Genomic DNA, 72,089 nt, shown 5'->3' on the forward strand with positions numbered 1-72,089 from the left:
CCTTTTTAGTGAATTAAAAAAGGTCAAAAACGAGTAAAATCCGTAAATTAACAAGGAAATTCACTTAACCCTCATTTTGTCCATTTTTGAAAATGATAAAATCAACCATGGAATTCGAATATATGCTTGTTAGATTTCATAGGAACTATTACATGCTTCGATTCGATAAGGCTAGGCCACTTTATGACCTTTTTAGTGGAAGAAAAAGGTCAAAAACGAGTAAAATCCATAAATTAACAAGGAAATTCACTTAACCCCCATTTTGGCCTTTTTAAAAAATTCTGAAATAAACAATGGATGCCGTAGATATGCTTGTTAGATTTCCTAAGAACTATTACATGCTTCGATTCGATAAGGCTAGGCCACTTTATGACCTTTTTAGTGAAAGAAAAAGGTCAAAAACGAGTGAAATCCATAAATTAACAAGGAAATTCACTTAACCCCCATTTTGGCCTTTTTAAAAAATTCTGAAATAAACCATGGATGTCGTAGATATGCTTGTTAGATTTCCTAAGAACTATTACATGCTTCGATTCGATAAGGCTAGGCCCCTTTATGACCTTTTTAGTGAAAGAAAAAGGTCAAAAACGAGTAAAATCCATAAATTAACAAGGAAATTCACTTAACCCCCATTTTGGCCTTTTTAAAAAATTCTTAAATAAACCATGGATGTCGTAGATATGCTTGATAGATTTCCTAGGAACTATTACATGCTTCGATTCGATAAGGCTAGGCCACTTTATGACCTTTTTAGTGAATTAAAAAAGGTCAAAAACGAGTAAAATCCGTAAATTACCAAGGAAATTCACTTAACCCTCATTTTGTCCATTTTTGAAAATGTTAAAATCAACCTTGGAATTCGAATATATGCTTGTTAGATTTCATAGGAACTATTACATGCTTCGATTCGATAAGGCTATGCCACTTTATGACCTTTTTAGTGAAAGAAAAAGGTCAAAAACGAGTAAAATCCATAAATTAACAAGGAAATTCACTTAACCCCCATTTTGGCCTTTTTAAAAAATTCTGAAATAAACCATGGATGTCGTAGATATGCTTGTTAGATTTCCTAAGAACTATTACATGCTTCGATTCGATAAGGCTAGGCCACTTTATGACCTTTTTAGTGAAAGAAAAAGGTCAAAAACGAGTAAAATCCATAAATTAACAAGAAAATTCACTTAACCCCCATTTTGGCCGTTTTTAAAAATTCTAAAATAAACCATGGATGTCGTAGATATGCTTGTTAGATTTCATAGGAACTATTACATGCTTCGATTCGATATGGCTAGGCCATTTTATGACCTTTTCAGTGAAAGAAAAAGGGTCAAAAACGAGTAAAATCCGTAAATTAACAAGGAAATTCACTTAACCCCCATTTTGGCCGTTTTTAAAAATTCTAAAATAAACCATGGATGTCGTAGATATGCTTGCTAGATTTCCTAGGAACTACTACATGCTTCGATTCAATAAGGCTAGGCCACTTTATGACCTTTTTAGTGAAAGAAAAAGGGTCAAAAACGAGTAAAATCCGTAAATTAACAAGGAAATTCAATTAACCCCCATTTTGGCCGTTTTTAAAAATTCTAAAATAAACCATGGATGTCGTAGATATGCTTGTTAGATTTCCTAGGAATTATTACACGCTTCGATTCGATATGGCTAGGCCACTTTATGACCTTTTTAGTGAAAGAAAAATGGTCAAAAATGACTAAAATCCGTATATTAACAAGGAAATTCACTTAACCCCCATTTTGGCCTTTTTAAAAAATTCTAAAATAAACCATGGATGTCGTAGATATGCTTGTTAGATTTCCTAGGAACTATTACATGCTTCGATTCGATAAGGCTAGGCCACTTTATGACCATTTTAGTGAAAGAAAAATGGTCAAAAACGAGTAAAATCCGTAAATTAACAAGGAAATTCAATTAACCCCCATTTTGGCCGTTTTTAAAAATTCTAAAATAAACCATGGATGTCGTAGATATGCTTGATAGATTTCCTAGGAACTATTACATGCTTCGATTCGATAAGGCTAGGCCACTTTATGACCTTTTTAGTGAATTAAAAAAGGTCAAAAACGAGTAAAATCCGTAAATTAACAAGGAAATTCACTTAACCCTCATTTTGTCCATTTTTGAAAATGATAAAATCAACCATGGAATTCGAATATATGCTTGTTAGATTTCATAGGAACTATTACATGCTTCGATTCGATAAGGCTAGGCCACTTTATGACCTTTTTAGTGGAAGAAAAAGGTCAAAAACGAGTAAAATCCATAAATTAACAAGGAAATTCACTTAACCCCCATTTTGTTCTTTTTAAAAAATTCTGAAATAAACCATGGATGTCGTAGATATGCTTGTTAGATTTCCTAAGAACTATTACATGCTTCGATTCGATAAGGCTAGGCCACTTTATGACCTTTTTAGTGAAAGAAAAAGGTCAAAAACGAGTGAAATCCATAAATTAACAAGGAAATTCACTTAACCCCCATTTTGGCCTTTTTAAAAAATTCTGAAATAAACCATGGATGTCGTAGATATGCTTGTTAGATTTCCTAAGAATTATTACATGTTTCGATTCGATAAGGCTAGGCCACTTTATGACCTTTTTAGTGAAAGAAAAAGGGTCAAAAATGAGTAAAATCAGTATATTAACAAGGAAATTCACTTAACCCCCATTTTGGCCTTTTTAAAAAATTCTAAAATAAACCATGGATGTCGTAGATATGCTTGTTAGATTTCCTAAGAACTATTACATGCTTCGATTCGATAAGGCTAGGCCCCTTTATGACCTTTTTAGTGAAAGAAAAAGGTCAAAAACGAGTAAAATCCATAAATTAACAAGGAAATTCACTTAACCCCCATTTTGGCCTTTTTAAAAAATTCTAAAATAAACCATGGATGTAGTAGATATGCTTGTTAGATTTCCTAGGAACTATTACACGCTTCGATTCGATATGGCTAGGCCACTTTATGACCTTTTTAGTGAAAGAAAAATGGTCAAAAATGACTAAAATCCGTATATTAAGAAGGAAATTCACTTAACCCCCATTTTGGCCTTTTTAAAAAAATCTAAAATAAACCATGGATGTCGTAGATATGCTTGTTAGATTTCCTAGGAACTATTACATGCTTCGATTCGATAAGGCTAGGCCACTTTATGACCATTTTAGTGAAAGAAAAATGGTCAAAAACGAGTAAAATCCGTAAATTAACAAGGAAATTCAATTAACCCCCATTTTGGCCATTTTTAAAAATTCTAAAATAAACCATGGATGTCGTAGATATGCTTGATAGATTTCCTAGGAACTATTACATGCTTCGATTCGATAAGGCTAGGCCACTTTATGACCTTTTTAGTGAATTAAAAAAGGTCAAAAACGAGTAAAATCCGTAAATTAACAAGGAAATTCACTTAACCCTCATTTTGTCCATTTTTGAAAATGATAAAATCAACCATGGAATTCGAATATATGCTTGTTAGATTTCATAGGAACTATTACATGCTTCGATTCGATAAGGCTAGGCCACTTTATGACCTTTTTAGTGGAAGAAAAAGGTCAAAAACGAGTAAAATCCATAAATTAACAAGGAAATTCACTTAACCCCCATTTTGGCCTTTTTAAAAAATTCTGAAATAAACCATGGATGCCGTAGATATGCTTGTTAGATTTCCTAAGAACTATTACATGCTTCGATTCGATAAGGCTAGGCCACTTTATGACCTTTTTAGTGAAAGAAAAAGGTCAAAAACGAGTGAAATCCATAAATTAACAAGGAAATTCACTTAACCCCCATTTTGGCCTTTTTAAAAAATTCTGAAATAAACCATGGATGTCGTAGATATGCTTGTTAGATTTCCTAAGAATTATTACATGTTTCGATTCGATAAGGCTAGGCCACTTTATGACCTTTTTAGTGAAAGAAAAAGGGTCAAAAATGAGTAAAATCAGTATATTAACAAGGAAATTCACTTAACCCCCATTTTGGCCTTTTTAAAAAATTCTAAAATAAACCATGGATGTCGTAGATATGCTTGTTAGATTTCCTAAGAACTATTACATGCTTCGATTCGATAAGGCTAGGCCCCTTTATGACCTTTTTAGTGAAAGAAAAAGGTCAAAAACGAGTAAAATCCATAAATTAACAAGGAAATTCACTTAACCCCCATTTTGGCCTTTTTAAAAAATTCTAAAATAAACCATGGATGTAGTAGATATGCTTGTTAGATTTCCTAGGAACTATTACACGCTTCGATTCGATATGGCTAGGCCACTTTATGACCTTTTTAGTGAAAGAAAAATGGTCAAAAATGACTAAAATCCGTATATTAAGAAGGAAATTCACTTAACCCCCATTTTGGCCTTTTTAAAAAAATCTAAAATAAACCATGGATGTCGTAGATATGCTTGTTAGATTTCCTAGGAACTATTACATGCTTCGATTCGATAAGGCTAGGCCACTTTATGACCATTTTAGTGAAAGAAAAATGGTCAAAAACGAGTAAAATCCGTAAATTAACAAGGAAATTCAATTAACCCCCATTTTGGCCATTTTTAAAAATTCTAAAATAAACCATGGATGTCGTAGATATGCTTGATAGATTTCCTAGGAACTATTACATGCTTCGATTCGATAAGGCTAGGCCACTTTATGACCTTTTTAGTGAATTAAAAAAGGTCAAAAACGAGTAAAATCCGTAAATTAACAAGGAAATTCACTTAACCCTCATTTTGTCCATTTTTGAAAATGATAAAATCAACCATGGAATTCGAATATATGCTTGTTAGATTTCATAGGAACTATTACATGCTTCGATTCGATAAGGCTAGGCCACTTTATGACCTTTTTAGTGGAAGAAAAAGGTCAAAAACGAGTAAAATCCATAAATTAACAAGGAAATTCACTTAACCCCCATTTTGGCCTTTTTAAAAAATTCTGAAATAAACCATGGATGCCGTAGATATGCTTGTTAGATTTCCTAAGAACTATTACATGCTTCGATTCGATAAGGCTAGGCCACTTTATGACCTTTTTAGTGAAAGAAAAAGGTCAAAAACGAGTGAAATCCATAAATTAACAAGGAAATTCACTTAACCCCCATTTTGGCCTTTTTAAAAAATTCTCAAATAAACCATGGATGTCGTAGATATGCTTGTTAGATTTCCTAAGAACTATTACATGCTTCGATTCGATAAGGCTAGGCCCCTTTATGACCTTTTTAGTGAAAGAAAAAGGTCAAAAACGAGTAAAATCCATAAATTAACAAGGAAATTCACTTAACCCCCAGTTTGGCCTTTTTAAAAAATTCTTAAATAAACCATGGATGTCGTAGATATGCTTGATAGATTTCCTAGGAACTATTACATGCTTCGATTCGATAAGGCTAGGCCACTTTATGACCTTTTTAGTGAATTAAAAAAGGTCAAAAACGAGTAAAATCCGTAAATTACCAAGGAAATTCACTTAACCCTCATTTTGTCCATTTTTGAAAATGATAAAATCAACCTTGGAATTCGAATATATGCTTGTTAGATTTCATAGGAACTATTACATGCTTCGATTCGATATGGCTAGGCCATTTTATGACCTTTTCAGTGAAAGAAAATGGGTCAAAAACGAGTAAAATCCGTAAATTAACAAGGAAATTCACTTAACCCCCATTTTGGCCGTTTTTAAAAATTCTAAAATAAACCATGGATGTCGTAGATATGCTTGTTAGATTTCCTAGGAATTATTACACGCTTCGATTCGATATGGCTAGGCCACTTTATGACCTTTTTAGTGAAAGAAAAATGGTCAAAAATGACTAAAATCCGTATATTAACAAGGAAATTCACTTAACCCCCGTTTTGGCCTTTTTAAAAAATTCTAAAATAAACCATGGATGTCGTAGATATGCTTGTTAGATTTCCTAGGAACTATTACATGCTTCGATTCGATAAGGCTAGGCCACTTTATGACCATTTTAGTGAAAGAAAAATGGTCAAAAACGAGTAAAATCCGTAAATTAACAAGGAAATTCAATTAACCCCCATTTTGGCCGTTTTTAAAAATTCTAAAATAAACCATGGATGTCGTAGATATGCTTGATAGATTTCCTAGGAACTATTACATGCTTCGATTCGATAAGGCTAGGCCACTTTATGACCTTTTTAGTGAATTAAAAAAGGTCAAAAACGAGTAAAATCCGTAAATTAACAAGGAAATTCACTTAACCCTCATTTTGTCCATTTTTGAAAATGATAAAATCAACCATGGAATTCGAATATATGCTTGTTAGATTTCATAGGAACTATTACATGCTTCGATTCGATAAGGCTAGGCCACTTTATGACCTTTTTAGTGGAAGAAAAAGGTCAAAAACGAGTAAAATCCATAAATTAACAAGGAAATTCACTTAACCCCCATTTTGTTCTTTTTAAAAAATTCTGAAATAAACCATGGATGCCGTAGATATGCTTGTTAGATTTCCTAAGAACTATTACATGCTTCGATTCGATAAGGCTAGGCCACTTTATGACCTTTTTAGTGAAAGAAAAAGGTCAAAAACGAGTGAAATCCATAAATTAACAAGGAAATTCACTTAACCCCCATTTTGGCCTTTTTAAAAAATTCTGAAATAAACCATGGATGTCGTAGATATGCTTGTTAGATTTCCTAAGAATTATTACATGTTTCGATTCGATAAGGCTAGGCCACTTTATGACCTTTTTAGTGAAAGAAAAAGGGTCAAAAATGAGTAAAATCAGTATATTAACAAGGAAATTCACTTAACCCCCATTTTGGCCTTTTTAAAAAATTCTAAAATAAACCATGGATGTCGTAGATATGCTTGTTAGATTTCCTAAGAACTATTACATGCTTCGATTCGATAAGGCTAGGCCCCTTTATGACCTTTTTAGTGAAAGAAAAAGGTCAAAAACGAGTAAAATCCATAAATTAACAAGGAAATTCACTTAACCCCCATTTTGGCCTTTTTAAAAAATTCTAAAATAAACCATGGATGTAGTAGATATGCTTGTTAGATTTCCTAGGAACTATTACATGCTTCGATTCGATAAGGCTAGGCCACTTTATGACCATTTTAGTGAAAGAAAAATGGTCAAAAACGAGTAAAATCCGTAAATTAACAAGGAAATTCAATTAACCCCCATTTTGGCCGTTTTTAAAATTCTAAAATAAACCATGGATGTCATAGATATGCTTGATAGATTTCCTAGGAACTATTACATGCTTCGATTCGATAAGGCTAGGCCACTTTATGACCTTTTTAGTGAATTAAAAAAGGTCAAAAACGAGTAAAATCCGTAAATTAACAAGGAAATTCACTTAACCCTCATTTTGTCCATTTTTGAAAATGATAAAATCAACCTTGGAATTCAAATATATGCTTGTTAGATTTCATAGGAACTATTACATGCTTCGATTCGATAAGGCTAGGCCACTTTATGACCTTTTTAGTGAAAGAAAAAGGTCAAAAACGAGTAAAATCCATAAATTAACAAGGAAATTCACTTAACCCCCATTTTGGCCTTTTTAAAAAATTCTGAAATAAACTATGGATGTCGTAGATATGCTTGTTAGATTTCCTAAGAACTATTACATGCTTCGATTCGATAAGGCTAGGCCACTTTATGACCTTTTTAGTGAAAGAAAAAGGTCAAAAACGAGTAAAATCCATAAATTAACAAGAAAATTCACTTAACCCCCATTTTGGCCGTTTTTAAAAATTCTAAAATAAACCATGGATGTCGTAGATATGCTTGTTAGATTTCCTAGGAACTATTACATGCTTCGATTCGATATGGCTAGGCCATTTTATGACCTTTTCAGTGAAAGAAAAAGGGTCAAAAACGAGTAAAATCCGTAAATTAACAAGGAAATTCACTTAACCCCCATTTTGGCCGTTTTTAAAAATTCTAAAATAAACCATGGATGTCGTAGATATGCTTGCTAGATTTCCTAGGAACTATTACATGCTTCGATTCGATAAGGCTAGGCCACTTTATGACCTTTTTAGTGAAAGAAAAAGGGTCAAAAACGAGTAAAATCCGTAAATTAACAAGGAAATTCAATTAACCCCCATTTTGGTCGTTTTTAAAAATTCTAAAATAAACCATGGATGTCGTAGATATGCTTGTTAGATTTCCTAGGAATTATTACACGCTTCGATTCGATATGGCTAGGCCACTTTATGACCTTTTTTGTGAAAGAAAAATGGTCAAAAATGAGTAAAATCTGTATATTAACAAGGAAATTCACTTAACCCCCATTTTGGCCTTTTTAAAAAATTCTAAAATAAACCATGGATGTCATAGATATGCTTGTTAGATTTCCTAGGAACTATTACATGCTTCGATTCGATAAGGCTAGGCCACTTTATGACCATTTTAGTGAAAGAAAAATGGTCAAAAACGAGTAAAATCCGTAAATTAACAAGGAAATTCAATTAACCCCCATTTTGGCCGTTTTTAAAAATTCTAAAATAAACCATGGATGTCGTAGATATGCTTGATAGATTTCCTAGGAACTATTACATGCTTCGATTCGATAAGGCTAGGCCACTTTATGACCTTTTTAGTGAATTAAAAAAGGTCAAAAACGAGTAAAATCCGTAAATTAACAAGGAAATTCACTTAACCCTCATTTTGTCCATTTTTGAAAATGATAAAATCAACCATGGAATTCGAATATATGCTTGTTAGATTTCATAGGAACTATTACATGCTTCGATTCGATAAGGCTAGGCCACTTTATGACCTTTTTAGTGAAAGAAAAAGGTCAAAAACGAGTAAAATCCATAAATTAACAAGGAAATTCACTTAACCCCCATTTTGGCCTTTTTAAAAAATTCTGAAATAAACCATGGATGTCGTAGATATGCTTGTTAGATTTCCTAAGAACTATTACATGCTTCGATTCGATAAGGCTAGGCCACTTTATGACCTTTTTAGTGAAAGAAAAAGGTCAAAAACGAGTGAAATCCATAAATTAACAAGGAAATTCACTTAACCCCCATTTTGGCCTTTTTAAAAAATTCTGAAATAAACCATGGATGTCGTAGATATGCTTGTTAGATTTCCTAAGAACTATTACATGCTTCGATTCGATAAGGCTAGGCCACTTTATGACCTTTTTAGTGAAAGAAAAAGGTCAAAAACGAGTAAAATCCATAAATTAACAAGGAAATTCACTTAACCCCCATTTTGGCCTTTTTAAAAAATTCTAAAATAAACCATGGATGTCGTAGATATGCTTGTTAGATTTCCTAGGAACTATTACATGCTTCGATTCGATAAGGCTAGGCCACTTTATGACCATTTTAGTGAAAGAAAAATGGTCAAAAACGAGTAAAATCCGTAAATTAACAAGGAAATTCAATTAACCCCCATTTTGGCCGTTTTTAAAAATTCTAAAACAAACCATGGATGTCGTAGATATGCTTGATAGATTTCCTAGGAACTATTACATGCTTCGATTCGATAAGGCTAGGCCACTTTATGACCTTTTTAGTGAATTAAAAAAGGTCAAAAACGAGTAAAATCCGTAAATTAACAAGGAAATTCACTTAACCCTCATTTTGTCCATTTTTGAAAATGATAAAATCAACCTTGGAATTCGAATATATGCTTGTTAGATTTCATAGGAACTATTACATGCTTCGATTCGATAAGGCTAGGCCACTTTATGACCTTTTTAGTGAAAGAAAAAGGTCAAAAACGAGTAAAATCCATAAATTAACAAGGAAATTCACTTAACCCCCATTTTGGCCTTTTTAAAAAATTCTGAAATAAACTATGGATGTCGTAGATATGCTTGTTAGATTTCCTAAGAACTATTACATGCTTCGATTCGATAAGGCTAGGCCACTTTATGACCTTTTTAGTGAAAGAAAAAGGTCAAAAACGAGTAAAATCCATAAATTAACAAGAAAATTCACTTAACCCCCATTTTGGCCGTTTTTAAAAATTCTAAAATAAACCATGGATGTCGTAGATATGCTTGTTAGATTTCCTAGGAACTATTACATGCTTCGATTCGATCTGGCTAGGCCATTTTATGACCTTTTCAGTGAAAGAAAAAGGGTCAAAAACGAGTAAAATCCGTAAATTAACAAGGAAATTCACTTAACCCCCATTTTGGCCGTTTTTAAAAATTCTAAAATAAACCATGGATGTCGTAGATATGCTTGCTAGATTTCCTAGGAACTATTACATGCTTCGATTCGATAAGGCTAGGCCACTTTATGACCTTTTTAGTGAAAGAAAAAGGGTCAAAAACGAGTAAAATCCGTAAATTAACAAGGAAATTCAATTAACCCCCATTTTAGCCGTTTTTAAAAATTCTAAAATAAACCATGGATGTCGTAGATATGCTTGTTAGATTTCCTAGGAACTATTACATGCTTCGATTCGATAAGGCTAGGCCACTTTATGACCTTTTTAGTGAAAGAAAAAGGTCAAAAACGAGTAAAATCCATAAATTAACAAGGAAATTCACTTAACCCCCATTTTGGCCTTTTTAAAAAATTCTAAAATAAACCATGGATGTCGTAGATATGCTTGTTAGATTTCCTAGGAACTATTACATGCTTCGATTCGATAAGGCTAGGCCACTTTATGACCATTTTAGTGAAAGAAAAATGGTCAAAAACGAGTAAAATCCGTAAATTAACAAGGAAATTCAATTAACCCCCATTTTGGCCGTTTTTAAAAATTCTAAAACAAACCATGGATGTCGTAGATATGCTTGATAGATTTCCTAGGAACTATTACATGCTTCGATTCGATAAGGCTAGGCCACTTTATGACCTTTTTAGTGAATTAAAAAAGGTCAAAAACGAGTAAAATCCGTAAATTAACAAGGAAATTCACTTAACCCTCATTTTGTCCATTTTTGAAAATGATAAAATCAACCTTGGAATTCGAATATATGCTTGTTAGATTTCATAGGAACTATTACATGCTTCGATTCGATAAGGCTAGGCCACTTTATGACCTTTTTAGTGAAAGAAAAAGGTCAAAAACGAGTAAAATCCATAAATTAACAAGGAAATTCACTTAACCCCCATTTTGGCCTTTTTAAAAAATTCTGAAATAAACTATGGATGTCGTAGATATGCTTGTTAGATTTCCTAAGAACTATTACATGCTTCGATTCGATAAGGCTAGGCCACTTTATGACCTTTTTAGTGAAAGAAAAAGGTCAAAAACGAGTAAAATCCATAAATTAACAAGAAAATTCACTTAACCCCCATTTTGGCCGTTTTTAAAAATTCTAAAATAAACCATGGATGTCGTAGATATGCTTGTTAGATTTCCTAGGAACTATTACATGCTTCGATTCGATCTGGCTAGGCCATTTTATGACCTTTTCAGTGAAAGAAAAAGGGTCAAAAACGAGTAAAATCCGTAAATTAACAAGGAAATTCACTTAACCCCCATTTTGGCCGTTTTTAAAAATTCTAAAATAAACCATGGATGTCGTAGATATGCTTGCTAGATTTCCTAGGAACTATTACATGCTTCGATTCGATAAGGCTAGGCCACTTTATGACCTTTTTAGTGAAAGAAAAAGGGTCAAAAACGAGTAAAATCCGTAAATTAACAAGGAAATTCAATTAACCCCCATTTTAGCCGTTTTTAAAAATTCTAAAATAAACCATGGATGTCGTAGATATGCTTGTTAGATTTCCTAGGAATTATTACACGCTTCGATTCGATATGGCTAGGCCACTTTATGACCTTTTTAGTGAAAGAAAAATGGTCAAAAATGAGTAAAATCCGTATATTAACAAGGAAATTCACTTAACCCCCATTTTGGCCTTTTTAAAAAATTCTAAAATAAACCATGGATGTCGTAGATATGCTTGTTAGATTTCCTAGGAACTATTACATGCTTCGATTCGATAAGGCTAGGCCACTTTATGACCATTTTAGTGAAAGAAAAATGGTCAAAAACGAGTAAAATCAATAAATTAACAAGGAAATTCAATTAACCCCCATTTTGGCCGTTTTTAAAAATTCTAAAATAAACCATGGATGTCGTAGATATGCTTGATAGATTTCCTAGGAACTATTACATGCTTCGATTCGATAAGGCTAGGCCACTTTATGACCTTTTTAGTGAATTAAAAAAGGTCAAAAACGAGTAAAATCCGTAAATTAACAAGGAAATTCACTCAACCCTCATTTTGTCCATTTTTGAAAATGATAAAATCAACCTTGGAATTCGAATATATGCTTGTTAGATTTCATAGGAACTATTACATGCTTCGATTCGATAAGGCTAGGTCACTTTATGACCTTTTTAGTGAAAGAAAAAGGTCAAAAACGAGTAAAATCCATAAATTAACAAGGAAATTCACTTAACCCCCATTTTGGCCTTTTTAAAAAATTCTGAAATAAACCATGGATGTCGTAGATATGCTTGTTAGATTTCCTAAGAACTATTACATGCTTCGATTCGATAAGGCTAGGCCACTTTATGACCTTTTTAGTGAAAGAAAAAGGTCAAAAACGAGTGAAATCCATAAATTAACAAGGAAATTCACTTAACCCCCATTTTGGCCTTTTTAAAAAATTCTGAAATAAACCATGGATGTCGTAGATATGCTTGTTAGATTTCCTAAGAACTATTACATGCTTCGATTCGATAAGGCTAGGCCACTTTATGACCTTTTTAGTGAAAGAAAAAGGTCAAAAACGAGTAAAATCCATAAATTAACAATGAAATTCACTTAACCCCCATTTTGGCCTTTTTAAAAAATTCTAAAATAAACCATGGATGTCGTAGATATGCTTGTTAGATTTCCTAGGAACTATTACATGCTTCGATTCGATAAGGCTAGGCCACTTTATGACCATTTTAGTGAAAGAAAAATGGTCAAAAACGAGTAAAATCCGTAAATTAACAAGGAAATTCAATTAACCCCCATTTTGGCCGTTTTTAAAAATTCTAAAATAAACCATGGATGTCGTAGATATGCTTGATAGATTTCCTAGGAACTATTACATGCTTCGATTCGATAAGGCTAAGCCACTTTATGACCTTTTTAGTGAATTAAAAAAGGTCAAAAACGAGTAAAATCCGTAAATTAACAAGGAAATTCAATTAACCCCCATTTTGGCCTTTTTAAAAAATTCTGAAATAAACCATGGATGTCGTAGATATGCTTGCTAGATTTCCTAGGAACTATTACATGCTTCGATTTGATAAGGCTAGGCCACTTTATGACCTTTTTAGTGAAAGAAAAAGGGTTAAAAACGAGTAAAATCCGTAAATTAACAAGGAAATTCAATTAACCCCCATTTTGGCCGTTTTTAAAAATTCTAAAATAAACTATGGATGTCGTAGATATGCTTGTTAGATTTCCTAGGAATTATTACACGCTTCGATTCGATATGGCTAGGCCACTTTATGACCTTTTTAGTGAAAGAAAAATGGTCAAAAATGAGTAAAATCCGTATATTAACAAGGAAATTCACTTAACCCCCATTTTGGCCTTTTTAAAAAATTCTAAAATAAACCATGGATGTCGTAGATATGCTTGTTAGATTTCCTAGGAACTATTACATGCTTCGATTCGATAAGGCTAGGCCACTTTATGACCATTTTAGTGAAAGAAAAATGGTCAAAAACGAGTAAAATCCGTAAATTAACAAGGAAATTCAATTAACCCCCATTTTGGCCGTTTTTAAAAATTCTAAAATAAACCATGGATGTCGTAGATATGCTTGATAGATTTCCTAGGAACTATTACATGCTTCGATTCGATAAGGCTAGGCCACTTTATGACCTTTTTAGTGAATTAAAAAAGGTCAAAAACGAGTAAAATCCGTAAATTAACAAGGAAATTCACTTAACCCTCATTTTGTCCATTTTTGAAAATGATAAAATCAACCTTGGAATTCGAATATATGCTTGTTAGATTTCATAGGAACTATTACATGCTTCGATTCGATAAGGCTAGGCCACTTTATGACCTTTTTAGTGAAAGAAAAAGGTCAAAAACGAGTAAAATCCATAAATTAACAAGGAAATTCACTTAACCCCCATTTTGGCCTTTTTAAAAAATTCTGAAATAAACCATGGATGTCGTAGATATGCTTGTTAGATTTCCTAAGAACTATTACATGCTTCGATTCGATAAGGCTAGGCCACTTTATGACCTTTTTAGTGAAAGAAAAAGGTCAAAAACGAGTAAAATCCAAAAATTAACAAGAAAATTCACTTAACCCCCATTTTGGCCGTTTTTAAAAATTCTAAAATAAACCATGGATGTCGTAGATATGCTTGTTAGATTTCCTAGGAACTATTACATGCTTCGATTCGATCTGGCTAGGCCATTTTATGACCTTTTCAGTGAAAGAAAGAGGGTCAAAAACGAGTAAAATTCGTAAATTAACAAGGAAATTCACTTAACCCCCATTTTGGCCGTTTTTAAAAATTCTAAAATAAACCATGGATGTCGTAGATATGCTTGCTAGATTTCCTAGGAACTATTACATGCTTCGATTTGATAAGGCTAGGCCACTTTATGACCTTTTTAGTGAAAGAAAAAGGGTTAAAAACGAGTAAAATCCGTAAATTAACAAGGAAATTCAATTAACCCCCATTTTGGCCGTTTTTAAAAATTCTAAAATAAACTATGGATGTCGTAGATATGCTTGTTAGATTTCCTAGGAATTATTACACGCTTCGATTCGATATGGCTAGGCCACTTTATGACCTTTTTAGTGAAAGAAAAATGGTCAAAAATGAGTAAAATCCGTATATTAACAAGGAAATTCACTTAACCCCCATTTTGGCCTTTTTAAAAAATTCTAAAATAAACCATGGATGTCGTAGATATGCTTGTTAGATTTCCTAGGAACTATTACATGCTTCGATTCGATAAGGCTAGGCCACTTTATGACCATTTTAGTGAAAGAAAAATGGTCAAAAACGAGTAAAATCCGTAAATTAACAAGGAAATTCAATTAACCCCCATTTTGGCCGTTTTTAAAAATTCTAAAATAAACCATGGATGTCGTAGATATGCTTGATAGATTTCCTAGGAACTATTACATGCTTCGATTCGATAAGGCTAGGCCACTTTATGACCTTTTTAGTGAATTAAAAAAGGTCAAAAACGAGTAAAATCCGTAAATTAACAAGGAAATTCACTTAACCCTCATTTTGTCCATTTTTGAAAATGATAAAATCAACCTTGGAATTCGAATATATGCTTGTTAGATTTCATAGGAACTATTACATGCTTCGATTCGATAAGGCTAGGCCACTTTATGACCTTTTTAGTGAAAGAAAAAGGTCAAAAACGAGTAAAATCCATAAATTAACAAGGAAATTCACTTAACCCCCATTTTGGCCTTTTTAAAAAATTCTGAAATAAACCATGGATGTCGTAGATATGCTTGTTAGATTTCCTAAGAACTATTACATGCTTCGATTCGATAAGGCTAGGCCACTTTATGACCTTTTTAGTGAAAGAAAAAGGTCAAAAACGAGTAAAATCCAAAAATTAACAAGAAAATTCACTTAACCCCCATTTTGGCCGTTTTTAAAAATTCTAAAATAAACCATGGATGTCGTAGATATGCTTGTTAGATTTCCTAGGAACTATTACATGCTTCGATTCGATCTGGCTAGGCCATTTTATGACCTTTTCAGTGAAAGAAAGAGGGTCAAAAACGAGTAAAATTCGTAAATTAACAAGGAAATTCACTTAACCCCCATTTTGGCCGTTTTTAAAAATTCTAAAATAAACCATGGATGTCGTAGATATGCTTGCTAGATTTCCTAGGAACTATTACATGCTTCGATTCGATAAGGCTAGGCCACTTTATGACCTTTTTAGTGAAAGAAAAAGGGTCAAAAACGAGTAAAATCCGTAAATTAACAAGGAAATTCAATTAACCCCCATTTTGGCCGTTTTTAAAAATTCTAAAATAAACTATGGATGTCGTAGATATGCTTGTTAGATTTCCTAGGAATTATTACACGCTTCGATTCGATATGGCTAGGCCACTTTATGACCTTTTTAGTGAAAGAAAAATGGTCAAAAATGAGTAAAATCCGTATATTAACAAGGAAATTCACTTAACCCCCATTTTGGCCTTTTTAAAAAATTCTAAAATAAACCATGGATGTCGTAGATATGCTTGTTAGATTTCCTAGGAACTATTACATGCTTCGATTCGATAAGGCTAGGCCACTTTATGACCATTTTAGTGAAAGAATAATGGTCAAAAACGAGTAAAATCCATAAATTAACAAGGAAATTCACTTAACCCCCATTTTGGCCTTCTTAAAAAATTCTAAAATAAACCATGGATGTCGTAGATATGCTTGTTAGATTTCCTAGGAACTATTACATGCTTCGATTTGATAAGGCTAGGCCACTTTATGACCTTTTTAGTGAAAGAAACAGGGTCAAAAACGAGTAATATCCGTAAATTAACAAGGAAATTCACTTAACCCTTATTTTGTCCATTTTCAAAAATGATAAAATCAACCTTGGAATTCGAATATATGCTTGTTAGATTTCATAGGAACTATTACATGCTTCAATTCGATAAGGCTAGGCCACTTTATGATCTTTTTAGTGAAAGAAAAAAGGTCAAAAACGAGTAAAATCCATAAATTAACAAGGAAATTCACTTAACCCCCATTTTGGCCTTCTTAAAAAATTCTAAAATAAACCATGGATGTCTTAGATATGCTTGTTAGATTTCCTAGGAACTATTACATGCTTCGATTTGATAAGGCTAGGCCACTTTATGACCTTTTTAGTGAAAGAAACAGGGTCAAAAACGAGTAATATCCGTAAATTAACAAGGAAATTCACTTAACCCTTATTTTGTCCATTTTCGAAAATGATAAAATCAACCTTGGAATTCGAATGTATGCTTGTTAGATTTCATAGGAACTATTACATGCTTCGATTCGATAAGGCTAGGCCACTTTATGATCTTTTTAGTGAAAGAAAAAAGGTCAAAAATGAGTAAAATCCGTATATTAACAAGGAAATTCAATTAACCCCCATTTTGGCCTTTTTAAAAAATTCTAAAATAAACCATGGATGTCGTAGATATGCTTGTTAGATTTCCTAGGAACTATTACATGCTTCGATTCGATAAGGCTAGGCCACTTTATGACATTTTTAGTGAAAGAAAAAGGGTCAAAAACGAGTAAAATCCGTAAATTAACAAGGAAATTCACTTAACCCTCATTTTGTCCATTTTCGAAAATGATAAAATCAACCTTGGAATTCGAATATATGCTTGTTAGATTTCACAGGAACTATTACATGCTTCGATTCGATAAGGCTAGGCCACTTTATGACCTTTTTAGTGAAAGAAAAAGGTCAAAAACTAGTAAAATCCGTAAATTAACAAGGAAATTCACTTAACCCTTATTTTGTCCATTTTCGAAAATGATAAAATCAACCTTGGAATTCGAATATATGCTTGTTAGATTTCATAGGAACTATTACATGCTTCGATTCGATAAGGCTAGGCCACTTTATGACCTTTTTAGTGAAAGAAAAAGGTCAAAAACGAGTAAAATCCATAAATTAACAAGGAAATTCACTTAACCCCCATTTTGGCCTTTTTAAAAAATTCTGAAATAAACCATGGATGTCGTAGATATGCTTGTTAGATTTCCTAAGAACTATTACATGCTTCGATTCGATAAGGCTAGGCCACTTTATGACCTTTTTAGTGAAAGAAAAAGGTCAAAAACGAGTAAAATCCATAAATTAACAAGGAAATTCACTTAACCCCCATTTTGGCCATTTTAAAAAATTCTAAAATAAACCATGGATGTCGTAGATATGCTTGTTAGATTTCCTAGGAACTATTACATGCTTCGATTCGATAAGGCTAGGCCACTTTATGACCTTTTTAGTGAAAGAAAAAGGGTAAAAAACGAGTAAAATCCGTAAATTAACAAGGAAATTCACTTAACCCTCATTTTGTCCATTTTCGAAAATGATAAAATCAACCTTGGAATTCGAATATATGCTTGTTAGATTTCACAGGAACTATTACATGCTTCGATTTGATAAGGCTAGGCCACTTTATGACCTTTTTAGTGAAAGAAAAAGGTCAAAAACTAGTAAAATCCGTAAATTAACAAGGAAATTCACTTAACCCTCATTTTGTCCATTTTCGAAAATGATAAAATCAACCTTGGAATTCGAATATATGCTTGTTAGATTTCACAGGAACTATTACATGCTTCGATTCGATAAGGCTAGGCCACTTTATGACCTTTTTAGTGAAAGAAAAAGGTCAAAAACTAGTAAAATCCATAAATTAACAAGGAAATTCACTTAACCCCCATTTTGGCCTTTTTAAAAAATTCTGAAATAAACCATGGATGTCGTAGATATGCTTGTTAGATTTCCTAAGAACTATTACATGCTTCGATTCGATAAGGCTAGGCCACTTTTTGACCTTTTTAGTGAAAGAAAAAGGTCAAAAACGAGTAAAATCCATAAATTAACAAGAAAATTCACTTAACCCCCATTTTGGCCTTCTTAAAAAATTCTAAAATAAACCATGGATGTCATAGATATGCTTGTTAGATTTCCTAGGAACTATTACATGCTTCGATTTGATAAGGCTAGGCCACTTTATGACCTTTTTAGTGAAAGAAAAAGGGTCAAAAACGAGTAATATCCGTAAATTAACAAGGAAATTCACTTAACCCTTATTTTGTCCATTTTCGAAAATGATAAAATCAACCTTGGAATTCGAATGTATGCTTGTTAGATTTCATAGGAACTATTACATGCTTCGATTCGATAAGGCTAGGCCACTTTATGATCTTTTTAGTGAAAGAAAAAAGGTCAAAAATGAGTAAAATCCGTATATTAACAAGGAAATTCAATTAACCCCCATTTTGGCCTTTTTAAAAAATTCTAAAATAAACCATGGATGTCGTAGATATGCTTGTTAGATTTCCTAGGAACTATTACATGCTTCGATTCGATAAGGCTAGGCCACTTTATGACATTTTTAGTGAAAGAAAAAGGGTCAAAAACGAGTAAAATCCGTAAATTAACAAGGAAATTCACTTAACCCTCATTTTGTCCATTTTCGAAAATGATAAAATCAACCTTGGAATTCGAATATATGCTTGTTAGATTTCACAGGAACTATTACATGCTTCGATTCGATAAGGCTAGGCCACTTTATGACCTTTTTAGTGAAAGAAAAAGGTCAAAAACGAGTAAAATCCATAAATTAACAAGGAAATTCACTTAACCCCCATTTTGGCCTTTTTAAAGAATTCTGAAATAAACCATGGATGTCGTAGATATGCTTGTTAGATTTCCTAAGAACTATTACATGCTTCGATTCGATAAGGCTAGGCCACTTTATGACCTTTTTAGTGAAAGAAAAAGGTCAAAAACGAGTAAAATCCATAAATTAACAAGGAAATTCACTTAACCCCCATTTTGGCCTTTTTAAAAAATTCTAAAATAAACCATGGATGTCGTAGATATGCTTGTTAGATTTCCTAGGAACTATTACATGCTTCGATTCGATAAGGCTAGGCCACTTTATGACCTTTTTAGTGAAAGAAAAAGGGTAAAAAACGAGTAAAATCCGTAAATTAACAAGGAAATTCACTTAACCCTCATTTTGTCCATTTTCGAAAATGATAAAATCAACCTTGGAATTCGAATAAATGCTTGTTAGATTTCACAGGAACTATTACATGCTTCGATTTGATAAGGCTAGGCCACTTTATGACCTTTTTAGTGAAAGAAAAAGGTCAAAAACTAGTAAAATCCGTAAATTAACAAGGAAATTCACTTAACCCTCATTTTGTCCATTTTCGAAAATGATAAAATCAACCTTGGAATTCGAATAAATGCTTGTTAGATTTCACAGGAACTATTACATGCTTCGATTTGATAAGGCTAGGCCACTTTATGACCTTTTTGGTGAAAGAAAAAGGTCAAAAACTAGTAAAATCCATAAATTAACAAGGAAATTCACTTAACCCCCATTTTGGCCTTTTTAAAAAATTCTGAAATAAACCATGGATGTCGTAGATATGCTTGTTAGATTTCCTAAGAACTATTACATGCTTCGATTCGATAAGGCTAGGCCACTTTTTGACCTTTTTAGTGAAAGAAAAAGGTCAAAAACGAGTAAAATCCATAAATTAACAAGGAAATTCACTTAACCCCCATTTTGGCCTTCTTAAAAAATTCTAAAATAAACCATGGATGTCGTAGATATGCTTGTTAGATTTCCTAGGAACTATTACATGCTTCGATTTGATAAGGCTAGGCCACTTTATGACCTTTTTAGTGAAAGAAAAAGGGTCAAAAACGAGTAATATCCGTAAATTAACAAGGAAATTCACTTAACCCTTATTTTGTCCATTTTCGAAAATGATAAAATCAACCTTGGAATTCGAATGTATGCTTGTTAGATTTCATAGGAACTATTACATGCTTCGATTCGATAAGGCTAGGCCACTTTATGATCTTTTTAGTGAAAGAAAAAAGGTCAAAAATGAGTAAAATCCGTATATTAACAAGGAAATTCAATTAACCACCATTTTGGCCTTTTTAAAAAATTCTAAAATAAACCATGGATGTCGTAGATATGCTTGTTAGATTTCCTAGGAACTATTACATGCTTCGATTCGATAAGGCTAGGCCACTTTATGACATTTTTAGTGAAAGAAAAAGGGTCAAAAACGAGTAAAATCCGTAAATTAACAAGGAAATTCACTTAACCCTCATTTTGTCCATTTTCGAAAATGATAAAATCAACCTTGGAATTCGAATATATGCTTGTTAGATTTCACAGGAACTATTACATGCTTCGATTCGATAAGGCTAGGCCACTTTATGACCTTTTTAGTGAAAGAAAAAGGTCAAAAACGAGTAAAATCCATAAATTAACAAGGAAATTCACTTAACCCCCATTTTGGCCTTTTTAAAAAATTCTGAAATAAACCATGGATGTCGTAGATATGCTTGTTAGATTTCCTAAGAACTATTACATGCTTCGATTCGATAAGGCTAGGCCACTTTATGACCTTTTTAGCGAAAGAAAAAGGTCAAAAACGAGTAAAATCCATAAATTAACAAGGAAATTCACTTAACCCCCATTTTGGCCTTTTTAAAAAATTCTAAAATAAACCATGGATGTCGTAGATATGCTTGTTAGATTTCCTAGGAACTATTACATGCTTCGATTCGATAAGGCTAGGCCACTTTATGACCTTTTTAGTGAAAGAAAAAGGGTAAAAAACGAGTAAAATCCGTAAATTAACAAGGAAATTCACTTAACCCTCATTTTGTCCATTTTCGAAAATGATAAAATCAACCTTGGAATTCGAATATATGCTTGTTAGATTTCACAGGAACTATTACATGCTTCCATTTGATAAGGCTAGGCCACTTTATGACCTTTTTAGTGAAAGAAAAAGGTCAAAAACTAGTAAAATCCGTAAATTAACAAGGAAATTCACTTAACCCTCATTTTGTCCATTTTCGAAAATGATAAAATCAACCTTGGAATTCGAATATATGCTTGTTAGATTTCACAGGAACTATTACATGCTTCGATTCGATAAGGCTAGGCCACTTTATGACCTTTTTAGTGAAAGAAAAAGGTCAAAAACTAGTAAAATCCATAAATTAACAAGGAAATTCACTTAACCCCCATTTTGGCCTTTTTAAAAAATTCTGAAATAAACCATGGATGTCGTAGATATGCTTGTTAGATTTCCTAAGAACTATTACATGCTTCGATTCGATAAGGCTAGGCCACTTTTTGACCTTTTTAGTGAAAGAAAAAGGTCAAAAACGAGTAAAATCCATAAATTAACAAGGAAATTCACTTAACCCCCATTTTGGCCTTCTTAAAAAATTCTAAAATAAACCATGGATGTCGTAGATATGCTTGTTAGATTTCCTAGGAACTATTACATGCTTCGATTTGATAAGGCTAGGCCACTTTATGACCTTTTTAGTGAAAGAAAAAGGGTCAAAAACGAGTAATATCCGTAAATTAACAAGGAAATTCACTTAACCCTTATTTTGTCCATTTTCGAAAATGATAAAATCAACCTTGGAATTCGAATGTATGCTTGTTAGATTTCATAGGAACTATTACATGCTTCGATTCGATAAGGCTAGGCCACTTTATGATCTTTTTAGTGAAAGAAAAAAGGTCAAAAATGAGTAAAATCCGTATATTAACAAGGAAATTCAATTAACCCCCATTTTGGCCTTTTTAAAAAATTCTGAAATAAACCATGGATGTCGTAGATATGCTTGTTAGATTTCTTAAGAACTATTACATGCTTCGATTCGATAAGGCTAGGCCACTTTATGACCTTTTTAGTGAAAGAAAAAGGTCAAAAACTAGTAAAATCCATAAATTAACAAGGAAATTCACTTAACCCCCATTTTGGCCTTTTTAAAAAATTCTAAAATAAACCATGGATGTCGTAGATATGCTTGTTAGCTTTCCTAAGAACTATTACATGCTTCGATTCGATAAGGCTAGGCCACTTTATGACCTTTTTAGTGAAAGAAAAAAGGTCAAAAACGAGTAAAATCCGTAAATTAACAAGGAAATTCAATTAACCCTTATTTTGTCCATTTTCGAAAATAATAAAATCAACCTTGGAATTCGAATATATGCTTGTTAGATTTCATAGGAACTATTACATGATTCGATTCGATAAGGCTAAGCCACTTTATGACCTATTTAGTGAAAGAAAAAGGGTCAAAAACGAGTAAAATCCGTAAATTAACAAGGAAATTCAATTAACCCCCATTTTGGCCGTTTTTAAAAATTCTAAAATAAACCATGGATGTCGTAGATATGCTTGATAGATTTCCTAGGAACTATTACATGCTTCGATTCGATAAGGCTAGGCCACTTTATGACCTTTTTAGTGAAAGAAAAAAGGTCAAAAACGAGTAAAATCCGTAAATTAACAAGGAAATTCAATTAACCCTTATTTTGTCCATTTTCGAAAATAATAAAATCAACCTTGGAATTCGAATATATGCTTGTTAGATTTCATAGGAACTATTACATGCTTCGATTCGATAAGGCTAGGCCACTTTATGATCTTTTTAGTGAAAGAAAAAAGGTCAAAAATGAGTAAAATCCGTATATTAACAAGGAAATTCAATTAACCCCCATTTTGGCCTTTTTAAAAAATTCTAAAATAAACCATGGATGTCGTAGATATGCTTGTTAGATTTCCTAGGAACTATTACATGCTTCGATTCGATAAGGCTAGGCCACTTTATGACATTTTTAGTGAAAGAAAAAGGGTCAAAAACGAGTAAAATCCGTAAATTAACAAGGAAATTCACTTAACCCTCATTTTGTCCATTTTCGAAAATGATAAAATCAACCTTGGAATTCGAATATATGCTTGTTAGATTTCACAGGAACTATTACATGCTTCGATTCGATAAGGCTAGGCCACTTTATGACCTTTTTAGTGAAAGAAAAAGGTCAAAAACTAGTAAAATCCATAAATTAACAAGGAAATTCACTTAACCCCCATTTTGGCCTTTTTAAAAAATTCTGAAATAAACCATGGATGTCGTAGATATGCTTGTTAGATTTCTTAAGAACTATTACATGCTTCGATTCGATAAGGCTAGGCCACTTTATGACCTTTTTAGTGAAAGAAAAAGGTCAAAAACTAGTAAAATCCATAAATTAACAAGGAAATTCACTTAACCCCCATTTTGGCCTTTTTAAAAAATTCTAAAATAAACCATGGATGTCGTAGATATGCTTGTTAGCTTTCCTAAGAACTATTACATGCTTCGATTCGATAAGGCTAGGCCACTTTATGACCTTTTTAGTGAAAGAAAAAAGGTCAAAAACGAGTAAAATCCGTAAATTAACAAGGAAATTCAATTAACCCTTATTTTGTCCATTTTCGAAAATAATAAAATCAACCTTGGAATTCGAATATATGCTTGTTAGATTTCATAGGAACTATTACATGCTTCGATTCGATAAGGCTAAGCCACTTTATGACCTATTTAGTGAAAGAAAAAGGGTCAAAAACGAGTAAAATCCGTAAATTAACAAGGAAATTCAATTAACCCCCATTTTGGCCATTTTTAAAAATTCTAAAATAAACCATGGATGTCGTAGATATGCTTGATAGATTTCCTAGGAACTATTACATGCTTCGATTCGATAAGGCTAGGCCACTTTATGACCTTTTTAGTGAAAGAAAAAAGGTCAAAAACGAGTAAAATCCGTAAATTAACAAGGAAATTCAATTAACCCTTATTTTGTCCATTTTCGAAAATAATAAAATCAACCTTGGAATTCGAATATATGCTTGTTAGATTTCATAGGAACTATTACATGCTTCGATTCGATAAGGCTAAGCCACTTTATGACCTATTTAGTGAAAGAAAAAGGGTCAAAAACGAGTAAAATCCGTAAATTAACAAGGAAATTCAATTAACCCCCATTTTGGCCGTTTTTAAAAATTCTAAAATAAACCATGGATGTCGTAGATATGCTTGATAGATTTCCTAGGAACTATTACATGCTTCGATTCGATGAGGCTAGGCCACTTTATGACCTTTTTAGTGAATTAAAAAAGGTCAAAAACGAGTAAAATCCGTAAATTAACAAGGAAATTCACTTAACCCTCATTTTGTCCATTTTTGAAAATGATAAAATCAACCTTGGAATTCGAATATATGCTTGTTAGATTTCATAGGAACTATTACATGCTTCGATTCGATAAGGCTAGGCCACTTTATGACCTTTTTAGTGAAAGAAAAAGGTCAAAAACGAGTAAAATCCATAAATTAACAAGGAAATTCACTTAACCCCCATTTTAGCCTTTTTAAAAAATTCTGAAATAAACCATGGATGTCGTAGATATGGTTGTTAGATTTCCTAAGAACTATTACATGCTTCGATTCGATAAGGCTAGGCCACTTTATGACCTTTTTAGTGAAAGAAAAAGGTCAAAAACGAGTAAAATCCATAAATTAACAAGAAAATTCACTTAACCCTCATTTTGGCCGTTTTTAAAAATTCTAAAATAAACCATGGATGTCGTAGATATGCTTGTTAGATTTCCTAGGAACTATTACATGCTTCGATTCGATATGGCTAGGCCATTTTATGACCTTTTCAGTGAAAGAAAAAGGGTCAAAAACGAGTAAAATCCGTAAATTAACAAGGAAATTCACTTAACCCCCATTTTGGCCGTTTTTAAAAATACTAAAATAAACCATGGATGTCGTAGATATGCTTGCTAGATTTCCTAGGAACTATTACATGCTTCGATTCGATAAGGCTAGGCCACTTTATGACCTTTTTAGTGAAAGAAAAAGGGTCAAAAACGAGTAAAATCCGTAAATTAACAAGGAAATTCAATTAACCCCCATTTTGGCCGTTTTTAAAAATTCTAAAATAAACCATGGATGTCGTAGATATGCTTGATAGATTTCCTAGGAACTATTACATGCTTCGATTCGATAAGGCTAGGCCACTTTATGACCTTTTTAGTGAATTAAAAAAGGTCAAAAACGAGTAAAATCCGTAAATTAACAAGGAAATTCACTTAACACTCATTTTGTCCATTTTTGAAAATGATAAAATCAACCTTGGAATTCGAATATATGCTTGTTAGATTTCATAGGAACTATTACATGCTTCGATTCGATAAGGCTAGGCCACTTTATGACATTTTTAGTGAAAGAAAAAGGTCAAAAACGAGTAAAATCCATAAATTAACAAGGAAATTCACTTAACCCCCATTTTGGCCTTTTTAAAAAATTCTGAAATAAACCATGGATGTCGTAGATATGCTTGTTAGATTTCCTAAGAACTATTACATGCTTCGATTCGATAAGGCTAGGCCACTTTATGACCTTTTTAGTGAAAGAAAAAGGTCAAAAACGAGTAAAATCCATAAATTAACAAGGAAATTCACTTAACCCCCATTTTGGCCTTTTTAAAAAATTCTAAAATAAACCATGGATGTCGTAGATATGCTTGTTAGATTTCCTAGGAACTATTACATGCTTCGATTCGATATGGCTAGGCCACTTTATGACCTTTTTAGTGAAAGAAAAAGGGTCAAAAACGAGTAAAATCCGTAAATTAACAAGGAAATTCACTTAACCCTCATTTTGTCCATTTTCGAAAATGATAAAATCAACCTTGGAATTCGAATATATGCTTGTTAGATTTCACAGGAACTATTACATGCTTCGATTCGATAAGGCTAGGCCACTTTATGACCTTTTTAGTGAAAGAAAAAGGTCAAAAACTAGTAAAATCCATAAATTAACAAGGAAATTCACTTAACCCCCATTTTGGCCTTTTTAAAAAATTCTGAAATAAACCATGGATGTCGTAGATATGCTTGTTAGATTTCCTAAGAACTATTACATGCTTCGATTCGATAAGGCTAGGCCACTTTATGACCTTTTTAGTGAAAGAAAAAGGTCAAAAACGAGTAAAATGCATAAATTAACAAGGAAATTCACTTAACCCCCATTTTGGCCTTTTTAAAAAATTCTAAAATAAACCATGGATGTCGTAGATATGCTTGTTAGATTTCCTAGGAACTATTACATGCTTCGATTCGATAAGGCTAGGCCACTTTATGACCTTTTTAGTGAAAGAAAAAGGGTCAAAAACGAGTAATATCCGTAAATTAACAAGGAAATTCACTTAACCCTTATTTTGTCCATTTTCGAAAATGATAAAATCAACCTTGGAATTCGAATATATGCTTGTTAGATTTCATAGGAACTATTACATGCTTCGATTCGATAAGGCTAGGCCACTTTATGATCTTTTTAGTGAAAGAAAAAAGGTCAAAAATGAGTAAAATCCGTATATTAACAAGGAAATTCAATTAACCCCCATTTTGGCCTTTTTAAAAAATTCTAAACTAAACCATGGATGTCGTAGATATGCTTGTTAGATTTCCTAGGAACTATTACATGCTTCGATTCGATAAGGCTAGGCCACTTTATGACCTTTTTAGTGAAAGAAAAAGGTCAAAAACGAGTAAAATCCATAAATTAACAAGGAAATTCACTTAACCCCCATTTTGGCCTTTTTAAAAAATTCTAAAATAAACCATGGATGTCGTAGATATGCTTGTTAGATTTCCTAGGAACTATTACATGCTTCGATTCGATATGGCTAGGCCACTTTATGACCTTTTTAGTGAAAGAAAAAGGGTCAAAAACGAGTAAAATCCGTAAATTAACAAGGAAATTCACTTAACCCTCATTTTGTCCATTTTCGAAAATGATAAAATCAACCTTGGAATTCGAATATATGCTTGTTAGATTTCACAGGAACTATTACATGCTTCGATTCGATAAGGCTAGGCCACTTTATGACCTTTTTAGTGAAAGAAAAAGGTCAAAAACTAGTAAAATCCATAAATTAACAAGGAAATTCACTTAACCCCCATTTTGGCCTTTTTAAAAAATTCTGAAATAAACCATGGATGTCGTAGATATGCTTGTTAGATTTCCTAAGAACTATTACATGCTTCGATTCGATAAGGCTAGGCCACTTTATGACCTTTTTAGTGAAAGAAAAAGGTCAAAAACGAGTAAAATCCATAAATTAACAAGGAAATTCACTTAACCCCCATTTTGGCCTTTTTAAAAAATTCTAAAATAAACCATGGATGTCGTAGATATGCTTGTTAGATTTCCTAGGAACTATTACATGCTTCGATTCGATAAGGCTAGGCCACTTTATGACCTTTTTAGTGAAAGAAAAAGGGTCAAAAACGAGTAATATCCGTAAATTAACAAGGAAATTCACTTAACCCTTATTTTGTCCATTTTCGAAAATGATAAAATCAACCTTGGAATTCGAATATATGCTTGTTAGATTTCATAGGAACTATTACATGCTTCGATTCGATAAGGCTAGGCCACTTTATGATCTTTTTAGTGAAAGAAAAAAGGTCAAAAATGAGTAAAATCCGTATATTAACAAGGAAATTCAATTAACCCCCATTTTGGCCTTTTTAAAAAATTCTAAAATAAACCATGGATGTCGTAGATATGCTTGTTAGATTTCCTAGGAACTATTACATGCTTCGATTCGATAAGGCTAGGCCACTTTATGACCTTTTTAGTGAAAGAAAAAGGTCAAAAACGAGTAAAATCCATAAATTAACAAGGAAATTCACTTAACCCCCATTTTGGCCTTTTTAAAAAATTCTAAAATAAACCATGGATGTCGTAGATATGCTTGATAGATTTCCTAGGAACTATTACATGCTTCGATTCGATAAGGCTAGGCCACTTTATGACCTTTTTAGTGAAAGAAAAAGGTCAAAAACGAGTAAAATCCATAAATTAACAAGGAAATTCACTTAACCCCCATTTTGGCCTTTTTAAAAAATTCTAAAATAAACCATGGATGTCGTAGATATGCTTGTTAGCTTTCCTAAGAACTATTACATGCTTCGATTCGATAAGGGTAGGCCACTTTATGACCTTTTTAGTGAAAGAAAAAGGGTCAAAAACGAGTAAAATCCGTAAATTAACAAGGAAATTCACTTAACCCTTATTTTGTCCATTTTCGAAAATGATAAAATCAACCTTGGAATTCGAATATATGCTTGTTAGATTTCATAGGAACTATTACATGCTTCGATTCGATAAGGCTAGGCCACTTTATGATCTTTTTAGTGAAAGAAAAAAGGTCAAAAATGAGTAAAATCCGTATATTAACAAGGAAATTCAATTAACCCCCATTTTGGCCTTTTTAAAAAATTCTAAAATAAACCATGGATGTCGTAGATATGCTTGTTAGATTTCCTAGGAACTATTACATGCTTCGATTCGATAAGGCTAGGCCACTTTATGACCTTTTTAGTGAAAGAAAAAGGGTCAAAAACGAGTAAAATCCGTAAATTAACAAGGACATTCACTTAACCCTCATTTTGTCCATTTTCGAAAATGATAAAATCAACCTTGGAATTCGAATATATGCTTGTTAGATTTCACAGGAACTATTACATGCTTCGATTCGATAAGGCTAGGCCACTTTATGACCTTTTTAGTGAAAGAAAAAGGTCAAAAACTAGTAAAATCCATAAATTAACAAGGAAATTCACTTAACCCCCATTTTGGCCTTTTTAAAAAATTCTGAAATAAACCATGGATGTCGTAGATATGCTTGTTAGATTTCCTAAGAACTATTACATTCTTCGATTCGATAAGGCTAGGCCACTTTATGACCTTTTTAGTGAAAGAAAAAGGTCAAAAACGAGTAAAATCCATAAATTAACAAGGAAATTCACTTAACCCCCATTTTGGCCTTTTTAAAAAATTCTAAAATAAACCATGGATGTCGTAGATATGCTTGTTAGATTTCCTAGGAACTATTACATGCTTCGATTTGATAAGGCTAGGCCACTTTATGACCTTTTTAGTGAAAGAAAAAGGGTCAAAAACGAGTAATATCCGTAAATTAACAAGGAAATTCACTTAACCCTTATTTTGTCCATTTTCGAAAATGATAAAATCAACCTTGGAATTCGAATATATGCTTGTTAGATTTCATAGGAACTATTACATGCTTCGATTCGATAAGGCTAGGCCACTTTATGATCTTTTTAGTGAAAGAAAAAAGGTCAAAAATGAGTAAAATCCGTATATTAACAAGGAAATTCAATTAACCCCCATTTTGGCCTTTTTAAAAAATTCTAAAATAAACCATGGATGTCGTAGATATGCTTGTTAGATTTCCTAGGAACTATTACATGCTTCGATTCGATAAGGCTAGGCCACTTTATGACCTTTTTAGTGAAAGAAAAAGGTCAAAAACGAGTAAAATCCATAAATTAACAAGGAAATTCACTTAACCCCCATTTTGGCCTTTTTAAAAAATTCTAAAATAAACCATGGATGTCGTAGATATGCTTGATAGATTTCCTAAGAACTATTACATGCTTCGATTCGATAAGGCTAGGCCACTTTATGACCTTTTTAGTGAAAGAAAAAGGTCAAAAACGAGTAAAATCCATAAATTAACAAGGAAATTCACTTAACCCCCATTTTGGCCTTTTCAAAAAATTCTAAAATAAACCACGGATGTCGTAGATATGCTTGTTAGATTTCCTAGGAACTATTACATGCTTCGATTCGATATGGCTAGGCCACTTTATGACCTTTTTAGTGAAAGAAAAAGGGTCAAAAACGAGTAATATCCGTAAATTAACAAGGAAATTCACTTAACCCTCATTTTGTCCATTTTCGAAAATGATAAAATCAACCTTGGAATTCGAATATATGCTTGTTAGATTTCACAGGAACTATTACATGCTTCGATTCGATAAGGCTAGGCCACTTTATGACCTTTTTAGTGAAAGAAAAAGGTCAAAAACTAGTAAAATCCATAAATTAACAAGGAAATTCACTTAACCCCCATTTTGGCCTTTTTAAAAAATTCTGAAATAAACCATGGATGTCGTAGATATGCTTGTTAGATTTCCTAAGAACTATTACATGCTTCGATTCGATAAGGCTAGGCCACTTTATGACCTTTTTAGTGAAAGAAAAAGGTCAAAAACGAGTAAAATCCATAAATTAACAAGGAAATTCACTTAACCCCCATTTTGGCCTTTTTAAAAAATTCTGAAATAAACCATGGATGTCGTAGATATGCTTGTTAGATTTCCTAAGAACTATTACATACTTCGATTCGATAAGGCTAGGCCACTTTATGACCTTTTTAGTGAAAGAAAAAGGTCAAAAACGAGTAAAATCCATAAATTAACAAGGAAATTCACTTAACCCCCATTTTGGCCTTTTTAAAAAATTCTGAAATAAACCATGGATGTCGTAGATATGCTTGTTAGATTTCCTAAGAACTATTACATACTTCGATTCGATAAGGCTAGGCCACTTTATGACCTTTTTAGTGAAAGAAAAAGGTCAAAAACGAGTAAAATCCATAAATTAACAAGGAAATTCACTTAACCCCCATTTTGACCTTTTTAAAAAATTCTAAAATAAACCATGGATGTCGTAGATATGCTTGTTAGATTTCCTAGGAACTATTACATGCTTCGATTTGATAAGGCTAGGCCACTTTATGACCTTTTTAGTGAAAGAAAAAGGGTCAAAAACGAGTAATATCCATAAATTAACAAGGAAATTCACTTAACCCTTATTTTGTCCATTTTCGAAAATGATAAAATCAACCTTGGAATTCGAATATATGCTTGTTAGATTTCATAGGAACTATTACATGCTTCGATTCGATAAGGCTAGGCCACTTTATGATCTTTTTAGTGAAAGAAAAAAGGTCAAAAAGGAGTAAAATCCGTATATTAACAAGGAAATTCAATTAACCCCCATTTTGGCCTTTTTAAAAAATTCTAAAATAAACCATGGATGTCGTAGATATGCTTGTTAGATTTCCTAGGAACTATTACATGCTTCGATTCGATAAGGCTAGGCCACTTTATGACCTTTTTAGTGAAAGAAAAAGGTCAAAAACGAGTAAAATCCGTAAATTAACAAGGAAATTCACTTAACCCCCATTTTGGCCTTTTTAAAAAATTCTAAAATAAACCATGGATGTCGTAGATATGCTTGATAGATTTCCTAAGAACTATTACATGCTTCGATTCGATAAGGCTAGGCCACTTTATGACCTTTTTAGTGAAAGAAAAAGGTCAAAAACGAGTAAAATCCATAAATTAACAAGGAAATTCACTTAACCCCCATTTTGGCCTTTTTAAAAAATTCTAAAATAAACCATGGATGTCGTAGATATGCTTGTTAGATTTCCTAGGAACTATTACATGCTTCGATTCGATAAGGCTAGGCCACTTTATGACCTTTTTAGTGAAAGAAAAAGGGTCAAAAACGAGTAAAATCCGTAAATTATCAAGGAAATTCACTTAACCCTCATTTTGTCCATTTTCGAAAATGATAAAATCAACCTTGGAATTCGAATATATGCTTGTTAGATTTCATAGGAACTATTACATGCTTCGATTCGATAAGGCTAGGCCACTTTATGATCTTTTTAGTGAAAGAAAAAAGGTCAAAAATGAGTAAAATCCGTATATTAACAAGGAAATTCAATTAACCCCCATTTTGGCCTTTTTAAAAAATTCTAAAATAAACCATGGATGTCGTAGATAAGCTTGTTAGATTTCCTAGGAACTATTACATGCTTCGATTCGATAAGGCTAGGCCACTTTATGACCTTTTTAGTGAAAGAAAAAGGTCAAAAACGAGTAAAATCCATAAATTAACAAGGAAATTCACTTAACCCCCATTTTGGCCTTTTTAAAAAATTCTAAAATAAACCATGGATGTCGTAGATATGCTTGATAGATTTCCTAGGAACTATTACATGCTTCGATTCGATAAGGCTAGGCCACTTTATGACCTTTTTAGTGAAAGAAAAAGGTCAAAAACGAGTAAAATCCATAAATTAACAAGGAAATTCACTTAACCCCCATTTTGGCCTTTTTAAAAAATTCTAAAATAAACCATGGATGTCGTAGATATGCTTGTTAGCTTTCCTAAGAACTATTACATGCTTCGATTCGATAAGGCTAGGCCACTTTATGACCTTTTTAGTGAAAGAAAAAGGGTCAAAAACGAGTAAAATCCGTAAATTAACAAGGAAATTCACTTAACCCTTATTTTGTCCATTTTCGAAAATGATAAAATCAACCTTGGAATTCGAATATATGCTTGTTAGATTTCATAGGAACTATTACATGCTTCGATTCGATAAGGCTAGGCCACTTTATGACCTATTTAGTGAAAGAAAAAGGGTCAAAAACGAGTAAAATCCGTAAATTAACAAGGAAATTCAATTAACCCCCATTTTGGCCATTTTTAAAAATTCTAAAATAAACCATGGATGTCGTAGATATGCTTGATAGATTTCCTAGGAACTATTACATGCTTCGATTCGACGAGGCTAGGCCACTTTATGACCTTTTTAGTGAATTAAAAAATGTCAAAAACGAGTAAAATCCGTAAATTAACAAGGAAATTCACTTAACCCTCATTTTGTCCATTTTTGAAAATGATAAAATCAACCTTGGAATTCGAATATATGCTTGTTAGATTTCATAGGAACTATTACATGCTTCGATTCGATAAGGCTAGGCCACTTTATGACCTTTTTAGTGAAAGAAAAAGGTCAAAAACGAGTAAAATCCATAAATTAACAAGGAAATTCACTTAACCCCCATTTTAGCCTTTTTAAAAAATTCTGAAATAAACCATGGATGTCGTAGATATGCTTGTTAGATTTCCTAAGAACTATTACATGCTTCGATTCGATAAGGCTAGGCCACTTTATGACCTTTTTAGTGAAAGAAAAAGGTCAAAAACGAGTAAAATCCATAAATTAACAAGAAAATTCACTTAACCCCCATTTTGGCCGTTTTTAAAAATTCTAAAATAAACCATGGATGTCGTAGATATGCTTGTTAGATTTCCTAGGAACTATTACATGCTTCGATTCGATAAGGCTAGGCCACTTTATGACCTTTTTAGTGAAAGAAAAAGGGTCAAAAACGAGTAAAATCCGTAAATTAACAAGGAAATTCAATTAACCCCCATTTTCGCCGTTTTTAAAAATTCTAAAATAAACCATGGATGTCGTAGATATGCTTGTTAGATTTCCGAAGAATTATTACACGCTTCGATTCGATATGGCTAGGCCACTTTATGACCTTTTTAGTGAAAGAAAAATGGTCAAAAATGAGTAAAATCCGTATATTAACAAGGAAATTCACTTAACCCCCATTTTGGCCTTTTTAAAAAATTCTAAAATAAACCATGGATGTCGTAGATATGCTTGATAGATTTGCTAGGAACTATTACATGCTTCGATTCGATAAGGCTAGGCCACTTTATGACCTTTTTAGTGAAAGAAAAAGGTCAAAAACGAGTAAAATCCATAAATTAACAAGGAAATTCACTTAACCCCCATTTTGGCCTTTTTAAAAAATTCTAAAATAAACCATGGATGTCGTAGATATGCTTGTTAGCTTTCCTAAGAACTATTACATGCTTCGATTCGATAAGGCTAGGCCACTTTATGACCTTTTTAGTGAAAGAAAAAGGGTCAAAAACGAGTAAAATCCGTAAATTAACAAGGAAATTCACTTAACCCTTATTTTGTCCATTTTCGAAAATGATAAAATCAACCTTGGAATTCGAATATATGCTTGTTAGATTTCATAGGAACTATTACATGCTTCGATTCGATAAGGCTAGGCCACTTTATGACCTATTTAGTGAAAGAAAAAGGGTCAAAAACGAGTAAAATCCGTAAATTAACAAGGAAATTCAATTAACCCCCATTTTGGCCGTTTTTAAAAATTCTAAAATAAACCATGGATGTCGTAGATATGCTTGATAGATTTCCTAGGAACTATTACATGCTTCGATTCGATGAGGCTAGGCCACTTTATGACCTTTTTAGTGAATTAAAAAATGTCAAAAACGAGTAAAATCCGTAAATTAACAAGGAAATTCACTTAACCCTCATTTTGTCCATTTTTGAAAATGATAAAATCAACCTTGGAATTCGAATATATGCTTGTTAGATTTCATAGGAACTATTACATGCTTCGATTCGATAAGGCTAGGCCACTTTATGACCTTTTTAGTGAAAGAAAAAGGTCAAAAACGAGTAAAATCCATAAATTAACAAGGAAATTCACTTAACCCCCATTTTAGCCTTTTTAAAAAATTCTGAAATAAACCATGGATGTCGTAGATATGCTTGTTAGATTTCCTAAGAACTATTACATGCTTCGATTCGATAAGGCTAGGCCACTTTATGACCTTTTTAGTGGAAGAAAAAGGTCAAAAACGAGTAAAATCCATAAATTAACAAGAAAATTCACTTAACCCCCATTTTGGCCGTTTTTAAAAATTCTAAAATAAACCATGGATGTCGTAGATATGCTTGTTAGATTTCCTAGGAACTATTACATGCTTCGATTCGATATGGCTAGGCCATTTTATGACCTTTTCAGTGAAAGAAAAAGGGTCAAAAACGAGTAAAATCCGTAAATTAACAAGGAAATTCACTTAACCCTCATTTTGTCCATTTTTGAAAATGATAAAATCAACCTTGGAATTCGAATATATGCTTGTTAGATTTCATAGGAACTATTACATGCTTCGATTCGATAAGGCTAGGCCACTTTATGACCTTTTTAGTGAAAGAAAAAGGTCAAAAACGAGTAAAATCCATAAATTAACAAGGAAATTCACTTAACCCCCATTTTGGCCTTTTTAAAAAATTCTAAAATAAACCATGGATGTCGTAGATATGCTTGTTAGCTTTCCTAAGAACTATTACATGCTTCGATTCGATAAGGCTAGGCCACTTTATGACCTTTTTAGTGAAAGAAAAAGGGTCAAAAACGAGTAAAATCCGTAAATTAACAAGGAAATTCACTTAACCCTTATTTTGTCCATTTTCGAAAATGATAAAATCAACCTTGGAATTCTAATATATGCTTGTTAGATTTCATAGGAACTATTACATGCTTCGATTCGATAAGGCTAGGCCACTTTATGACCTATTTAGTGAAAGAAAAAGGGTCAAAAACGAGTAAAATCCGTAAATTAACAAGGAAATTCAATTAACCCCCATTTTGGCCGTTTTTAAAAATTCTAAAATAAACCATGGATGTCGTAGATATGCTTGATAGATTTCCTAGGAACTATTACATGCTTCGATTCGATGAGGCTAGGCCACTTTATGACCTTTTTAGTGAATTAAAAAATGTCAAAAACGAGTAAAATCCGTAAATTAACAAGGAAATTCACTTAACCCTCATTTTGTCCATTTTTGAAAATGATAAAATCAACCTTGGAATTCGAATATATGCTTGTTAGATTTCATAGGAACTATTACATGCTTCGATTCGATAAGGCTAGGCCACTTTATGACCTTTTTAGTGAAAGAAAAAGGTCAAAAACGAGTAAAATCCATAAATTAACAAGGAAATTCACTTAACCCCCATTTTAGCCTTTTTAAAAAATTCTGAAATAAACCATGGATGTCGTAGATATGCTTGTTAGATTTCCTAAGAACTATTACATGCTTCGATTCGATAAGGCTAGGCCACTTTATGACCTTTTTAGTGGAAGAAAAAGGTCAAAAACGAGTAAAATCCATAAATTAACAAGAAAATTCACTTAACCCCCATTTTGGCCGTTTTTAAAAATTCTAAAATAAACCATGGATGTCGTAGATATGCTTGTTAGATTTCCTAGGAACTATTACATGCTTCGATTCGATATGGCTAGGCCATTTTATGACCTTTTCAGTGAAAGAAAAAGGGTCAAAAACGAGTAAAATCCGTAAATTAACAAGGAAATTCACTTAACCCTCATTTTGTCCATTTTTGAAAATGATAAAATCAACCTTGGAATTCGAATATATGCTTGTTAGATTTCATAGGAACTATTACATGCTTCGATTCGATAAGGCTAGGCCACTTTATGACCTTTTTAGCGAAAGAAAAAGGTCAAAAACGAGTAAAATCCATAAATTAACAAGGAAATTCACTTAACCCCCATTTTGGCCTTTTTAAAAAATTCTGAAATAAACCATTGATGTCGTAGATATGCTTGTTAGATTTCCTAAGAACTATTACATGCTTCGATTCGATAAGACTAGGCCACTTTATGACCTTTTTAGTGAAAGAAAAAGGTCAAAAACGAGTAAAATCCATATATTAACAAGGAAATTCACTTAACCCCCATTTTGGCCTTTTTAAAAAATTCTAAAATAAACTATGGATGTCGTAGATATGCTTGTTAGATTTCCTAGGAACTATTACATGCTTCGATTCGATAAGGCTAGGCCACTTTATGACCTTTTTAGTGAAAGAAAAAGGGTCAAAAACGAGTAAAATCCGTAAATTATCAAGGAAATTCACTTAACCCTCATTTTGTCCATTTTCGAAAATGATAAAATCAACCTTGGAATTCGAATATATGCTTGTTAGATTTCATAGGAACTATTACATGCTTCGATTCGATAAGGCTAGGCCACTTTATGATCTTTTTAGTGAAAGAAAAAAGGTCAAAAATGAGTAAAATCCGTATATTAACAAGGAAATTCAATTAACCCCCATTTTGGCCTTTTTAAAAAATTCTAAAATAAACCATGGATGTCGTAGATAAGCTTGTTAGATTTCCTAGGAACTATTACATGCTTCGATTCGATAAGGCTAGGCCACTTTATGACCTTTTTAGTGAAAGAAAAAGGTCAAAAACGAGTAAAATCCATAAATTAACAAGGAAATTCACTTAACCCCCATTTTGGCCTTTTTAAAAAATTCTAAAATAAACCATGGATGTCGTAGATATGCTTGATAGATTTCCTAGGAACTATTACATGCTTCGATTCGATAAGGCTAGGCCACTTTATGACCTTTTTAGTGAAAGAAAAAGGTCAAAAACGAGTAAAATCCATAAATTAACAAGGAAATTCACTTAACCCCCATTTTGGCCTTTTTAAAAAATTCTAAAATAAACCATGGATGTCGTAGATATGCTTGTTAGCTTTCCTAAGAACTATTACATACTTCGATTCGATAAGGCTAGGCCACTTTATGACCTTTTTAGTGAAAGAAAAAGGGTCAAAAACGAGTAAAATCCGTAAATTAACAAGGAAATTCACTTAACCCTTATTTTGTCCATTTTCGAAAATGATAAAATCAACCTTGGAATTCGAATATATGCTTGTTAGATTTCATAGGAACTATTACATGCTTCGATTCGATAAGGCTAGGCCACTTTATGACCTATTTAGTGAAAGAAAAAGGGTCAAAAACGAGTAAAATCCGTAAATTAACAAGGAAATTCAATTAACCCCCATTTTGGCCATTTTAAAAAATTCTAAAATAAACCATGGATGTCGTAGATATGCTTGATAGATTTCCTAGGAACTATTACATGCTTCGATTCGATGAGGCTAGGCCACTTTATGACCTTTTTAGTGAATTAAAAAATGTCAAAAACGAGTAAAATCCGTAAATTAACAAGGAAATTCACTTAACCCTCATTTTGTCCATTTTTGAAAATGATAAAATCAACCTTGGAATTCGAATATATGCTTGTTAGATTTCATAGGAACTATTACATGCTTCGATTCGATAAGGCTAGGCCACTTTATGACCTTTTTAGTGAAAGAAAAAGGTCAAAAACGAGTAAAATCCATAAATTAACAAGGAAATTCACTTAACCCCCATTTTAGCCTTTTTAAAAAATTCTGAAATAAACCATGGATGTCGTAGATATGCTTGTTAGATTTCCTAAGAACTATTACATGCTTCGATTCGATAAGGCTAGGCCACTTTATGACCTTTTTAGTGAAAGAAAAAGGTCAAAAACGAGTAAAATCCATAAATTAACAAGAAAATTCACTTAACCCCCATTTTGGCCGTTTTTAAAAATTCTAAAATAAACCATGGATGTCGTAGATATGCTTGTTAGATTTCCTAGGAACTATTACATGCTTCGATTCGATAAGGCTAGGCCACTTTATGACCTTTTTAGTGAAAGAAAAAGGGTCAAAAACGAGTAAAATCCGTAAATTAACAAGGAAATTCAATTAACCCCCATTTTCGCCGTTTTTAAAAATTCTAAAATAAACCATGGATGTCGTAGATATGCTTGTTAGATTTCCGAAGAATTATTACACGCTTCGATTCGATATGGCTAGGCCACTTTATGACCTTTTTAGTGAAAGAAAAATGGTCAAAAATGAGTAAAATCCGTATATTAACAAGGAAATTCACTTAACCCCCATTTTGGCCTTTTTAAAAAATTCTAAAATAAACCATGGATGTCGTAGATATGCTTGATAGATTTCCTAGGAACTATTACATGCTTCGATTCGATAAGGCTAGGCCACTTTATGACCTTTTTAGTGAAAGAAAAAGGTCAAAAACGAGTAAAATCCATAAATTAACAAGGAAATTCACTTAACCCCCATTTTGGCCTTTTTAAAAAATTCTAAAATAAACCATGGATGTCGTAGATATGCTTGTTAGCTTTCCTAAGAACTATTACATGCTTCGATTCGATAAGGCTAGGCCACTTTATGACCTTTTTAGTGAAAGAAAAAGGGTCAAAAACGAGTAAAATCCGTAAATTAACAAGGAAATTCACTTAACCCTTATTTTGTCCATTTTCGAAAATGATAAAATCAACCTTGGAATTCGAATATATGCTTGTTAGATTTCATAGGAACTATTACATGCTTCGATTCGATAAGGCTAGGCCACTTTATGACCTATTTAGTGAAAGAAAAAGGGTCAAAAACGAGTAAAATCCGTAAATTAACAAGGAAATTCAATTAACCCCCATTTTGGCCGTTTTTAAAAATTCTAAAATAAACCATGGATGTCGTAGATATGCTTGATAGATTTCCTAGGAACTATTACATGCTTCGATTCGATGAGGCTAGGCCACTTTATGACCTTTTTAGTGAATTAAAAAATGTCAAAAACGAGTAAAATCCGTAAATTAACAAGGAAATTCACTTAACCCTCATTTTGTCCATTTTTGAAAATGATAAAATCAACCTTGGAATTCGAATATATGCTTGTTAGATTTCATAGGAACTATTACATGCTTCGATTCGATAAGGCTAGGCCACTTTATGACCTTTTTAGTGAAAGAAAAAGGTCAAAAACGAGTAAAATCCATAAATTAACAAGGAAATTCACTTAACCCCCATTTTAGCCTTTTTAAAAAATTCTGAAATAAACCATGGATGTCGTAGATATGCTTGTTAGATTTCCTAAGAACTATTACATGCTTCGATTCGATAAGGCTAGGCCACTTTATGACCTTTTTAGTGGAAGAAAAAGGTCAAAAACGAGTAAAATCCATAAATTAACAAGAAAATTCACTTAACCCCCATTTTGGCCGTTTTTAAAAATTCTAAAATAAACCATGGATGTCGTAGATATGCTTGTTAGATTTCCTAGGAACTATTACATGCTTCGATTCGATATGGCTAGGCCATTTTATGACCTTTTCAGTGAAAGAAAAAGGGTCAAAAACGAGTAAAATCCGTAAATTAACAAGGAAATTCACTTAACCCTCATTTTGTCCATTTTTGAAAATGATAAAATCAACCTTGGAATTCGAATATATGCTTGTTAGATTTCATAGGAACTATTACATGCTTCGATTCGATAAGGCTAGGCCACTTTATGACCTTTTTAGTGAAAGAAAAAGGTCAAAAACGAGTAAAATCCATAAATTAACAAGGAAATTCACTTAACCCCCATTTTGGCCTTTTTAAAAAATTCTAAAATAAACCATGGATGTCGTAGATATGCTTGTTAGCTTTCCTAAGAACTATTACATGCTTCGATTCGATAAGGCTAGGCCACTTTATGACCTTTTTAGTGAAAGAAAAAGGGTCAAAAACGAGTAAAATCCGTAAATTAACAAGGAAATTCACTTAACCCTTATTTTGTCCATTTTCGAAAATGATAAAATCAACCTTGGAATTCTAATATATGCTTGTTAGATTTCATAGGAACTATTACATGCTTCGATTCGATAAGGCTAGGCCACTTTATGACCTATTTAGTGAAAGAAAAAGGGTCAAAAACGAGTAAAATCCGTAAATTAACAAGGAAATTCAATTAACCCCCATTTTGGCCGTTTTTAAAAATTCTAAAATAAACCATGGATGTCGTAGATATGCTTGATAGATTTCCTAGGAACTATTACATGCTTCGATTCGATGAGGCTAGGCCACTTTATGACCTTTTTAGTGAATTAAAAAATGTCAAAAACGAGTAAAATCCGTAAATTAACAAGGAAATTCACTTAACCCTCATTTTGTCCATTTTTGAAAATGATAAAATCAACCTTGGAATTCGAATATATGCTTGTTAGATTTCATAGGAACTATTACATGCTTCGATTCGATAAGGCTAGGCCACTTTATGACCTTTTTAGTGAAAGAAAAAGGTCAAAAACGAGTAAAATCCATAAATTAACAAGGAAATTCACTTAACCCCCATTTTAGCCTTTTTAAAAAATTCTGAAATAAACCATGGATGTCGTAGATATGCTTGTTAGATTTCCTAAGAACTATTACATGCTTCGATTCGATAAGGCTAGGCCACTTTATGACCTTTTTAGTGGAAGAAAAAGGTCAAAAACGAGTAAAATCCATAAATTAACAAGAAAATTCACTTAACCCCCATTTTGGCCGTTTTTAAAAATTCTAAAATAAACCATGGATGTCGTAGATATGCTTGTTAGATTTCCTAGGAACTATTGCATGCTTCGATTCGATATGGCTAGGCCATTTTATGACCTTTTCAGTGAAAGAAAAAGGGTCAAAAACGAGTAAAATCCGTAAATTAACAAGGAAATTCACTTAACCCTCATTTTGTCCATTTTTGAAAATGATAAAATCAACCTTGGAATTCGAATATATGTTTGTTAGATTTCATAGGAACTATTACATGCTTCGATTCGATAAGGCTAGGCCACTTTATGACCTTTTTAGTGAAAGAAAAAGGTCAAAAACGAGTAAAATCCATAAATTAACAAGGAAATTCACTTAACCCCCATTTTGGCCTTTTTAAAAAATTCTAAAATAAACCATGGATGTCGTAGATATGCTTGTTAGATTTCCTAGGAACTATTACATGCTTCGATTCGATAAGGCTAGGCCACTTTATGACCTTTTTAGTGAAAGAAAAATGGTCAAAAACGAGTAAAATCCGTAAATTAACAAGGAAATTCAATTAACCCCCATTTTGGCCGTTTTTAAAAATTCTAAAATAAACCATGGATGTCGTAGATATGCTTGATAGATTTCCTAGGAACTATTACATGCTTCGATTCGATAAGGCTAGGCCACTTTATGACCTTTTTAGTGAATTAAAAAAGGTCAAAAACGAGTAAAATCCGTAAATTAACAAGGAAATTCACTTAACCCTCATTTTGTCCATTTTTGAAAATGATAAAATCAACCTTGGAATTTGAATATATGCTTGTTAGATTTCATAGGAACTATTACATGCTTCGATTCGATAAGGCTAGGCCACTTTATGACCTTTTTAGTGAAAGAAAAAGGTCAAAAACGAGTAAAATCCATAAATTAACAAGGAAATTCACTTAACCCCCATTTTGGCCTTTTTAAAAAATTCTGAAATAAACCATTGATGTCGTAGATATGCTTGTTAGATTTCCTAAGAACTATTACATGCTTCGATTCGATAAGGCTAGGCCACTTTATGACCTTTTTAGTGAAAGAAAAAGGTCAAAAACGAGTAAAATCCATATATTAACAAGGAAATTCACTTAACCCCCATTTTGGCCTTTTTAAAAAATTCTAAAATAAACTATGGATGTCGTAGATATGCTTGTTAGATTTCCTAGGAACTATTACATGCTTCGATTCGATAAGGCTAGGCCACTTTATGACCTTTTTAGTGAAAGAAAAAGGGTCAAAAACGAGTAAAATCCGTAAATTAACAAGGAAATTCACTTAACCCTCATTTTGTCCATTTTCGAAAATGATAAAATCAACCTTGGAATTCGAATATATGCTTGTTAGATTTCATAGGAACTATTACATGCTTCGATTCGATAAGGCTAGGCCACTTTATGATCTTTTTAGTGAAAGAAAAAAGGTCAAAAATGAGTAAAATCCGTATATTAACAAGGAAATTCAATTAACCCCCATTTTGGCCTTTTTAAAAAATTCTAAAATAAACCATGGATGTCGTAGATATGCTTGTTAGATTTCCTAGGAACTATTACATGCTTCGATTCGATAAGGCTAGGCCACTTTATGACCTTTTTAGTGAAAGAAAAAGGTCAAAAACGAGTAAAATCCATAAATTAACAAGGAAATTCACTTAACCCCCATTTTGGCCTTTTTAAAAAATTCTAAAATAAACCATGGATGTCGTAGATATGCTTGATAGATTTCCTAGGAACTATTACATGCTTCGATTCGATAAGGCTAGGCCACTTTATGACCTTTTTAGTGAAAGAAAAAGGGTCAAAAACGAGTAAAATCCGTAAATTAACAAGGAAATTCACTTAACCCTTATTTTGTCCATTTTCGAAAATGATAAAATCAACCTTGGAATTCGAATATATGCTTGTTAGATTTCATAGGAACTATTACATGCTTCGATTCGATAAGGCTAGGCCACTTTATGACCTATTTAGTGAAAGAAAAAGGGTCAAAAACGAGTAAAATCCGTAAATTAACAAGGAAATTCAATTAACCCCCATTTTGGCCATTTTTAAAAATTCTAAAATAAACCATGGATGTCGTAGATATGCTTGATAGATTTCCTAGGAACTATTACATGCTTCGATTCGATGAGGCTAGGCCACTTTATGACCTTTTTAGTGAATTAAAAAATGTCAAAAACGAGTAAAATCCGTAAATTAACAAGGAAATTCACTTAACCCTCATTTTGTCCATTTTTGAAAATGATAAAATCAACCTTGGAATTCGAATATATGCTTGTTAGATTTCATAGGAACTATTACATGCTTCGATTCGATAAGGCTAGGCCACTTTATGACCTTTTTAGTGAAAGAAAAAGGTCAAAAACGAGTAAAATCCATAAATTAACAAGGAAATTCACTTAACCCCCATTTTAGCCTTTTTAAAAAATTCTGAAATAAACCATGGATGTCGTAGATATGCTTGTTAGATTTCCTAAGAACTATTACATGCTTCGATTCGATAAGGCTAGGCCACTTTATGACCTTTTTAGTGAAAGAAAAAGGTCAAAAACTAGTAAAATCCATAAATTAACAAGAAAATTCACTTAACCCCCATTTTGGCCGTTTTTAAAAATACTAAAATAAACCATGGATGTCGTAGATATGCTTGCTAGATTTCCTAGGAACTATTACATGCTTCGATTCGATAAGGCTAGGCCACTTTATGACCTTTTTAGTGAAAGAAAAAGGGTCAAAAACGAGTAAAATCCGTAAATTAACAAGGAAATTCAATTAACCCCCATTTTCGCCGTTTTTAAAAATTCTAAAATAAACCATGGATGTCGTAGATATGCTTGTTAGATTTCCGAAGAATTATTACACGCTTCGATTCGATATGGCTAGGCCACTTTATGACCTTTTTAGTGAAAGAAAAATGGTCAAAAATGAGTAAAATCCGTATATTAACAAGGAAATTCACTTAACCCCCATTTTGGCCTTTTTAAAAAATTCTAAAATAAACCATGGATGTCGTAGATATGCTTGATAGATTTCCTAGGAACTATTACATGCTTCGATTCGATAAGGCTAGGCCACTTTATGACCTTTTTAGTGAAAGAAAAAGGTCAAAAACGAGTAAAATCCATAAATTAACAAGGAAATTCACTTAACCCCCATTTTGGCCTTTTTAAAAAATTCTAAAATAAACCATGGATGTCGTAGATATGCTTGTTAGCTTTCCTAAGAACTATTACATGCTTCGATTCGATAAGGCTAGGCCACTTTTTGACCTTTTTAGTGAAAGAAAAAGGGTCAAAAACGAGTAAAATCCGTAAATTAACAAGGAAATTCACTTAACCCTTATTTTGTCCATTTTCGAAAATGATAAAATCAACCTTGGAATTCGAATATATGCTTGTTAGATTTCATAGGAACTATTACATGCTTCGATTCGATAAGGCTAGGCCACTTTATGACCTATTTAGTGAAAGAAAAAGGGTCAAAAACGAGTAAAATCCGTAAATTAACAAGGAAATTCAATTAACCCCCATTTTGGCCGTTTTTAAAAATTCTAAAATAAACCATGGATGTCGTAGATATGCTTGATAGATTTCCTAGGAACTATTACATGCTTCGATTCGATGAGGCTAGGCCACTTTATGACCTTTTTAGTGAATTAAAAAATGTCAAAAACGAGTAAAATCCGTAAATTAACAAGGAAATTCACTTAACCCTCATTTTGTCCATTTTTGAAAATGATAAAATCAACCTTGGAATTCGAATATATGCTTGTTAGATTTCATAGGAACTATTACATGCTTCGATTCGATAAGGCTAGGCCACTTTATGACCTTTTTAGTGAAAGAAAAAGGTCAAAAACGAGTAAAATCCATAAATTAACAAGGAAATTCACTTAACCCCCATTTTAGCCTTTTTAAAAAATTCTGAAATAAACCATGGATGTCGTAGATATGCTTGTTAGATTTCCTAAGAACTATTACATGCTTCGATTCGATAAGGCTAGGCCACTTTATGACCTTTTTAGTGAAAGAAAAAGGTCAAAAACGAGTAAAATCCATAAATTAACAAGAAAATTCACTTAACCCCCATTTTGGCCGTTTTTAAAAATTCTAAAATAAACCATGGATGTCGTAGATATGCTTGTTAGATTTCCTAGGAACTATTACATGCTTCGATTCGATATGGCTAGGCCATTTTATGACCTTTTCAGTGAAAGAAAAAGGGTCAAAAACGAGTAAAATTCGTAAATTAACAAGGAAATTCACTTAACCCCCATTTTGGCCGTTTTTAAAAATACTAAAATAAACCATGGATGTCGTAGATATGCTTGCTAGATTTCCTAGGAACTATTACATGCTTCGATTCGATAAGGCTAGGCCACTTTATGACCTTTTTAGTGAAAGAAAAAGGGTCAAAAACGAGTAAAATCCATAAATTAACAAGGAAATTCAATTAACCCCCATTTTCGCCGTTTTTAAAAATTCTAAAATAAACCATGGATGTCGTAGATATGCTTGTTAGATTTCCGAAGAATTATTACACGCTTCGATTCGATATGGCTAGGCCACTTTATGACCTTTTTAGTGAAAGAAAAATGGTCAAAAATGAGTAAAATCCGTATATTAACAAGGAAATTCACTTAACCCCCATTTTGGCCTTTTTAAAAAATTCTAAAATAAACCATGGATGTCGTAGATATGCTTGTTAGATTTCCTAGGAACTATTACATGCTTCGATTCGATAAGGCTAGTCCACTTTATGACCTTTTTAGTGAAAGAAAAATGTTCAAAAACGAGTAAAATCCGTAAATTAACAAGGAAATTCAATTAACCCCCATTTTGGCCGTTTTTAAAAATTCTAAAATAAACCATGGATGTCGTAGATATGCTTGATAGATTTCCTAGGAACTATTACATGCTTCGATTCGATAAGGCTAGGCCACTTTATGACCTTTTTAGTGAATTAAAAAAGGCCAAAAACAAGTAAAATCCATAAATTAACAAGGAAATTCACTTAACACTCATTTTGTCCATTTTTGAAAATGTAAAATCAACCTTGGAATTCGAATATATGCTTGTTAGATTTCATAGGAACTATTACATGCTTCGATTCGATAAGGCTAGGCCACTTTATGACCTTTTTAGTGAAAGAAAAAGGTCAAAAACGAGTAAAATCCATAAATTAACAAGGAAATTCACTTAACCCCCATTTTGGCCTTTTTAAAAAATTCTAAAATAAACCATGGATGTCGTAGATATGCTTGTTAGCTTTCCTAAGAACTATTACATGCTTCGATTCGATAAGGCTAGGCCACTTTTTGACCTTTTTAGTGAAAGAAAAAGGGTCAAAAACGAGTAAAATCCGTAAATTAACAAGGAAATTCACTTAACCCTTATTTTGTCCATTTTCGAAAATGATAAAATCAACCTTGGAATTCGAATATATGCTTGTTAGATTTCATAGGAACTATTACATGCTTCGATTCGATAAGGCTAGGCCACTTTATGACCTATTTAGTGAAAGAAAAAGGGTCAAAAACGAGTAAAATCCGTAAATTAACAAGGAAATTCAATTAACCCCCATTTTGGCCGTTTTTAAAAATTCTAAAATAAACCATGGATGTCGTAGATATGCTTGATAGATTTCCTAGGAACTATTACATGCTTCGATTCGATGAGGCTAGGCCACTTTATGACCTTTTTAGTGAATTAAAAAATGTCAAAAACGAGTAAAATCCGTAAATTAACAAGGAAATTCACTTAACCCTCATTTTGTCCATTTTTGAAAATGATAAAATCAACCTTGGAATTCGAATATATGCTTGTTAGATTTCATAGGAACTATTACATGCTTCGATTCGATAAGGCTAGGCCACTTTATGACCTTTTTAGTGAAAGAAAAAGGTCAAAAACGAGTAAAATCCATAAATTAACAAGGAAATTCACTTAACCCCCATTTTGGCCTTTTTAAAAAATTCTAAAATAAACCATGGATGTCGTAGATATGCTTGTTAGCTTTCCTAAGAACTATTACATGCTTCGATTCGATAAGGCTAGGCCACTTTTTGACCTTTTTAGTGAAAGAAAAAAGGTCAAAAACGAGTAAAATCCGTAAATTAACAAGGAAATTCACTTAACCCTTATTTTGTCCATTTTCGAAAATGATAAAATCAACCTTGGAATTCGAATATATGCTTGTTAGATTTCATAGGAACTATTACATGCTTCGATTCGATAAGGCTAGGCCACTTTATGACCTATTTAGTGAAAGAAAAAGGGTCAAAAACGAGTAAAATCCGTAAATTAACAAGGAAATTCAATTAACCCCCATTTTGGCCGTTTTTAAAAATTCTAAAATAAACCATGGATGTCGTAGATATGCTTGATAGATTTCCTAGGAACTATTACATGCTTCGATTCGATGAGGCTAGGCCACTTTATGACCTTTTTAGTGAATTAAAAAATGTCAAAAACGAGTAAAATCCGTAAATTAACAAGGAAATTCACTTAACCCTCATTTTGTCCATTTTTGAAAATGATAAAATCAACCTTGGAATTCGAATATATGCTTGTTAGATTTCATAGGAACTATTACATGCTTCGATTCGATAAGGCTAGGCCACTTTATGACCTTTTTAGTGAAAGAAAAAGGTCAAAAACGAGTAAAATCCATAAATTAACAAGGAAATTCACTTAACCCCCATTTTAGCCTTTTTAAAAAATTCTGAAATAAACCATGGATGTCGTAGATATGCTTGTTAGATTTCCTAAGAACTATTACATGCTTCGATTCGATAAGGCTAGGCCACTTTATGACCTTTTTAGTGAAAGAAAAAGGTCAAAAACGAGTAAAATCCATAAATTAACAAGAAAATTCACTTAACCCCCATTTTGGCCGTTTTTAAAAATTCTAAAATAAACCATGGATGTCGTAGATATGCTTGTTAGATTTCCTAGGAACTATTACATGCTTCGATTCGATATGGCTAGGCCATTTTATGACCTTTTCAGTGAAAGAAAAAGGGTCAAAAACGAGTAAAATTCGTAAATTAACAAGGAAATTCACTTAACCCCCATTTTGGCCGTTTTTAAAAATACTAAAATAAACCATGGATGTCGTAGATATGCTTGCTAGATTTCCTAGGAACTATTACATGCTTCGATTCGATAAGGCTAGGCCACTTTATGACCTTTTTAGTGAAAGAAAAAGGGTCAAAAACGAGTAAAATCCATAAATTAACAAGGAAATTCAATTAACCCCCATTTTCGCCGTTTTTAAAAATTCTAAAATAAACCATGGATGTCGTAGATATGCTTGTTAGATTTCCGAAGAATTATTACACGCTTCGATTCGATATGGCTAGGCCACTTTATGACCTTTTTAGTGAAAGAAAAATGGTCAAAAATGAGTAAAATCCGTATATTAACAAGGAAATTCACTTAACCCCCATTTTGGCCTTTTTAAAAAATTCTAAAATAAACCATGGATGTCGTAGATATGCTTGTTAGATTTCCTAGGAACTATTACATGCTTCGATTCGATAAGGCTAGTCCACTTTATGACCTTTTTAGTGAAAGAAAAATGTTCAAAAACGAGTAAAATCCGTAAATTAACAAGGAAATTCAATTAACCCCCATTTTGGCCGTTTTTAAAAATTCTAAAATAAACCATGGATGTCGTAGATATGCTTGATAGATTTCCTAGGAACTATTACATGCTTCGATTCGATAAGGCTAGGCCACTTTATGACCTTTTTAGTGAATTAAAAAAGGCCAAAAACAAGTAAAATCCATAAATTAACAAGGAAATTCACTTAACACTCATTTTGTCCATTTTTGAAAATGTAAAATCAACCTTGGAATTCGAATATATGCTTGTTAGATTTCATAGGAACTATTACATGCTTCGATTCGATAAGGCTAGGCCACTTTATGACCTTTTTAGTGAAAGAAAAAGGTCAAAAACGAGTAAAATCCATAAATTAACAAGGAAATTCACTTAACCCCCATTTTGGCCTTTTTAAAAAATTCTAAAATAAACCATGGATGTCGTAGATATGCTTGTTAGCTTTCCTAAGAACTATTACATGCTTCGATTCGATAAGGCTAGGCCACTTTTTGACCTTTTTAGTGAAAGAAAAAGGGTCAAAAACGAGTAAAATCCGTAAATTAACAAGGAAATTCACTTAACCCTTATTTTGTCCATTTTCGAAAATGATAAAATCAACCTTGGAATTCGAATATATGCTTGTTAGATTTCATAGGAACTATTACATGCTTCGATTCGATAAGGCTAGGCCACTTTATGACCTATTTAGTGAAAGAAAAAGGGTCAAAAACGAGTAAAATCCGTAAATTAACAAGGAAATTCAATTAACCCCCATTTTGGCCGTTTTTAAAAATTCTAAAATAAACCATGGATGTCGTAGATATGCTTGATAGATTTCCTAGGAACTATTACATGCTTCGATTCGATGAGGCTAGGCCACTTTATGACCTTTTTAGTGAATTAAAAAATGTCAAAAACGAGTAAAATCCGTAAATTAACAAGGAAATTCACTTAACCCTCATTTTGTCCATTTTTGAAAATGATAAAATCAACCTTGGAATTCGAATATATGCTTGTTAGATTTCATAGGAACTATTACATGCTTCGATTCGATAAGGCTAGGCCACTTTATGACCTTTTTAGTGAAAGAAAAAGGTCAAAAACGAGTAAAATCCATAAATTAACAAGGAAATTCACTTAACCCCCATTTTGGCCTTTTTAAAAAATTCTAAAATAAACCATGGATGTCGTAGATATGCTTGTTAGCTTTCCTAAGAACTATTACATGCTTCGATTCGATAAGGCTAGGCCACTTTTTGACCTTTTTAGTGAAAGAAAAAAGGTCAAAAACGAGTAAAATCCGTAAATTAACAAGGAAATTCACTTAACCCTTATTTTGTCCATTTTCGAAAATGATAAAATCAACCTTGGAATTCGAATATATGCTTGTTAGATTTCATAGGAACTATTACATGCTTCGATTCGATAAGGCTAGGCCACTTTATGACCTATTTAGTGAAAGAAAAAGGGTCAAAAACGAGTAAAATCCGTAAATTAACAAGGAAATTCAATTAACCCCCATTTTGGCCGTTTTTAAAAATTCTAAAATAAACCATGGATGTCGTAGATATGCTTGATAGATTTCCTAGGAACTATTACATGCTTCGATTCGATGAGGCTAGGCCACTTTATGACCTTTTTAGTGAATTAAAAAATGTCAAAAACGAGTAAAATCCGTAAATTAACAAGGAAATTCACTTAACCCTCATTTTGTCCATTTTTGAAAATGATAAAATCAACCTTGGAATTCGAATATATGCTTGTTAGATTTCATAGGAACTATTACATGCTTCGATTCGATAAGGCTAGGCCACTTTATGACCTTTTTAGTGAAAGAAAAAGGTCAAAAACGAGTAAAATCCATAAATTAACAAGGAAATTCACTTAACCCCCATTTTAGCCTTTTTAAAAAATTCTGAAATAAACCATGGATGTCGTAGATATGCTTGTTAGATTTCCTAAGAACTATTACATGCTTCGATTCGATAAGGCTAGGCCACTTTATGACCTTTTTAGTGAAAGAAAAAGGTCAAAAACGAGTAAAATCCATAAATTAACAAGAAAATTCACTTAACCCCCATTTTGGCCGTTTTTAAAAATTCTAAAATAAACCATGGATGTCGTAGATATGCTTGTTAGATTTCCTAGGAACTATTACATGCTTCGATTCGATATGGCTAGGCCATTTTATGACCTTTTCAGTGAAAGAAAAAGGGTCAAAAACGAGTAAAATTCGTAAATTAACAAGGAAATTCACTTAACCCCCATTTTGGCCGTTTTTAAAAATACTAAAATAAACCATGGATGTCGTAGATATGCTTGCTAGATTTCCTAGGAACTATTACATGCTTCGATTCGATAAGGCTAGGCCACTTTATGACCTTTTTAGTGAAAGAAAAAGGGTCAAAAACGAGTAAAATCCATAAATTAACAAGGAAATTCAATTAACCCCCATTTTCGCCGTTTTTAAAAATTCTAAAATAAACCATGGATGTCGTAGATATGCTTGTTAGATTTCCGAAGAATTATTACACGCTTCGATTCGATATGGCTAGGCCACTTTATGACCTTTTTAGTGAAAGAAAAATGGTCAAAAATGAGTAAAATCCGTATATTAACAAGGAAATTCACTTAACCCCCATTTTGGCCTTTTTAAAAAATTCTAAAATAAACCATGGATGTCGTAGATATGCTTGATAGATTTCCTAGGAACTATTACATGCTTCGATTCGATAAGGCTAGGCCACTTTATGACCTTTTTAGTGAATTAAAAAAGGCCAAAAACAAGTAAAATCCATAAATTAACAAGGAAATTCACTTAACACTCATTTTGTCCATTTTTGAAAATGTAAAATCAACCTTGGAATTCGAATATATGCTTGTTAGATTTCATAGGAACTATTACATGCTTCGATTCGATAAGGCTAGGCCACTTTATGACCTTTTTAGTGAAAGAAAAAGGTCAAAAACGAGTAAAATCCATAAATTAACAAGGAAATTCACTTAACCCCCATTTTGGCCTTTTTAAAAAATTCTGAAATAAACCATGGATGTCGTAGATATGCTTGTTAGATTTCCTAAGAACTATTACATGCTTCGATTCGAAAAGGCTAGGCCACTTTATGACCTTTTTAGTGCAAGAAAAAGGTCAAAAACGAGTAAAATCCATAAATTAACAAGGAAATTCACTTAACCCCCATTTTGGCCTTTTTAAAAAATTCTAAAATAAACCATGGATGTCGTAGATATGCTTGTTAGATTTCCTAGGAACTATTACATGCTTCGATTCGATAAGGCTAGGCCACTTTATGACCTTTTTAGTGAAAGAAAAAGGGTCAAAAACGAGTAAAATCCGTAAATTAACAAGGAAATTCACTTAACCCTCATTTTGTCCATTTTCAAAAATGATAAAATCAACCTTGGAATTCGAATATATGCTTGTTAGATTTCACAGGAACTATTACATGCTTGATTCGATAAGGCTAGGCCACTTTATGACCTTTTTAGTGAAAGAAAAAGGTCAAAAACTAGTAAAATCCATAAATTAACAAGGAAATTCACTTAACCCCCATTTTGGCCTTTTTAAAAAATTCTAAAATAAACCATGGATGTCGTAGATATGCTTGTTAGCTTTCCTAAGAACTATTACATGCTTCGATTCGATAAGGCTAGGCCACTTTTTGACCTTTTTAGTGAAAGAAAAAGGGTCAAAAACGAGTAAAATCCGTAAATTAACAAGGAAATTCACTTAACCCTTATTTTGTCCATTTTCGAAAATGATAAAATCAACCTTGGAATTCGAATATATGCTTGTTAGATTTCATAGGAACTATTACATGCTTCGATTCGATAAGGCTAGGCCACTTTATGACCTATTTAGTGAAAGAAAAAGGGTCAAAAACGAGTAAAATCCGTAAATTAACAAGGAAATTCAATTAACCCCCATTTTGGCCGTTTTTAAAAATTCTAAAATAAACCATGGATGTCGTAGATATGCTTGATAGATTTCCTAGGAACTATTACATGCTTCGATTCGATGAGGCTAGGCCACTTTATGACCTTTTTAGTGAATTAAAAAATGTCAAAAACGAGTAAAATCCGTAAATTAACAAGGAAATTCACTTAACCCTCATTTTGTCCATTTTTGAAAATGATAAAATCAACCTTGGAATTCGAATATATGCTTGTTAGATTTCATAGGAACTATTACATGCTTCGATTCGATAAGGCTAGGCCACTTTATGACCTTTTTAGTGAAAGAAAAAGGTCAAAAACGAGTAAAATCCATAAATTAACAAGGAAATTCACTTAACCCCCATTTTAGCCTTTTTAAAAAATTCTGAAATAAACCATGGATGTCGTAGATATGCTTGTTAGATTTCCTAAGAACTATTACATGCTTCGATTCGATAAGGCTAGGCCACTTTATGACCTTTTTAGTGAAAGAAAAAGGTCAAAAACGAGTAAAATCCATAAATTAACAAGAAAATTCACTTAACCCCCATTTTGGCCGTTTTTAAAAATTCTAAAATAAACCATGGATGTCGTAGATATGCTTGTTAGATTTCCTAGGAACTATTACATGCTTCGATTCGATATGGCTAGGCCATTTTATGACCTTTTCAGTGAAAGAAAAAGGGTCAAAAACGAGTAAAATTCGTAAATTAACAAGGAAATTCACTTAACCCCCATTTTGGCCGTTTTTAAAAATACTAAAATAAACCATGGATGTCGTAGATATGCTTGCTAGATTTCCTAGGAACTATTACATGCTTCGATTCGATAAGGCTAGGCCACTTTATGACCTTTTTAGTGAAAGAAAAAGGGTCAAAAACGAGTAAAATCCATAAATTAACAAGGAAATTCAATTAACCCCCATTTTCGCCGTTTTTAAAAATTCTAAAATAAACCATGGATGTCGTAGATATGCTTGTTAGATTTCCGAAGAATTATTACACGCTTCGATTCGATATGGCTAGGCCACTTTATGACCTTTTTAGTGAAAGAAAAATGGTCAAAAATGAGTAAAATCCGTATATTAACAAGGAAATTCACTTAACCCCCATTTTGGCCTTTTTAAAAAATTCTAAAATAAACCATGGATGTCGTAGATATGCTTGTTAGATTTCCTAGGAACTATTACATGCTTCGATTCGATAAGGCTAGTCCACTTTATGACCTTTTTAGTGAAAGAAAAATGTTCAAAAACGAGTAAAATCCGTAAATTAACAAGGAAATTCAATTAACCCCCATTTTGGCCGTTTTTAAAAATTCTAAAATAAACCATGGATGTCGTAGATATGCTTGATAGATTTCCTAGGAACTATTACATGCTTCGATTCGATAAGGCTAGGCCACTTTATGACCTTTTTAGTGAATTAAAAAAGGCCAAAAACAAGTAAAATCCATAAATTAACAAGGAAATTCACTTAACACTCATTTTGTCCATTTTTGAAAATGTAAAATCAACCTTGGAATTCGAATATATGCTTGTTAGATTTCATAGGAACTATTACATGCTTCGATTCGATAAGGCTAGGCCACTTTATGACCTTTTTAGTGAAAGAAAAAGGTCAAAAACGAGTAAAATCCATAAATTAACAAGGAAATTCACTTAACGCCCATTTTGGCCTTTTTAAAAAATTCTGAAATAAACCATGGATGTCGTAGATATGCTTGTTAGATTTCCTAAGAACTATTACATGCTTCGATTCGAAAAGGCTAGGCCACTTTATGACCTTTTTAGTGCAAGAAAAAGGTCAAAAACGAGTAAAATCCATAAATTAACAAGGAAATTCACTTAACCCCCATTTTGGCCTTTTTAAAAAATTCTAAAATAAACCATGGATGTCGTAGATATGCTTGTTAGATTTCCTAGGAACTATTACATGCTTCGATTCGATAAGGCTAGGCCACTTTATGACCTTTTTAGTGAAAGAAAAAGGGTCAAAAACGAGTAAAATCCGTAAATTAACAAGGAAATTCACTTAACCCTCATTTTGTCCATTTTCAAAAATGATAAAATCAACCTTGGAATTCGAATATATGCTTGTTAGATTTCACAGGAACTATTACATGCTTCGATTCGATAAGGCTAGGCCACTTTATGACCTTTTTAGTGAAAGAAAAAGGTCAAAAACTAGTAAAATCCATAAATTAACAAGGAAATTCACTTAACCCCCATTTTGGCCTTTTTAAAAAATTCTGAAATAAACCATGGATGTCGTAGATATGCTTGTTAGATTTCCTAAGAACTATTACATGCTTCGATTTGATAAGGCTAGGCCACTTTATGACCTTTTTAGTGAAAGAAAAAGGGTCAAAAACGAGTAAAATCCGTAAATTAACAAGGAAATTCACTTAACCCTCATTTTGTCCATTTTTGAAAATGATAAAATCAACCTTGGAATTCGAATATATGCTTGTTAGATTTCATAGGAACTATTACATGCTTCGATTCGATAAGGCTAGGCCACTTTATGACCTTTTTAGTGAAAGAAAAAGGTCAAAAACGAGTAAAATCCATAAATTAACAAGGAAATTCACTTAACCCCCATTTTAGCCTTTTTAAAAAATTCTGAAATAAACCATGGATGTCGTAGATATGCTTGTTAGATTTCCTAAGAACTATTACATGCTTCGATTCGATAAGGCTAGGCCACTTTATGACCTTTTTAGTGAAAGAAAAAGGTCAAAAACGAGTAAAATCCATAAATTAACAAGAAAATTCACTTAACCCCCATTTTGGCCGTTTTTAAAAATTCTAAAATAAACCATGGATGTCGTAGATATGCTTGTTAGATTTCCTAGGAACTATTACATGCTTCGATTCGATATGGCTAGGCCATTTTATGACCTTTTCAGTGAAAGAAAAAGGGTCAAAAACGAGTGAAATCCGTAAATTAACAAGGAAATTCACTTAACCCCCATTTTGGCCGTTTTTAAAAATACTAAAATAAACCATGGATGTCGTAGATATGCTTGCTAGATTTCCTAGGAACTATTACATGCTTCGATTCGATAAGGCTAGGCCACTTTATGACCTTTTTAGTGAAAGAAAAAGGGTCAAAAACGAGTAAAATCCGTAAATTAACAAGGAAATTCAATTAACCCCCATTTTGGCCGTTTTTAAAAATTCTAAAATAAACCATGGATGTCGTAGATATGCTTGTTAGATTTCCTAGGAACTATTACATGCTTCGATTCGATATGGCTAGGCCATTTTATGACCTTTTCAGTGAAAGAAAAAGGGTCAAAAACGAGTAAAATTCGTAAATTAACAAGGAAATTCACTTAACCCCCATTTTGGCCGTTTTTAAAAATACTAAAATAAACCATGGATGTCGTAGATATGCTTGCTAGATTTCCTAGGAACTATTACATGCTTCGATTCGATAAGGCTAGGCCACTTTATGACCTTTTTAGTGAAAGAAAAAGGGTCAAAAACGAGTAAAATCCATAAATTAACAAGGAAATTCAATTAACCCCCATTTTCGCCGTTTTTAAAAATTCTAAAATAAACCATGGATGTCGTAGATATGCTTGTTAGATTTCCGAAGAATTATTACACGCTTCGATTCGATATGGCTAGGCCACTTTATGACCTTTTTAGTGAAAGAAAAATGGTCAAAAATGAGTAAAATCCGTATATTAACAAGTAAATTCACTTAACCCCCATTTTGGCCTTTTTAAAAAATTCTAAAATAAACCATGGATATCGTAGATATGCTTGTTAGATTTCCTAGGAACTATTACATGCTTCGATTCGATAAGGCTAGTCCACTTTATGACCTTTTTAGTGAAAGAAAAATGTTCAAAAACGAGTAAAATCCGTAAATTAACAAGGAAATTCAATTAACCCCCATTTTGGCCGTTTTTAAAAATTCTAAAATAAACCATGGATGTCGTAGATATGCTTGATAGATTTCCTAGGAACTATTACATGCTTCGATTCGATAAGGCTAGGCCACTTTATGACCTTTTTAGTGAATTAAAAAAGGCCAAAAACAAGTAAAATCCGTAAATTAACAAGGAAATTCACTTAACACTCATTTTGTCCATTTTTGAAAATGTAAAATCAACCTTGGAATTCGAATATATGCTTGTTAGATTTCATAGGAACTATTACATGCTTCGATTCGATAAGGCTAGGCCACTTTATGACCTTTTTAGTGAAAGAAAAAGGTCAAAAACGAGTAAAATCCATAAATTAACAAGGAAATTCACTTAACCCCCATTTTGGCCTTTTTAAAAAATTCTGAAATAAACCATGGATGTCGTAGATATGCTTGTTAGATTTCCTAAGAACTATTACATGCTTCGATTCGAAAAGGCTAGGCCACTTTATGACCTTTTTAGTGAAAGAAAAAGGTCAAAAACGAGTAAAATCCATAAATTAACAAGGAAATTCACTTAACCCCCATTTTGGCCTTTTTAAAAAATTCTAAAATAAACCATGGATGTCGTAGATATGCTTGTTAGATTTCCTAGGAACTATTACATGCTTCGATTCGATAAGGCTAGGCCACTTTATGACCTTTTTAGTGAAAGAAAAAGGGTCAAAAACGAGTAAAATCCGTAAATTAACAAGGAAATTCACTTAACCCTCATTTTGTCCATTTTCAAAAATGATAAAATCAACCTTGGAATTCGAATATATGCTTGTTAGATTTCACAGGAACTATTACATGCTTCGATTCGATAAGGCTAGGCCACTTTATGACCTTTTTAGTGAAAGAAAAAGGTCAAAAACTAGTAAAATCCATAAATTAACAAGGAAATTCACTTAACCCCCATTTTGGCCTTTTTAAAAAATTCTGAAATAAACCATGGATGTCGTAGATATGCTTGTTAGATTTCCTAAGAACTATTACATGCTTCGATTTGATAAGGCTAGGCCACTTTATGACCTTTTTAGTGAAAGAAAAAGGGTCAAAAACGAGTAAAATCCGTAAATTAACAAGGAAATTCACTTAACCCTCATTTTGTCCATTTTTGAAAATGATAAAATCAACCTTGGAATTCGAATATATGCTTGTTAGATTTCATAGGAACTATTACATGCTTCGATTCGATAAGGCTAGGCCACTTTATGACCTTTTTAGTGAAAGAAAAAGGTCAAAAACGAGTAAAATCCATAAATTAACAAGGAAATTCACTTAACCCCCATTTTAGCCTTTTTAAAAAATTCTGAAATAAACCATGGATGTCGTAGATATGCTTGTTAGATTTCCTAAGAACTATTACATGCTTCGATTCGATAAGGCTAGGCCACTTTATGACCTTTTTAGTGAAAGAAAAAGGTCAAAAACGAGTAAAATCCATAAATTAACAAGAAAATTCACTTAACCCCCATTTTGGCCGTTTTTAAAAATTCTAAAATAAACCATGGATGTCGTAGATATGCTTGTTAGATTTCCTAGGAACTATTACATGCTTCGATTCGATATGGCTAGGCCATTTTATGACCTTTTCAGTGAAAGAAAAAGGGTCAAAAACGAGTGAAATCCGTAAATTAACAAGGAAATTCACTTAACCCCCATTTTGGCCGTTTTTAAAAATACTAAAATAAACCATGGATGTCGTAGATATGCTTGCTAGATTTCCTAGGAACTATTACATGCTTCGATTCGATAAGGCTAGGCCACTTTATGACCTTTTTAGTGAAAGAAAAAGGGTCAAAAACGAGTAAAATCCGTAAATTAACAAGGAAATTCAATTAACCCCCATTTTGGCCGTTTTTAAAAATTCTAAAATAAACCATGGATGTCGTAGATATGCTTGTTAGATTTCCTAGGAACTATTACATGCTTCGATTCGATATGGCTAGGCCATTTTATGACCTTTTCAGTGAAAGAAAAAGGGTCAAAAACGAGTAAAATTCGTAAATTAACAAGGAAATTCACTTAACCCCCATTTTGGCCGTTTTTAAAAATACTAAAATAAACCATGGATGTCGTAGATATGCTTGCTAGATTTCCTAGGAACTATTACATGCTTCGATTCGATAAGGCTAGGCCACTTTATGACCTTTTTAGTGAAAGAAAAAGGGTCAAAAACGAGTAAAATCCATAAATTAACAAGGAAATTCAATTAACCCCCATTTTCGCCGTTTTTAAAAATTCTAAAATAAACCATGGATGTCGTAGATATGCTTGTTAGATTTCCGAAGAATTATTACACGCTTCGATTCGATATGGCTAGGCCACTTTATGACCTTTTTAGTGAAAGAAAAATGGTCAAAAATGAGTAAAATCCGTATATTAACAAGTAAATTCACTTAACCCCCATTTTGGCCTTTTTAAAAAATTCTAAAATAAACCATGGATATCGTAGATATGCTTGTTAGATTTCCTAGGAACTATTACATGCTTCGATTCGATAAGGCTAGTCCACTTTATGACCTTTTTAGTGAAAGAAAAATGTTCAAAAACGAGTAAAATCCGTAAATTAACAAGGAAATTCAATTAACCCCCATTTTGGCCGTTTTTAAAAATTCTAAAATAAACCATGGATGTCGTAGATATGCTTGATAGATTTCCTAGGAACTATTACATGCTTCGATTCGATAAGGCTAGGCCACTTTATGACCTTTTTAGTGAATTAAAAAAGGCCAAAAACAAGTAAAATCCGTAAATTAACAAGGAAATTCACTTAACACTCATTTTGTCCATTTTTGAAAATGTAAAATCAACCTTGGAATTCGAATATATGCTTGTTAGATTTCATAGGAACTATTACATGCTTCGATTCGATAAGGCTAGGCCACTTTATGACCTTTTTAGTGAAAGAAAAAGGTCAAAAACGAGTAAAATCCATAAATTAACAAGGAAATTCACTTAACCCCCATTTTGGCCTTTTTAAAAAATTCTGAAATAAACCATGGATGTCGTAGATATGCTTGTTAGATTTCCTAAGAACTATTACATGCTTCGATTCGAAAAGGCTAGGCCACTTTATGACCTTTTTAGTGAAAGAAAAAGGTCAAAAACGAGTAAAATCCATAAATTAACAAGGAAATTCACTTAACCCCCATTTTGGCCTTTTTAAAAAATTCTAAAATAAACCATGGATGTCGTAGATATGCTTGTTAGATTTCCTAGGAACTATTACATGCTTCGATTCGATAAGGCTAGGCCACTTTATGACCTTTTTAGTGAAAGAAAAAGGGTCAAAAACGAGTAAAATCCGTAAATTAACAAGGAAATTCACTTAACCCTCATTTTGTCCATTTTCAAAAATGATAAAATCAACCTTGGAATTCGAATATATGCTTGTTAGATTTCACAAGAACTATTACATGCTTCGATTCGATAAGGCTAGGCCACTTTATGACCTTTTTAGTGAAAGAAAAAGGTCAAAAACTAGTAAAATCCATAAATTAACAAGGAAATTCACTTAACCCCCATTTTGGCCTTTTTAAAAAATTCTGAAATAAACCATGGATGTCGTAGATATGCTTGTTAGATTTCCTAAGAACTATTACATGCTTCGATTTGATAAGGCTAGGCCACTTTATGACCTTTTTAGTGAAAGAAAAAGGGTCAAAAACGAGTAAAATCCGTAAATTAACAAGGAAATTCACTTAACCCTCATTTTGTCCATTTTTGAAAATGATAAAATCAACCTTGGAATTCGAATATATGCTTGTTAGATTTCATAGGAACTATTACATGCTTCGATTCGATAAGGCTAGGCCACTTTATGACCTTTTTAGTGAAAGAAAAAGGTCAAAAACGAGTAAAATCCATAAATTAACAAGGAAATTCACTTAACCCCCATTTTAGCCTTTTTAAAAAATTCTGAAATAAACCATGGATGTCGTAGATATGCTTGTTAGATTTCCTAAGAACTATTACATGCTTCGATTCGATAAGGCTAGGCCACTTTATGACCTTTTTAGTGAAAGAAAAAGGTCAAAAACGAGTAAAATCCATAAATTAACAAGAAAATTCACTTAACCCCCATTTTGGCCGTTTTTAAAAATTCTAAAATAAACCATGGATGTCGTAGATATGCTTGTTAGATTTCCTAGGAACTATTACATGCTTCGATTCGATATGGCTAGGCCATTTTATGACCTTTTCAGTGAAAGAAAAAGGGTCAAAAACGAGTGAAATCCGTAAATTAACAAGGAAATTCACTTAACCCCCATTTTGGCCGTTTTTAAAAATACTAAAATAAACCATGGATGTCGTAGATATGCTTGCTAGATTTCCTAGGAACTATTACATGCTTCGATTCGATAAGGCTAGGCCACTTTATGACCTTTTTAGTGAAAGAAAAAGGGTCAAAAACGAGTAAAATCCGTAAATTAACAAGGAAATTCAATTAACCCCCATTTTGGCCGTTTTTAAAAATTCTAAAATAAACCATGGATGTCGTAGATATGCTTGTTAGATTTCCTAGGAACTATTACATGCTTCGATTCGATATGGCTAGGCCATTTTATGACCTTTTCAGTGAAAGAAAAAGGGTCAAAAACGAGTAAAATTCGTAAATTAACAAGGAAATTCACTTAACCCCCATTTTGGCCGTTTTTAAAAATACTAAAATAAACCATGGATGTCGTAGATATGCTTGCTAGATTTCCTAGGAACTATTACATGCTTCGATTCGATATGGCTAGGCCATTTTATGACCTTTTCAGTGAAAGAAAAAGGGTCAAAAACGAGTAAAATCCATAAATTAACAAGGAAATTCACTTAACCCCCATTTTAGCCTTTTTAAAAAATTCTGAAATAAACCATGGATGTCGTAGATATGCTTGTTAGATTTCCTAAGAACTATTACATGCTTCGATTCGATAAGGCTAGGCCACTTTATGACCTTTTTAGTGAAAGAAAAAGGTCAAAAACGAGTAAAATCCATAAATTAACAAGAAAATTCACTTAACCCCCATTTTGGCCGTTTTTAAAAATTCTAAAATAAACCATGGATGTCGTAGATATGCTTGTTAGATTTCCTAGGAACTATTACATGCTTCGATTCGATATGGCTAGGCCATTTTATGACCTTTTCAGTGAAAGAAAAAGGGTCAAAAACGAGTGAAATCCGTAAATTAACAAGGAAATTCACTTAACCCCCATTTTGGCCGTTTTTAAAAATACTAAAATAAACCATGGATGTCGTAGATATGCTTGCTAGATTTCCTAGGAACTATTACATGCTTCGATTCGATAAGGCTAGGCCACTTTATGACCTTTTTAGTGAAAGAAAAAGGGTCAAAAACGAGTAAAATCCGTAAATTAACAAGGAAATTCAATTAACCCCCATTTTGGCCGTTTTTAAAAATTCTAAAATAAACCATGGATGTCGTAGATATGCTTGTTAGATTTCCTAGGAACTATTACATGCTTCGATTCGATATGGCTAGGCCATTTTATGACCTTTTCAGTGAAAGAAAAAGGGTCAAAAACGAGTAAAATTCGTAAATTAACAAGGAAATTCACTTAACCCCCATTTTGGCCGTTTTTAAAAATACTAAAATAAACCATGGATGTCGTAGATATGCTTGCTAGATTTCCTAGGAACTATTACATGCTTCGATTCGATAAGGCTAGGCCACTTTATGACCTTTTTAGTGAAAGAAAAAGGGTCAAAAACGAGTAAAATCCATAAATTAACAAGGAAATTCAATTAACCCCCATTTTCGCCGTTTTTAAAAATTCTAAAATAAACCATGGATGTCGTAGATATGCTTGTTAGATTTCCGAAGAATTATTACACGCTTCGATTCGATATGGCTAGGCCACTTTATGACCTTTTTAGTGAAAGAAAAATGGTCAAAAATGAGTAAAATCCGTATATTAACAAGTAAATTCACTTAACCCCCATTTTGGCCTTTTTAAAAAATTCTAAAATAAACCATGGATGTCGTAGATATGCTTGTTAGATTTCCTAGGAACTATTACATGCTTCGATTCGATAAGGCTAGTCCACTTTATGACCTTTTTAGTGAAAGAAAAATGTTCAAAAACGAGTAAAATCCGTAAATTAACAAGGAAATTCAATTAACCCCCATTTTGGCCGTTTTTAAAAATTCTAAAATAAACCATGGATGTCGTAGATATGCTTGATAGATTTCCTAGGAACTATTACATGCTTCGATTCGATAAGGCTAGGCCACTTTATGACCTTTTTAGTGAATTAAAAAAGGCCAAAAACAAGTAAAATCCGTAAATTAACAAGGAAATTCACTTAACACTCATTTTGTCCATTTTTGAAAATGTAAAATCAACCTTGGAATTCGAATATATGCTTGTTAGATTTCATAGGAACTATTACATGCTTCGATTCGATAAGGCTAGGCAACTTTATGACCTTTTTAGTGAAAGAAAAAGGTCAAAAACGAGTAAAATCCATAAATTAACAAGGAAATTCACTTAACCCCCATTTTGGCCTTTTTAAAAAATTCTGAAATAAACCATGGATGTCGTAGATATGCTTGTTAGATTTCCTAAGAACTATTACATGCTTCGATTCGAAAAGGCTAGGCCACTTTATGACCTTTTTAGTGAAAGAAAAAGGTCAAAAACGAGTAAAATCCATAAATTAACAAGGAAATTCACTTAACCCCCATTTTGGCCTTTTTAAAAAATTCTAAAATAAACCATGGATGTCGTAGATATGCTTGTTAGATTTCCTAGGAACTATTACATGCTTCGATTCGATAAGGCTAGGCCACTTTATGACCTTTTTAGTGAAAGAAAAAGGGTCAAAAACGAGTAAAATCCGTAAATTAACAAGGAAATTCACTTAACCCTCATTTTGTCCATTTTCAAAAATGATAAAATCAACCTTGGAATTCGAATATATGCTTGTTAGATTTCACAAGAACTATTACATGCTTCGATTCGATAAGGCTAGGCCACTTTATGACCTTTTTAGTGAAAGAAAAAGGTCAAAAACTAGTAAAATCCATAAATTAACAAGGAAATTCACTTAACCCCCATTTTGGCCTTTTTAAAAAATTCTGAAATAAACCATGGATGTCGTAGATATGCTTGTTAGATTTCCTAAGAACTATTACATGCTTCGATTTGATAAGGCTAGGCCACTTTATGACCTTTTCAGTGAAAGAAAAAGGGTCAAAAACGAGTAAAATCCGTAAATTAACAAGGAAATTCACTTAACCCTCATTTTGTCCATTTTTGAAAATGATAAAATCAACCTTGGAATTCGAATATATGCTTGTTAGATTTCATAGGAACTATTACATGCTTCGATTCGATAAGGCTAGGCCACTTTATGACCTTTTTAGTGAAAGAAAAAGGTCAAAAACGAGTAAAATCCATAAATTAACAAGGAAATTCACTTAACCCCCATTTTAGCCTTTTTAAAAAATTCTGAAATAAACCATGGATGTCGTAGATATGCTTGTTAGATTTCCTAAGAACTATTACATGCTTCGATTCGATAAGGCTAGGCCACTTTATGACCTTTTTAGTGAAAGAAAAAGGTCAAAAACGAGTAAAATCCATAAATTAACAAGAAAATTCACTTAACCCCCATTTTGGCCGTTTTTAAAAATTCTAAAATAAACCATGGATGTCGTAGATATGCTTGTTAGATTTCCTAGGAACTATTACATGCTTCGATTCGATATGGCTAGGCCATTTTATGACCTTTTCAATGAAAGAAAAAGGGTCAAAAACGAGTGAAATCCGTAAATTAACAAGGAAATTCACTTAACCCCCATTTTGGCCGTTTTTAAAAATACTAAAATAAACCATGGATGTCGTAGATATGCTTGCTAGATTTCCTAGGAACTATTACATGCTTCGATTCGATAAGGCTAGGCCACTTTATGACCTTTTTAGTGAAAGAAAAAGGGTCAAAAACGAGTAAAATCCGTAAATTAACAAAGAAATTCACTTAACCCTCATTTTGTCCATTTTCGAAAATGATAAAATCAACCTTGGAATTCGAATATATGCTTGTTAGATTTCATAGGAACTATTACATGCTTCGATTCGATAAGGCTAGGCCACTTTATGACCTTTTTAGTGAAAGAAAAAGGTCAAAAACGAGTAAAATCCATAAATTAACAAGGAAATTCACTTAACCCCCATTTTGGCCTTTTTAAAAAATTCTGAAATAAACCATGGATGTCGTAGATATGCTTGTTAGATTTCCTAAGAACTATTACATGCTTCGATTCGATAAGGCTAGGCCACTTTATGACCTTTTTAGTGAAAGAAAAAGGTCAAAAACGAGTAAAATCCATAAATTAACAAGGAAATTCACTTAACCCCCATTTTGGCCGTTTTTAAAAATACTAAAATAAACCATGGATGTCGTAGATATGCTTGCTAGATTTCCTAGGAACTATTACATGCTTCGATTCGATAAGGCTAGGCCACTTTATGACCTTTTTAGTGAAAGAAAAAGGGTCAAAAACGAGTAAAATCCGTAAATTAACAAGGAAATTCAATTAACCCCCATTTTGGCCGTTTTTAAAAATTCTAAAATAAACCATGGATGTCGTAGATATGCTTGTTAGATTTCCTATGAACTATTACATGCTTCGATTCGATATGGCTAGGCCATTTTATGACCTTTTCAGTGAAAGAAAAAGGGTCAAAAACGAGTAAAATTCGTAAATTAACAAGGAAATTCACTTAACCCCCATTTTGGCCGTTTTTAAAAATACTAAAATAAACCATGGATGTCGTAGATATGCTTGCTAGATTTCCTAGGAACTATTACATGCTTCGATTCGATAAGGCTAGGCCACTTTATGACCTTTTTAGTGAAAGAAAAAGGGTCAAAAACGAGTAAAATCCATAAATTAACAAGGAAATTCAATTAACCCCCATTTTCGCCGTTTTTAAAAATTCTAAAATAAACCATGGATGTCGTAGATATGCTTGTTAGATTTCCGAAGAATTATTACACGCTTCGATTCGATATGGCTAGGCCACTTTATGACCTTTTTAGTGAAAGAAAAATGGTCAAAAATGAGTAAAATCCGTATATTAACAAGGAAATTCACTTAACCCCCATTTTGGCCTTTTTAAAAAATTCTAAAATAAACCATGGATGTCGTAGATATGCTTGTTAGATTTCCTAGGAACTATTACATGCTTCGATTCGATAAGGCTAGTCCACTTTATGACCTTTTTAGTGAAAGAAAAATGTTCAAAAACGAGTAAAATCCGTAAATTGACAAGGAAATTCAATTAACCCCCATTTTGGCCGTTTTTAAAAATTCTAAAATAAACCATGGATGTCGTAGATATGCTTGATAGATTTCCTAGGAACTATTACATGCTTCGATTCGATAAGGCTAGGCCACTTTATGACCTTTTTAGTGAATTAAAAAAGGCCAAAAACAAGTAAAATCCGTAAATTAACAAGGAAATTCACTTAACACTCATTTTGTCCATTTTTAAAAATGTAAAATCAACCTTGGAATTCGAATATATGCTTGTTAGATTTCATAGGAACTATTACATGCTTCGATTCGATAAGGCTAGGCCACTTTATGACCTTTTTAGTGAAAGAAAAAGGTCAAAAACGAGTAAAATCCATAAATTAACAAGGAAATTCACTTAACCCCCATTTTGGCCTTTTTAAAAAATTCTGAAATAAACCATGGATGTCGTAGATATGCTTGTTAGATTTCCTAAGAACTATTACATGCTTCGATTCGAAAAGGCTAGGCCACTTTATGACCTTTTTAGTGAAAGAAAAAGGTCAAAAACGAGTAAAATCCATAAATTAACAAGGAAATTCACTTAACCCCCATTTTGGCCTTTTTAAAAAATTCTAAAATAAACCATGGATGTCGTAGATATGCTTGTTAGATTTCCTAGGAACTATTACATGCTTCGATTCGATAAGGCTAGGCCACTTTATGACCTTTTTAGTGAAAGAAAAAGGGTCAAAAACGAGTAAAATCCGTAAATTAACAAGGAAATTCACTTAACCCTCATTTTGTCCATTTTCAAAAATGATAAAATCAACCTTGGAATTCGAATATATGCTTGTTAGATTTCACAAGAACTATTACATGCTTCGATTCGATAAGGCTAGGCCACTTTATGACCTTTTTAGTGAAAGAAAAAGGTCAAAAACTAGTAAAATCCATAAATTAACAAGGAAATTCACTTAACCCCCATTTTGGCCTTTTTAAAAAATTCTGAAATAAACCATGGATGTCGTAGATATGCTTGTTAGATTTCCTAAGAACTATTACATGCTTCGATTTGATAAGGCTAGGCCACTTTATGACCTTTTCAGTGAAAGAAAAAGGGTCAAAAACGAGTAAAATCCGTAAATTAACAAGGAAATTCACTTAACCCTCATTTTGTCCATTTTTGAAAATGATAAAATCAACCTTGGAATTCGAATATATGCTTGTTAGATTTCATAGGAACTATTACATGCTTCGATTCGATAAGGCTAGGCCACTTTATGACCTTTTTAGTGAAAGAAAAAGGTCAAAAACGAGTAAAATCCATAAATTAACAAGGAAATTCACTTAACCCCCATTTTAGCCTTTTTAAAAAATTCTGAAATAAACCATGGATGTCGTATATATGCTTGTTAGATTTCCTAAGAACTATTACATGCTTCGATTCGATAAGGCTAGGCCACTTTATGACCTTTTTAGTGAAAGAAAAAGGTCAAAAACGAGTAAAATCCATAAATTAACAAGAAAATTCACTTAACCCCCATTTTGGCCGTTTTTAAAAATTCTAAAATAAACCATGGATGTCGTAGATATGCTTGTTAGATTTCCTAGGAACTATTACATGCTTCGATTCGATATGGCTAGGCCATTTTATGACCTTTTCAATGAAAGAAAAAGGGTCAAAAACGAGTGAAATCCGTAAATTAACAAGGAAATTCACTTAACCCCCATTTTGGCCGTTTTTAAAAATACTAAAATAAACCATGGATGTCGTAGATATGCTTGCTAGATTTCCTAGGAACTATTACATGCTTCGATTCGATAAGGCTAGGCCACTTTATGACCTTTTTAGTGAAAGAAAAAGGGTCAAAAACGAGTAAAATCCGTAAATTAACAAGGAAATTCAATTAACCCCCATTTTGGCCGTTTTTAAAAATTCTAAAATAAACCATGGATGTCGTAGATATGCTTGTTAGATTTCCGAAGAATTATTACACGCTTCGATTCGATATGGCTAGGCCACTTTATGACCTTTTTAGTGAAAGAAAAATGTTCAAAAACGAGTAAAATCCGTAAATTAACAAGGAAATTCAATTAACCCCCATTTTGGCCGTTTTTAAAAATTCTAAAATAAACCATGGATGTCGTAGATATGCTTGATAGATTTCCTAGGAACTATTACATGCTTCGATTCGATAAGGCTAGGCCACTTTATGACCTTTTTAGTGAATTAAAAAAGGCCAAAAACAAGTAAAATCCGTAAATTAACAAGGAAATTCACTTAACACTCATTTTGTCCATTTTTGAAAATGATAAAATCAACCTTGGAATTCGAATATATGCTTGTTAGATTTCATAGGAACTATTACATGCTTCGATTCGATAAGGCTAGGCCACTTTATGACCTTTTTAGTGAAAGAAAAAGGTCAAAAACGAGTAAAATCCATAAATTAACAAGGAAATTCACTTAACCCCCATTTTGGCCTTTTTAAAAAATTCTGAAATAAACCATGGATGTCGTAGATATGCTTGTTAGATTTCCTAAGAACTATTACATGCTTCGATTCGATAAGGCTAGGCCACTTTATGAGCTTTTTAGTGAAAGAAAAAGGTCAAAAACGAGTAAAATCCATAAATTAACAAGGAAATTCACTTAACCCCCATTTTGGCCTTTTTAAAAAATTCTAAAATAAACCATGGATGTCGTAGATATGCTTGTTAGATTTCCTAGGAACTATTACATGCTTCGATTCGATAAGGCTAGGCCACTTTATGACCTTTTTAGTGAAAGAAAATGGGTAAAAAACGAGTAAAATCCGTAAATTAACAAGGACATTCACTTAACCCTCATTTTGTCCATTTTCGAAAATGATAAAATCAACCTTGGAATTCGAATATATGCTTGTTAGATTTCACAGGAACTATTACATGCTTCGATTCGATAAGGCTAGGCCACTTTATGACCTTTTTAGTGAAAGAAAAAGGTCAAAAACTAGTAAAATCCATAAATTAACAAGGAAATTCACTTAACCCCCATTTTGGCCTTTTTAAAAAATTCTGAAATAAACCATGGATGTCGTAGATATGCTTGTTAGATTTCCTAAGAACTATTACATGCTTCGATTTGATAAGGCTAGGCCACTTTATGACCTTTTTAGTGAAAGAAAAAGGGTCAAAAACGAGTAAAATCCGTAAATTAACAAGGAAATTCACTTAACCCTCATTTTGTCCATTTTCGAAAATGATAAAATCAACCTTGGAATTCGAATATATGCTTGTTAGATTTCACAGGAACTATTACATGCTTCGATTCGATAAGGCTAGGCCACTTTATGACCTTTTTAGTGAAAGAAAAAGGTCAAAAACTAGTAAAATCCATAAATTAACAAGGAAATTCACTTAACCCCCATTTTGGCCTTTTTAAAAAATTCTAAAATAAACCATGGATGTCGTAGATATGCTTGTTAGATTTCCTAGGAACTATTACATGCTTCGATTTGATAAGGCTAGGCCACTTTATGACCTTTTTAGTGAAAGAAAAAGGGTCAAAAACGAGTAATATCCGTAAATTAACAAGGAAATTCACTTAACCCTTATTTTGTCCATTTTCGAAAATGATAAAATCAACCTTGGAATTCGAATATATGCTTGTTAGATTTCATAGGAACTATTACATGCTTCGATTCGATAAGGCTAGGCCACTTTATGATCTTTTTAGTGAAAGAAAAAAGGTCAAAAATGAGTAAAATCCGTATATTAACAAGGAAATTCAATTAACCCCCATTTTGGCCTTTTTAAAAAATTCTAAAATAAACCATGGATGTCGTAGATATGCTTGTTAGATTTCCTAGGAACTATTACATGCTTCGATTCGATAAGGCTAGGCCACTTTATGACCTTTTTAGTGAAAGAAAAAGGTCAAAAACGAGTAAAATCCATAAATTAACAAGGAAATTCACTTAACCCCCATTTTGGCCTTTTTAAAAAATTCTAAAATAAACCATGGATGTCGTAGATATGCTTGATAGATTTCCTAGGAACTATTACATGCTTCGATTCGATAAGGCTAGGCCACTTTATGACCTTTTTAGTGAAAGAAAAAGGTCAAAAACTAGTAAAATCCATAAATTAACAAGGAAATTCACTTAACCCCCATTTTGGCCTTTTTAAAAAATTCTGAAATAAACCATGGATGTCGTAGATATGCTTGTTAGATTTCCTAAGAACTATTACATGCTTCGATTTGATAAGGCTAGGCCACTTTATGACCTTTTTAGTGAAAGAAAAAGGGTCAAAAACGAGTAAAATCCGTAAATTAACAAGGAAATTCACTTAACCCTCATTTTGTCCATTTTCGAAAATGATAAAATCAACCTTGGAATTCGAATATATGCTTGTTAGATTTCACAGGAACTATTACATGCTTCGATTCGATAAGGCTAGGCCACTTTATGACCTTTTTAGTGAAAGAAAAAGGTCAAAAACTAGTAAAATCCATAAATTAACAAGGAAATTCACTTAACCCCCATTTTGGCCTTTTTAAAAAATTCTAAAATAAACCATGGATGTCGTAGATATGCTTGTTAGATTTCCTAGGAACTATTACATGCTTCGATTTGATAAGGCTAGGCCACTTTATGACCATTTTAGTGAAAGAAAAAGGGTCAAAAACGAGTAATATCCGTAAATTAACAAGGAAATTCACTTAACCCTTATTTTGTCCATTTTCGAAAATGATAAAATCAACCTTGGAATTCGAATATATGCTTGTTAGATTTCATAGGAACTATTACATGCTTCGATTCGATAAGGCTAGGCCACTTTATGACCTTTTCAGTGAAAGAAAAAGGGTCAAAAACGAGTGAAATCCGTAAATTAACAAGGAAATTCACTTAACCCCCATTTTCGCCGTTTTTAAAAATACTAAAATAAACCATGGATGTCGTAGATATGCTTGCTAGATTTCCTAGGAACTATTACATGCTTCGATTCGATAAGGCTAGGCCACTTTATGACCTTTTTAGTGAAAGAAAAAGGGTCAAAAACGAGTAAAATCCGTAAATTAACAAGGAAATTCAATTAACCCCCATTTTGGCCGTTTTTAAAAATTCTAAAATAAACCATGGATGTCGTAGATATGCTTGTTAGATTTCCGAAGAATTATTACACGCTTCGATTCGATATGGCTAGGCCACTTTATGACCTTTTTAGTGAAAGAAAAATGTTCAAAAACGAGTAAAATCCGTAAATTAACAAGGAAATTCAATTAACCCCCATTTTGGCCGTTTTTAAAAATTCTAAAATAAACCATGGATGTCGTAGATATGCTTGATAGATTTCCTAGGAACTATTACATGCTTCGATTCGATAAGGCTAGGCCACTTTATGACCTTTTTAGTGAATTAAAAAAGGCCAAAAACAAGTAAAATCCGTAAATTAACAAGGAAATTCACTTAACACTCATTTTGTCCATTTTTGAAAATGATAAAATCAACCTTGGAATTCGAATATATGCTTGTTAGATTTCATAGGAACTATTACATGCTTCGATTCGATAAGGCTAGGCCACTTTATGACCTTTTTAGTGAAAGAAAAAGGTCAAAAACGAGTAAAATCCATAAATTAACAAGGAAATTCACTTAACCCCCATTTTGGCCTTTTTAAAAAATTCTGAAATAAACCATGGATGTCGTAGATATGCTTGTTAGATTTCCTAAGAACTATTACATGCTTCGATTCGATAAGGCTAGGCCACTTTATGACCTTTTTAGTGAAAGAAAAAGGTCAAAAACGAGTAAAATCCATAAATTAACAAGGAAATTCACTTAACCCCCATTTTGGCCTTTTTAAAAAATTCTAAAATAAACCATGGATGTCGTAGATATGCTTGTTAGATTTCCTAGGAACTATTACATGCTTCGATTCGATAAGGCTAGGCCACTTTATGACCTTTTTAGTGAAAGAAAATGGGTAAAAAACGAGTAAAATCCGTAAATTAACAAGGAAATTCACTTAACCCT

This window comes from Medicago sativa, chromosome 7 (assembly GCF_051527215.1).
Source record: "Medicago sativa cultivar Bolivia chromosome 7, Bolivia_mono, whole genome shotgun sequence".
Lineage (NCBI taxonomy): Eukaryota > Viridiplantae > Streptophyta > Magnoliopsida > Fabales > Fabaceae > Medicago > Medicago sativa.